The sequence below is a fragment of the Falco punctatus genome (genome assembly GCF_963210335.1).
Source record: "Falco punctatus genome assembly, chromosome: 9".
Classification (NCBI taxonomy): Eukaryota; Metazoa; Chordata; class Aves; order Falconiformes; family Falconidae; genus Falco; species Falco punctatus.
In genome coordinates this window covers 40,107,750-40,179,838 of record NC_137589.1, presented here as the reverse complement: position 1 = coordinate 40,179,838, position 72,089 = coordinate 40,107,750, and positions in this window count along the sequence as shown.

Genomic DNA, 72,089 nt, shown 5'->3' with positions numbered 1-72,089 from the left:
AGAGAAAACATCCTTTTCTGGGTAAGGATAGATGCAGACTCCCTCTGCGACAAGCTAATGTCAATGATGTGGGTTGATTTCCCATTCTTTTCCACTAAATCAAGAATACATCTTTCCACGAATACATGCTGTCCGTTCATCCCACTCAGCTTTTCTTCCCACTGCTGAAAGTTTACGTTCTAAACCAGGATTTTTTGCTTCTCAATGCTTAAATATCGTATTGTTCAGTAGGATGACTGCAGACACCGCTGGGATCCAAGAGTGTTTTCTTGAGCTGACTGCTTAAAGCTCCACATCAAATATCAAGAGAATTAATAGGACAAAAGGAATACAAAGGCAAATCAGAGTGAACTCCATTCCGTCTTGCAGGTTTCACTGCATCTATCCGGTACCCCTGGTGATTACTATAGTTACGCTTATTGATAAGAGACGCACGGATATGTAGGAAACAGGAGTTACTTTATGACAACTGAACTGAAACAATGGTAGGAAAATAAGCTACCAAAATGATGCAAGTGAAACGAAAATCAGAGCTTTGCCACAGCAACAGCGGAAGACAATTCTGGGCTACCAAATTTGACTTCCCTGAGCTTCTATCACAATTTGAGCAAGCCTTCCATTTAAATAAACTGCCTGAAAAGAATTGTTTTAAAAAGGCTGGGGTTTTATGTTTGTGCCTGAACACGTTTCTATTGCTTATCGGCATAGTTCCTGCCCTTTCCTCTTCAGAAGCCTGGCAACGTGAAGACGCTAAAGCCTGTAAACGCTTGACTCAAAGGATCCGACTTCCTGCCTAAACCTATTTAAACCCAGTACTGGAACTTGCCAGACTGTACATCCCCGGCGCAAGTTTCATCGCCTGTTGTAAAATGGGTTGGCAGGAATAACTAGACAGCTTCCTCAGGGCAGCTGCTTGCCTGCAGATCAGCAGAGTCATGCCCTTCAGAAACAAGGCCCTAGGGACTACAGCAACGACACGCACAGCGGGAGAAATACAGACCAAGAAAACACTACCTCTCCCTGCTGCGCTTGCCCTCAGCAGTTCAGTTAGTTTATCGCCTCGCCCCACACTCCTCCTTTCCTCAAAGCTCAGCTGTCTCGCGGAAGAGGTTCCGACAAGGTTCACTTTTTCACACGTTCAGTTCGACACAAACCAGAAGGGCGCAAGCACTTTACGAGCAATGGCAACGCATGGTATCAACTAGCTCCATGATAATAAAAACAGCAACAAAACTCAAGCAACTGAGAGGGGCTATGTCAGGACAAGGCTCCACCCAAGAAATCGAGGCCAGCGTAAACAGAACCTGAAGCATGCAGTAGGGAGAGCGAGTCACTGCGAGGGACACGAGCACTGCCTCCCCTTCCTCCTGTCCAATGAGGGTATGGCTACCCCATTGGAGCGCTTCAGGTCTGACACCGGCACCTTCAGAATGTTCAGAATCTGAAGGAGGTGAAAGAAAAGGGGAAACGGCTCAGAAAAGGACAGAGAGAAAGTGTCAATCGAAGGTAGCCAAAGAAACAGGCATCCTCCGGCTGGCCAGGAGCACGCAGCTCAAAGCAGCAGCTCTGGGCACACCCAGGGCTGCGTGACAGCACCGCACGATCAGACGCGGCTTTGGCACGTACCCTGAGCTCTAGTGTGCACCTTCCAGCAGCGGTAGCTGCTAACTATTGTGGCACGCTTCGCGTGCTGGCGATACAGGCAGCTGCGCCAGTCATCTATTACACCCGCATAACCATTTCCCGGCTCTAGTCACGTTGTTCAGAAAACCAAAGAACAAGGAGGTAGCAAGTGAGCTGGGACAAAGACCGAGGCACTCACGTTCTCTGGAGGCTGCTGGTCATCGCCCGGGGGAGTCTCAGGTCGACCGTCTCCGTTAGTTTTGCGGTTTTCCTTACTTGCTGCAGCTGCTCCAGGGCTCTTCTTCTGCTGATACTCCTTCAGCTGTGAAAAATAATAATAATCTGAAATCCAAACAGAACATGCCTTCTGTGAGAATGATGTCAACCCCCCAGCCCCAGCTCCACTGGGTAAAAAGACCAAGTGTAAGGACAAGAGAAACGCTCTTCAATGAGTTTGTCGCCCGGGGGGCAAGAAAAATAAAAATCAAAACACGTCCAAAAAAAAGGCTAAAGTAAGATCTAATGTGATGCGTTTACGACAAGAGGCTCAGAGCTGCAAACGTTCAACTTTTGTACACAGCTAAGAGTTGCTGGGAAACGACTTGACACTCCATCCTGCAACTAAAAGGAGATGAAAAGAAGTATCTTGGGGTGGGGTTTTTTTAGGGTTCTAACTAAGAGCATTGAGGAAAAACGAGTAAAGGGCAATGAAATCTGAATGTTAAGTGAAACATCAGCACCTGACAGTAAGATCTCCCACTCTGTGAAAGACTTTGAGAAGGAAAATTGCAGTCCTTACAGACAAATGCCATGTTAATACAAGCAGCGTAGTCACTGTGAACTAAGGGGAGAAGCAACCTACAACTCATTTTTCAATCACACCCACTTCACCCCGGAAAAGCTAGTCGGATAAGCCGTTCGCTTGAATTCGGCGAGGTCTTCCGAGCCGAATCGTTTGTGCTCCAGCAGGGTGAAGCCCCCAGGCAAGCGAGCCCCAGGCAGTTCGGTCAACCGCCCGCTTCCCCAGCCCGCAGCCCGCCCTCCGGCCCCCCGCCGGGCCGGGCCGCGCCGGGCCGCGCCGCGCCTCGGCCTCCAGGTGGGGAAAGAAGGACCCGTTATTGGCAGAATTCCAAAATGGAAGCCCGAACCGCTCCAGGACACTTTCCCCTCCCCAGGACTTTCACATACGCCGCCGACGCCGCGGCCGGGGAAATAAGTAACATGAGACCAAAAACCCCCAAAAAAGGGTGTGGGGGAGGCCAGGGGGAGGGAAAACCGCCAAACCGAACCCGGCGGACCCACGGCACCGCCGGCCCGGCCCGCCCCGGCCCCCGCCGCCCCTCACCTTCTCCCTGCCCGCCGCCAGCCCGCTCCGCCTGCTGCCGTCCGCCACGGCCGCCCCGCGCCTGCGCCGCCTTGGCTTCGCCCACCACCGGCGGCAGCAGCCAGGGCCCGCCCAGCCTGCGCTGCCGTCCTGGAGGCCCGGCCCATCGCCGTGCCGCGACGTGCCCGGCCCATCGCCGGGCCCCGCCTCATGGCCGGGCTCCACCGGCTCCGGCACGGCGCCGGGCTGCGGCTCGTGGCCGGGCTCCACCGCCTCGGGCTCGCGGCCGGGCTCCATCGCCTCGAGGTTGCCGGGCCCGGTAGCTCTGCTTTTACTGCAGGGACTGGAGGAGCCGGTGCCACCTTGCAGTGCCTGCTCCCCGTGTTGAGAGCCCGCACCGCCCGCTGCTCGGGTGACAGCCGGCACTGCCCGCTGCTCGGGTGACACCTGACTGGCCCGTCGTGCCCCACCCAAACCTCACCTGCAGCTTCACAGGAGACAGTTTGTTCCCCAGCGCTGACGGCACAGTGGGCCCTGTCGCTGGGAAACTCCACTTCCCAGCGTGCCCCGCGGCGCGCCCGCGCCTGCCGCTCCCGGCCGGCCCCGCGCGCACCCGGCCGGCCCGGCGGGCGGCGGCAGCCCTGGCCGAGCGGGTCCCGCCGAGCGCGGGTCGCAGCGCGCCCGCCCCGCCGCGGCCCGGGCCCGGGCGGTAGGAGCCGGGTCCCCGCGTTACAGATTTGCTAACGGTTAGATTTAACTAACCTTATTTGATTTTATAAAATCATTTCCACAGAACTATAGAGGAATAAGAAATATATTTCAGTGGAACTAGCAGTTGCACAACAAAAGCTGCTATGGAATCCTCCGTACAGCCCTGTACCAAGGCCAAGGACTGAGAGCAACCGAATGAAACAACTCGTAGCTACCTGCCAAGAAATCGTGAACTTTAATAATAGCGGTATAAAGAAATGGTATGGAATGGGGACAATCAGTTACGGGTAAATATATTTACGCAAAGAATGTCGGTCTAGTAATCAGGTCATGGAACCATAGTTTGAAAGAAATGATTAATGAAAGAGCTAGCGAAAGAAGGAGTCCGTTTCTCTAACTTTCTCTGACAAGGGGCCTGTTTATAAGTTATCTAGAGGGAGCGAGTAAAAGAAACAAGCCGAAGGACCAGATGGTCGACAGGGACATCCATTAGCTCGGGCCGATGAGAACACTGCAGACTTGCAAGACCATCACATACCAGGCAAAAGGTGAAAAGTACCCCATGAGGTGACGTACGGAATTAAACTCTGTAACTCGAAAGTTATAAAGTAGGTATGTTTATTGCGCGCAGATGCACGGGGGATCGCTCCTCCACAAGCGTGCATGCCCCATCTCACATTTATACAATAAAAGAAATGAATATTCAATTAACGCCTATACACATTCGTTAGCTAAACCCGCTTACTCTCGCTTCGTATGTTAATTAGCTTATTAGTCCTTTGCCTGGAATGTGGTGGTCTTGCAGGTTTGTAGGTGATTCATGTCCTTGTGACCATCTGGTCTTCTCCAGCAAGAAGACTTAGGACTCCCTTCCTCTAGATAACATTGGAATGTCTCTCATCCTTTTCTCATCCTTTTTATAAATAGCCCCTTTGTTAGAGGAAGAAGGGCAGGCGTCTCCTCAAAGCTGTGTGCCTATGTGACCAGACACCGCACCCATGACCAGTCACCATACCCACATTCCTTGAGCAGACATATACAATCATGATCGATGTCCATTGTCCCCATTTCACACTATTTCTCCATATCAGAGAAATATTCACTGCAAAACTGTCTTCATAAAGTATTGGAAGAATTTTTAACATTTTGCCCAATTACAGACAATTTAACGTCTCTGCAATGCCTGTGCCTGTCCACAGAATTTAAATACTGCTTATAGCACAGGAGGCACCTTACCTTCCCTACAGGGAGGTACAGAAAAAGTAAGCATACACAGTTATTTCTCTTTCAGTGAGATCTTCTGCTCCAGCTATTAATGCATTGTAGTAGAGCAAGGGTATTTCACCTCGATTTCCTATTCCGTTTGCAGGGCAGTGCCACTGGCTTCGACAGCACCAGAGGCCCAAAGGACCACCTGCCAAGTCTGAGGGGACTTACAGACAAGACTTTCCACATACCCTGATTTTCTCTGATTTCTTCGGATGGAAGAAAAACCAAGTTTAATGTGCAATCATCGGCTGCTACAGCCTGTGCGTGCTACGCCTGGAGCCAAGTGATCAGGCAGATTCCTGCCACTCATTCAGGGAAATCACACAAACACATTAATTGAATGCTCTTAGTACTGCTGGGTTGGGGCTCTGAAAATACATTCTTAATTTCTGGCACAATTAACACTTGAGCAACATTAACTGCTCATTTTCTTACCACTGCGTTGAGGTGCACTCAACGATTTAAGACACAAGTATGCAGTGGCAGAGTCCTGTAGAGAGCTCTCTCCCTGGCAAAGCTTCAAACCCACAGCAGGAGCACAAAACTCCTGGAAAAAAATGGAATATGGGGGGATTTCAAAAGGCAACTACAGAAGTAAGTAAAAGGTTGTGCCTTGTACTTTGCCAGCTGGTTTTCTTCAGGACGTATTTAATAGCAGAATAAGTGGCATCTCTGTTCCTGTCCTTCACAGGTCAAACTGATTTAATATACAGAGAATCAGCATTAAACACATAGTTAATTACAAAATAAGACTAAGAAAACAGGCTTTTGAGGCTAATCTTAGTAGCTCAAGAGGCAGCATCTCAGCCACGCTGAGGGTAATTCTTGCCAGTCTTGGCTAACTACTGCATCTCGCCTCCACCAACCAGCCTGACCAGATGCGTGGGGAGATGAAGCTGAAAAGCAGTCATAGCACTAGGGAACCAACTAGGGAGAAACATCCCCAGAAGGCACAGCACTGGCCTTGCACCCTGTCCTGACAGATGACTCATGGTGCAAGATGGTGACCATCTTGCTGAGCTGACACTGTTTGGCCCTGAGCCCTGTTGTTCTGGACTCCAGCATTCAGCTCCCTCTAATGATGAAACGAAGTCTTGAAGATGCCTTGTGGCAGGGCTTCTCAGACAAGGATGGTCTCAGACCTACAGCCTTTTCTTTCTTTCTCTAATCCCTAGACTGCAAGTTTCTTTGCAAAAAGCAAAGCACCCACAACTCTCTCAACCTCTGACTTGAGGGCTTCCCTGTAGCATACACAGAGAGCTCTCCCAGTTTACACATTTCTCCCCAACACACCCCCCCCCCCCCCATGTGTGGGTTTTAGGTTGAACAGGAACATGTTATGAAGCTGCAAACCTAGCAAGGCACCCCAAAGTGTACCCATGTAGAGCTTGCTTGGAGATGAAGGCGCTCTTCTTTTTTGAAGACATGGTTGGGTGCTGGAGCCTCTGTGTTCCTCTGCTAAAAGAAGGTTACAGTAAACAAGAGATGTGTTCAAAATTCAGGGCACCAAAGCATGTATCGATAACAGATTTCCTTTTAGTTGTCAAAACAAAAAGCAGCAGTCTAGCCAACTAGGCAATATACAGGCGAGGGAGGCATCAGAGTCCCAGCATGTCCAGCGTGGCAGATCATTGACGACAGGACCCCGCAGTCAGTGCTAAAGAAACTCTGTCCTCTAGGGTGTAGGAAAATCTGCTGTTGGGCAGGATGTATTCCCAGTCATGCTAATAGTAACAAGGCACGTGAGGTCCTGAGCAGTTTCTCTTCTCAACATCTAAAATTTAGGAAAGTGGTTAAGGTCCTTGAGGAAATGCAGCAGTTGACAGATGATGAGAGTGGGGCACAGATACTGAAGGAGGGTCATCAGCTTCTCACTCGTCCCTCTGGTTCCTCATCCTAGCACTCAGCTAGCAATGCTGAAGAGGACCACACCTGTACACTTTTCAAACCCATAGCGCTCTCCCATCTAGAAGTGCAGGTGCTACACAGACAGATCCTGATAGGGAAATACAGTTGAAGGAAAGCTGAACTCTGCAGCAGCAGATGTAAAATAAATATATTTAAACCCAGGGAGTGAGAATTGTATAATCATAGGATGGTTTGGGTTGGAAGGGACCTTAAAGATCATCTGGTTCGAACCTCCCTGCTATGTGCAGGGCCACCTTCCACTTGACCAGGTTGCTCAAAGCCCCAGTAAAATAGAAAAAATATGGAAATGCTCTTAAAACACTCAAACCCCCACATACAGTTTGCCAGAAGAACAGTTAGAGAGCTAGCTCAGCATTTATATGACACAAGCTGGTTTGGCAACCTAAAATTCAAAACACTGCAGAAGTACCCCTCTCTGTTTCATTTTCTTCTCCTGACACATAATTAAAATGACAAAAGAGACCACGTAGCCAAGCCTAGCACTTAGTCCATGCAGCACAGATGCAAACCAAAGCACATGCCACCATTTCTCTCATCCACCTGCTCCTTCTAGGAAAGCCTGGGGTCGCACTGTAGTGCAGGTGGGTGGTTGCTGGACCCTGAACGCCCTAATAATGGGAACAGTTACATCCACTGCAGCAAGCTGTAGCCAGCAGAAGGTCAGATGACATTTGCCTGTAAGCGAAGGAAAACCAACAGCAATACAGTGGTCTTTGGTCTCAGTCCTTTCATTGCAACTGTCCTTGCTACAGAAGACACAGCGACCATCCTCTGTCCCCATCCACCACATCAAGCTGCCCCCAAGTCAGAAACTCAGCTCCCACCCCATTAGCCCCAGCGAAGCTCTCATAAAATGAGTTTTTAACGTGAAAAGCTTTAACATGCAACAGGGGAAGCCCTTTTGGGTCTTGGCTCAGGAGCAAGCACAGAGAATAGAAGAACTAAGTTTTCTAAGACTACTTTGCCAATACATACTATTTCTACCTTCCCACTTTTGCCACCTAATCCCACTTTACTATCATTTTAATTTTTTTTTTTTCCCCACTCGACAACTTTTCTAGAACTCATTTCCCTTCCTTTTCAGAGCAAGAACAATGTCAGCTTCCTTTGGCAAGGTACAATAAAGAAACACACCGCAGATTGCACTTGGTGCCCCACCACTGCTTTACCTGGGGGATCTTCACTCGTGGTACTGGCAAAGACACACATGGATGTAAATGGGAAACAGACCCTATTAACATTGCCTGGCTTTGTAGTCAGGTAAAAAGTGACACTTGAATGTAAAGCACTTAGATTTTCATACTCCAGTCAGAGGAATGAAGACATTATTCTTATCAATTATATTGCCACAAATTAATTTTCTCACAGCTGCCAATTTCTGTTACGAAAGAACCACATACAAATTTGAGCCTCTCCATTGCAGTTCTCCACCAGAACAAAACTATTCTGCAAACAGAGTTTTAAAGTTTGTTTAGGTTCAAATGATTATAATGGTGGGACTCACTTAGGCTGTAACAGTATTAACTTTTGCAGTGAACAGAGTACTTTCCTCTTATTAACTGTATGTACCTGTGTGTGCACATTGTACTCCCCCCCATATGGCTGGGGAAAAAAAATATAATCTTGATTTATTGCACAGGAGAAATGCTTGCCTTTTACAGCAAATGAAGTGCTAATCCTTTATTTAATAAAAGGGACAAATAATCTCACTTACACTGTTTCCAAATTACATTTTTCATATAATACCCAGGCATCAGTGAATGAAGGTGCTCTACAAGTACCTTGCCTTACAACAGCTCCATGTAACACACTCTCAAAATTATCGCTTCCTAATTAATTTCATTGTGAAGTACAGAGATTGAAAATGTCAATAATCCATAAATGCTTTCACGAACCACAACCTAAATTAGATCCTTAAATATGGTATCTATAGATTTTCAGAAATCAAAGCTGTCATTTTTCGTAAGTGGATTTTTTTTTTTTCTGCTTAGATTTCCACTCATCTGATAAATTCGTGAAACCTTTCAAACCATTAATTTGGGCTTCCTTAAAATGTCAGTGGTTTTAGTCTGCTTTTTAATACATAATAACTAAATTTAATAGATGTTCACTGAAATAATACTAAGGATTATTAATGTTAAAATCCTTGTCAGTCTAACTGTGAATCATCAGGACCCAGGAAACCACTAATATACATTAACTCTTCTTGTCCACTAGAGGTTTCTGAGAGATGAAAAAAGTCACCATTATCTACAAAATTGTCTTGTGTATTACAGATCAAACTCTAGGCTATTTTGGGAGAAAGCCGTATTTTTGTTAGACATTTCTATAAGGAACGACAGGCATCAGAGGCCCAAACCTTCACACAGAGTTTCTGCCAAACCCAAAAATCAACAAATGCTTTTCCACAGCACTATCCTCTCAAGGCCAATTTTCTAGGAGCTTAAACATTATGAACTCATTTCCAAATTTTAGGTAATAAAGTACACAAAAATTATGCCTTTAAATATTTTGTTAAGGGGGGGGGGGGGGGGGGGGGAACACAAAACCCACAACATTGGGATTCTGAGTTTCAGGGTCAAACTGTAAGATTCCTACTACATGCCCGGCCCTGCAAGAGCTGACGTGGTGTGCAGAGCAGAGATCATCAGTGAGATGATTCTGAACAGTTCTGCAAACATTCAGATTTCCCAACATTCTGTGAATAATTTCTACTCTTTCTTTGCTTCTCTCTTCTTGTTATTATTCCAGGTGGCAGTCACAGTGACTGGCTTCTCTGAAGAAGCAGACACTTCATCAGCTTCAGCAGATACTGAATGTGATTGCACTGCATTTCTAAATGTGTTATTCCAAGAGGTAAATATTTTTTGCTCAAGTAAAGATAATTCATTTAAGGTCTAATAAGCCCTGAAATATACTACACTGGGAAAAAAAGGAGCAAGTATTGTTATATTCAAAGTTCATCTTCAGAAGGAATATCTAATTTTTTTCAAGTGTATAAATCTCTTCTGTAGATGACATTTTATGTTTGGAGCACTATTCCTGAGATACAGCAACCTGAATTTTTGAAATAGAAAGGTTGTTTATGCTAGTCAAAGTGTCAGAGCAGTGGCCACTACCCACCACCATCACAAGCAGAAAAATGAACCGTTGCAGACTTCTGCTGTGACCCTACTGCCAGTAGCACATCCCCCTGTTGTCAGTAGTTTATACAAAAACCAGTAGTAACTTCTCAGTTCACTGCAACCCTCAACTTGTTGTACACCCGAATTTTCCTTTAGAATTTGTCAATTAAAAAGAAGCAGCAAGATGAGTTAGCAAAAAGAGGGGGAAGGAGCATACAAGTACTGCGTGAAATTCAATTATGGCTGCAAGTCATTCAGCCCAACTTCCCTTGGCAGTTGGCCTCTTTTGTTTCCAGCACAACAGCAGATGAGTGAGCTGCCATTAAATTACAGCAGAATCAGCCACCTGGACATCATTGTCCAATAATGGGGGGGGGGGGGGGGGGGGGGGCGCGGGGAACATGGACGGACAACACACGACAGGACAGGAAAAGTGAAAGTGCAGATCCAGAAAGGCAGGCAAGCACGGCAGGACTGACCCTCTGCAGCACTGCTTCTGTAGCCGGCTCTTGCTGCCGATGAAAACCCACCAGCCTTTTGCAACACAGCCTGATGGTTAGGACGAGAGAGTTATGTGGAGATCTGGTCCCTCCAATGGAGGTGTGGATTAAACCTCACCTGGGTTTTGAGCTCCTTTTATAGGGGAGAGCGGCATTACCATGCATTACTTACAGCTCCAGGTCCAAAAAAAAAAAAAAAAAAAAAAAGCTGAGCATTTTCCAAGAATGTTAATTCCAGGGTGCCCCTCTGGAAAAGATTTGGACACAGAATGAGTATTAAGATGCTGCTCCCCTCCATCAGGAAAGGCTTCTGTGCACATAAAGGAGCACAAGGAGGTGCTGGCAGCAGGGTTTGATTCTCCAGGGCTGTTAAACGTGGCTTTCCAGGGAATGAACCTTCCTTACACCTGATTCCCAGTGCTGCCAGGTCAACCCAGGAGTGCTCAGAGAAGGGGCATGGAGACACGGACCAACAGAACCGTTAAAACCCCCACAACAGAACAGCTGTTTGAGAAATAACCTTGCCTGGTAAAATCTAACCCTGGAGAGCTCTTGTAAGCAAGTTTGAGTCTGGGCCTTACTCCCTCTGTAAGGGAGTGGAATCGGGTCAGGTAAACAGACGCGCAAAACCACCCCACTTCTTCTTCCCCCTGAGATGTCAAACACATGGAAAGATTACTTGGCAACTAGGCAAATATAGCTAATTAAGAATAATTATTATTTGCATAGCTCTTTATGTCTTCCTTGCCAGATGAATTGTAAACCCTCCTCGCCTGACTTTAAAAGGAACAAACCCCTGAAGTTCATTAAAGATTTGTCCTCATCCAGGCATGAGATAAATCTGGGATGTCAAGAGCCTGACAGAGCCATCAGGGCAAACATTAGGTGTCTTGCCTTAAGCAATAAGCAGGAAGGAAAAAATGTCTTAGGTGGGGGAACGCAGAATTAAAGCTCTGTGTCTTTTGGTCTGATTTCTCTCCAAAGAGGAATAAACTGTTTGTCATCCTGCCAGCTATGAGACTAGCTATAAAATAATGGATTTCACAGGCCCAAATGAGGCTAATCATGATTGCCAAGGCATGTCTGTGCTGTGAGAAGTGAGTGAAATCTGACACTCTTCAGAGAAAACATTTTTTGAAAAGCTCTTTGCTCTGCAATAAGCCTTGGCAGTTATCTCATGTCTTGGAGTATCTACCATATTTCTTGTTCGATTGCAAGGCGTATTGCTGACACTGGCTGCTATGGCTGAGTTTCCTTTAATAACACTTTGGTAGGTAAAACACCGCTTCTTTTTTAACTATTGAGAAAATGGTATGGAAGGATTTTGCATCAATTGCCTCTCTCAGTAGTACTTAAAGGGTAAGTGTCTCCAACTGAATGCTGTAGTAAAATGCCCATCAAAATCAGAAAAGGATTTCCACAAAGTTGAACACCAAAAGACTGAGGCAAGAAAAAAACCCAAAACATCACTGAATGCCTCTGCTCTTTCCTTTTTTCTTTTTCTTCTTTTTTTTTTTTTTTTTTTTTCCCCAATCCCTATCAGTCAGATAACAATTTTCAACAAGTATTGGTCCAATGTTTTCTTAGACCTCCTCTTGCTATGAATGTACTCTAAAAAGTCCTTCTTGTTATCTGATACAACACTGGCCAGTTCCAACCCTAACTGAGCTTTGGCCTTTCATGTCTTCTTGCATATATGAACCATAGCTCTGTAATCTTCCTTGTATCAAGGGAAAAACAGAATGATTGCTTTATGTACTCTGGAACTGGTATAGGACTTTGATAGCAATTAAATTTTGTCTCTGAGAGGAGACAGGAGGACGGAGCAGTCCTCTTTGAGAAAGGAATGCCTTTCCTTTGCACTGGAAATATCTTCATTATCATCTCTGCACCACAGATTTCTCCACTCACAAATCTGAGGGCTCAGACTCACTCTGTTTAATAACCAAGGCTGCACTGATTTTAATACTGCCCAATTTTACTCTGTACATTCAAATTCCCTCCAAGTCAACAAGAAAACTCCCAAGTGTTTCATTGGATTCTCATCAGAAGCACGTGCTCAAAGACAACTACTGCACCTTTATCAAGTCTGTTTGAAAAAACTAAAAACATACAACACAATCAACAATTAAAAACACCCAGAAAAAAAACCCCTAAAACTGAAGACATTAATTTAACAAATGTGACAATAGAACCAAGACATATTTTTAATGGATTCTATTTGAAACACAGACTTTGTTTTCAAAGTACCTGCACAGAATGTAAATTTGTCACTTTATGGTAATTACTAATATCCTCCCCGACCAGAGTCATCTGGAACGTATTTAATTATTGATGTCATTGAAAATGTACATGGCACATGCTCACTGTTCGGAGTAAGTCTTTAAATGGACAAAGGCCCATTTGTTCCTTCTTTGAAAATGTAGCCTCAGCATATAAAGTGACCCCCAAACTACGCTTCTGTTATTTGTGCACAGCATACATAAAAGTAAAAACAAGCTGACATTCATCAAGCATTTAAGCACATGCCTAGGTAGAAGCATCCCAGTGGTCTCAATGGGAAAAAAATGGGGAAAAATCTAGGGGTGCAACTGTGCCTCATACAAATATTCACGTGGTACATTTATTCCTCTGCCACACCTTGTGCCTCTGCATCACTTCTAGTTGGTATCAAAGCCACCTCAGGTGTGCCTGTATGTACTGCTGGCACTCCCTGCACATGCATTGCTCCGTATCAAACCTGTGGCAGGACTCAGATACCACCACATTTTCCCTGTGACATTTTAATAGCTGATGCCTCCATATTTTCAGCTCTACGCTGACTATCAACTAAAAGTTTCTAAAAGTAAAAAGGCACTGCCAACCTGAGTATAAATACCCAAAGTAGCAATAGCATACAAATGCAATTATACTTGAAGCAGGACTAATTTCAGCCTATGATAAGAAAAGGACCACCAGTATCCATATAGTGTAATTTTATACTGAAGCCACTAGTGGTTAGAGCCACTAGACACTCCTTTCTACTCTCCTAAGCAAGGGTAGAATATCAGTCATTCATCTTACAAGTTCAATGTTTTCTGCCAAGCCTTATCAATAAAAAATACCTCCAACATCAGCTTTGTATTGTTTCTTGATTTTTTTTTTCTATTCAGGGTCAAATCTTCAAACCCTAGTCTGCATTTGCTACGTGGACTTTACATTCCTTCCCATTCCTTCAGTTTTGCTGCAGAAACATGGAACCATCTTTTAAGGTTGCATTCAGAATAGCACTTAAATGCACGACTTGTTACTTTAAATAGCAACACAGGTGGAATAACTCTGGAGTGTCTCATATACAGACACTAAAGGCAGATTTCTAGGGGAGCTTAGCTTTCATTAGGGCACCTGAAAATAATGGGCTCATTTTCAAAATCCCACAGAGTGCAACAGCTCCTGTTCTGTTTAGCAGAACCATTATTTTGCGAATCTGAACATCTGAGGTTTTGGAAGCTTTCAGGTATGAGTGTGTGTCTGCGTGGTCCCACAAGCTTCTGCAAGAGCTTAAATTGAAAACTGTGCAATTATTACGTTTTAAAGCAAAAATGACAAAGGCCCGACACTGCCTCTCCTGGCATAAAAAGGAAGGACTCAGCTGGATTACGTAGTGAGGTGCTAGCCGAAGCCTCTGCTGAACTAGCATGTGCTCTCCTGCAAAGGGCAAGACAATAGTTTCACTCACACACACTGTTCCACACACACAAGAGAGGAAGAAAACAGAGTTAATGCAGGGCAGCTGAATAATACCTTCACAGAAGCAGAGAGAGAAACCAGGTAGACGTCATCTGCAAGGTAAATTAAAATTATACATCTCTGAGGATTATTGGTGAAAATTGAGACCTGGAAGGGAATTTGCTTTTGATATTGGAAAGGATAAATACCCAATGTAAATCCTTTTATGTGGGCCTCTAGAGTAGAACAGAGAAATTAAAGATAAATAAGATGAAGGCATTTTTTGAAACTACCTCAGACATATTTAAATTACCCATGGAGGGGAAAAAGACTTTGGAGGAGGAGATTAGTTTAGACCCTCAACAAGACATTCATCTAGGAAATCAATTGGAAGAAATCTTTTCTAATCTGAATTGGTCACTGCCCCCCGCAAAAGCCAGACACATCCCCGAAAAACATTTAAGAACATTTCTGCATAGCCTGGCAATCAGCCTGGGTAAATGACATGCCATGTCATTTTTTTGGTGAGGTCTGGGTTAGGAAACATGTAGGTATAACTTGATCCCTTCCCAACCCCCCCAAAGTATGCCCTGGGGAAGGCCCCTTTGCCTTAGCCTCCCACAAATCCTCCTCCCATTTAATTGCTCTTGGAAACAGAGACAGCAGCTAACAAAAGTCAAATGCCATGCAGTCTGTGTTTCTGTCTCTTTTGCCAGAGTTTGAGGTACATACAACTACTGTGGTTTCGTGCAGGCCTATATTGTTATTAAAAGTGGACTGGAAATGTTGTTAGCAAGGGAAGTGCAGGAAATGAGTAAAAAAGTAATACATTCAGATACATTTGGCTCTCTTCCTGGGAGCTCTTTCAATATAAAGAAACTCAACAAAGTTGTATTTTTAGATCTGGAAAGATGCGTTTTCGTATTTCACACACTAAAGGGATTTGCCTTAATACACTCGAATTTCCCCCTCCCTCCTCCTCCCTCATGTGCTAGAAGACATGAACTTCAATCCTCAACTTAACCACTGGGTATACGTATTCTGTTCTCCCCATTGGCCAGAATAGAAACCAAAAAATGTATTTAATTTCTTTTTTGGATTTATAATGGCACCTGGCAAGGATGGTCTTAATCTCCTTACACTGCTTGCACCAATGAAAGAAAACTTTGCAGTACTTTTTGCTGAAGAAATGAAAGGGTAACAGGAAAAAAAATCTAGAAATATGAATATAATCTCCATGTAGATCTGTTATAAAATGTATAAAATCCCTATCCATGTTTCCAGAGGGCACTTGGCATAACAGCACAATTTAAACAATGATTGTTGAAGACAGAAAGAAATACATTCTACTTAATGATGACAGAATTGTTCAGAGATAATTGGGAAGTATGGGGTCATGTTTAGACAAGAAACTGGTGGCAAATATCTAGTAGTAGACCTGTCAGAAAAGATGTACAAATGACCTAAAGTCAGTGGTTTTTTCCCCATTGGTATGCCAGACAAGCACATTTGCAGGAGTCACGCTGCTTTGTTTCGTCAACATGTTTGTTAAGCAAACACAATTCTATTGCAGACATCCAAAAGACACTCTGCTATTTGGATGTGGAACCATCAACCTCTAAGGTGGAAGGATGGTAGTGTATTAATATATTGAGGAATTCAACAACATTTCATTCTTCTTTCTGCCCGGTACTGGTTACAATTCCAATTTTAGGTGAGCCAGTATCAGTTATTTGCTATGCTAGAAATGGGGGTGACAAAGACTAATTTGTGGAGAAAAGCTAATGGCTTCAGATAGCCTCAGGTTGCCAGGATATGACCCAAAGTTTGCTGACACTGATCATTACCTTGTGATTTAATGACCTTTGATTCAGACTCAAAGGCCAAAGGCATTCAGGCAACAGATTGAAAGATTTTAAGCAACTTTTAGTTTAAATGGCTAAACCTAAAGCAACAAGATACGCTTTCTTACCAAAAATGCAGCTGCTGTGAGACAAGATCAGAAAGGAGTAAGTGGTGCACAGAAGTCACACAAGGAATTGAGTTACTCCCTTACATTCATAATCTTCATAAAATGAGATGTCTCTCATCGCAGTTTTCCACCTTCAGTTTCCATAATAAACCAGTTATAGAGGCCCTAGGGAGAACTGACCGGGCTCTACATGAAGAAAAACATCAGATGTGAGAAACACTTATCTACAGTAAAGTCTTTGACTTATTCAGTCTGGATCTCCACATTGCAAATTTTGTGAGCATGAGGTGATGGCGGGGATAAAGACGTAAATTTTGCCTCTCTTGCTGTACCACAGAAGCCTTTTTATATTCTCTTAAGAATACCTTCTCCCAGGTACACTTGTTTCAGAAAAAAAAAAATATTAAATTAAACCCAACATTAAATTACCGTCATACTTGCCATGTTCCCCCGCATTCCCTTCAGTCTGTGAATTTTACTCTTGCAAACTTCTCACTGGTACCCATTTCACTTTCCACCTACTTAAGTATTAATTGGAAGGGAAAATGGAAGGGAAAAATCTAATCTCCTCCTTAATTATATCTATCACCAGAATACCCAAATTTTCACACCAGAAGAATCACATCATTCCTGCTGTTTCTCTCACCTATGTTCAATGTGTCCAACATCTCCAAAAGATGCTCAGGGTTTTCCAAATTAGTGGAAAAGGAAGTTCTCAATTTGCCTCAGAAAATAAATAAAAATACACCTTTCTCACTCTGAGACTTGACATTCAGACCATGTGTGTTTAATTTATACCTCGTGTAGCCTAACAAGCTGTGCCATTCAGACGCCTGTCAGTAGAGCATGCTGCTGGCTGCTCTGCTTGTAGTTCATATAATGGGTTAGCTCAGCCTTCAGATAAAAAAAAAGACATGTTTTAACGTTGCGGGAAAAAATACACTTTTTTGGAGTGAAAATTGAAAAATCTGGAGGTAATGAAACTGTTACAATAGAACAGAGAAAAAGGAATATACAGGGGTGGAAGGCATCCTTCTGTATTCTTGAGAGCAAATTAAACTGTCTCCCCCCCCTCCACCTCCTGCAACACTTTGGTTTTCACTGTGCTTGAGTGCAAGATCTTCAACAACTACAAAGCTTGTAGATGTCCAGCTTAAATACCAGATCTCATTCTGGGGTTACCTCACTTCCATGATTAATTAGGAGTGCAACTTTAAAGTGGGCAGAGAAGTGACGCTCAAACATTCATATGACTGAATTTACACTTACTCCTGGCAATGACTCTTCCATAACAACCTGTTCAGCTGGTAAGCTACCGAGTTATTTTTCTAAGTGGTATTCATACATGTCCATCAAATTATGTCCTTACTGACTTTGACAGCGAATGTACAATAAAACACCCTGTGGTTGGCTGACAAGTTCATAGGTGCCCAGGCTATAACAGACTCCAACTCCTTTCCTCTGCTGCATTTCAGAACTAATACCATTAACCAGAAGCACCGTGGCGACTTCTCTGATAAAGATAGCATGTGCGATTCAAAGACACACGGGAGCACTGCCTGTTGTATGTGGAGATAGGATTTTCAGAACCAACACAAGGCGTAAAGATAGAATGCATCAGTAAATAGAGGCATTTCAATATTTTAAGCCTGGCATTGGGGAGTGATGAGCTAGTTCAGGAAGTGACCAGCTAAACACTCAGAAGAGAGAAACAGAGGTAAACAGAGAAAAGATTACTTTTCACACAAAGGCTCGTACTGGCAGAAGTTGGAGACATGAAGAAGTGTCCCACAGACACTAGAGGAAAGGACCAAGATAGCAGGAGCTGGTTTTACACAAGAGCACGCTGGAAATTATTGATGGAGCAAGCAGTGATGGCATTCATACCATGGAGACCATCTAACATTTATCTAACTTCTCCTAAGAAAATCCATAGTGCTCCTGGTGACCACAGACTTTTAAACCAGTAGGTATTACAAACAGCTGAAATCATCTTGTTAATCTAAACAAAACTCACCTTAGGTCCAAAAATGAACCACATTGCCATATATTTCACCGTGTCTCACAAAAAAATGTCCTTTTCCCCTCATCTCAGGCTACTTTCAAGTTTTCAAACACCAAAATTTCCCCCAGATCTCAGCACTTACCTTTCCTCCCATCCTTGAAAACCATGCACACACCTATGCAGATAGCTCAGCCTCCATGATCGCAAAGTACCATAATAGCAGGTTATTTTAATTAAGGGTCTTTTCCAGCTGGCTGTTGTGTAGGTCCGTTCTCCCCACAAACACACAGTGAAAGGAGACTGACAGGGCAAGTACCACATCCTTAATTTCTGCCTCTGTGGATAAAGAACAAACAAGCAAAGCTGGAAGTTTCAGCGAATACAAAAAAAAGGTTTTTTTGGTTGCAATGCCCAGGAAATTGTATGCCTTGGAAGAAAGGCAATTAGTCAGCAGGATACAAAGTAAAGAATCTTTGCTCAGAAATGATCATAATGGGTAGTTAGGTCTGGTGGTTTTTGTTTGGTTGGTTAGTCTTAATTATTGTTCCTAGCCCAAGCACACAAATCATTTATTTAACTAAATAAAACAAAGGATTCCTGGCTTCAGGTGGAAATCACTCATTACTGACCAAAGCACCAATAGCTGGGTTTAACTCCTTGGGAATGCTTGCCATTTTCACTGGTGGGCCCCAGAGGACCAAATTCTCCTGGGAAAAGACAAAACACCCAGAAACCCAGAGCAAAAGAAAAGTGGAGAAGCCACACGTCCATTTGTTTAACAAAACACAGCACTGCTCTCAATGGGCAAACGCTGCTTCTCGACCGATAGGGAAGGCGGCAAGAAAACACACGCAGGGAAAGTCTGGAGGCCACATAATGGTCTTGTAGCACTCCAGAAATTATTAAGAACTGTATTCTTGGGAAAAGTGGTCTCATTAAATTGCTTTCAGATTGCAATTTTCTCCCAGCTTCTCCCCCCTATTCCCCCTTCCACCAGCAATCTTGGAGCAATGAAAACATCAGTTTGCTTTCTAGTGCTTGCATTCTCTTAAAAATGTCATTATTCAATTATCTGTCTATTCACTGGCCCGAAGGTCCAGTGGAGCAGATATCGTGAGCCTTCATTTAATGTTTTTAAATGCACTTCAGTCCACTCGTGATACAATAAAACTTTATTGAAGTCTGTTCCCACATCACATTTACCATCCCACACTTTTTTTGATATGTGAGCCCGTCTATTCTTCTGTCAGCAATAATAGGGATATTTCTAGCAAAGAAATGACCTTTCCTTCCATCAATACAGTAATTGGGAAATGTGATTTCAGGTTCCATGTGTAAAAAGAAAAAAAGTCTTAAGAGAAGATGAACCATGCTCAAGTGTTGTTTTCCTTCCCCTTGTTAGCATTTAAGAAGCAGGAAAATCTCTGTGAGCACCAAAGATATTTGGTGCCTTCATAACATTTATTAGCCCATTTACCCAGAGGAACAGAAAGAAAGGATGAATCATCTTTCCTCAGAAGCCACAAATATTTTTCCCTTGCGGGGAGCAGCCCTTTGAATAGATCTCCCCAATATTAAAAGCTGATGGAAGACTTGTCGCCTGGGTGCGAGACAAGTTATCATCACAGTGGGCTATGCCATGCCTGGGCCACCTGTCTTGCTCCCTTCTGCTGCCATCCTTTCCGTTAATGCAGCAACGGCCCTCGTTAAGCCCCCATCTTTTTTACACTTTGTCCTGCCCTTTACCTTAGATTTTCCAATTCTAGTAGAAAAATAGACTGTTTCTGGAGGACAACAGTGCACAAGTTATTCTGCGAACTCCAAAACCTAGAACCTAAGGGAACTGAGAGTTCAGAAAAAACTGAAGGTAAATTTCAACTCTGCTAGCTAAATCCTCTTCCTAGCACCATGCTGGATCCTTGGGAGCCTGAACAGCTGTCTCAAGGGGGAAATGAACAGAAAAAGCACTTTGAAATACCTCCACACATTCAACTCACACTTTTTTTCAAAACTAAAGTAAAATCTAAATGCAGACAATCCCTGATTTTCGGTCAAAGCCAGTGGGGGGTAGCTGCTCACATGTTGGAAAATCTCCCCCTGTTCTGACTTGGGGTATCACCCATGAAGGGCAGCGTTGTCGCTGTGGCTCACAGAGCTCCCACGCTCAGGAGAGCAAAGGCAAGGAGGCTTGTCAGCCCCAAGTGGATTGCTCTTTCTCTTCATCCATCTCGAAAATACATAAAGGGCTACTAAAACATGGAGGGTTTACACATACTAAAGGCTGTGTTTCTATACGGAAAACCAACACGTTGGTTTGAATTTGTCAGATTACCCATACAAAAACCGGCTACTTACAATGACAACTAGCTCAGCAGCTCTCCCTGTCGCCAAAGCTCTTGCAAAATCGGACTCTCTTGGTTGTCACCAGTCTCGTGTATGGCATCGGATAAATTGTTCATCTGCTTTCTGTGCTGGCTCATGAGCAAAACGGGAAGTTCTTCAGCACATTACAAGGGTGAAGTAAGAAAAATTATAGTCCTACATGTACTGGCACCAGGACAACAGGACTGTACAAGCACCAGAAGAAGATACTGAGGTGTTTCTGCAATCGGAGAGTTGGCCTAGCTTCACAAACCACCTCCACCACTGCTATTCTCATTATCCATTTAATGCTGCTTTGTAAAGGGAGAAGGAGAGAGGGAAGGGATGCACTAGGAAACAACAGAGTACTGGATCAAAGGGACCCTCGCAGAGCAAGGTTTCTCATACTTACATACAGAGCAACACTGCCTAAAATGCAGTTTCAGACATCTCTCTGCAACGTGCCATGTATGCACAGCTCTAGCAATAGCAAACTACAGGTCTGGAGTAGCAAATAATTAATAGAAAACCAGGGAAAAGCTGTCTTGGTCAGAAAGAAAATTCAATTTAAGAAAACTGGAGTAGTAATTTCAGTATTTTGGAAGAAAAGGGGCAGTCTTTAAGGCAGGTGTCAGAGGAATAAAGAGCACATGCCAAGGCCTGCTCTGACAAGGACAAAAATAATTTGGCAACTTCAATGCAACTGAGGCCTGTCAATTTAGGCCCAGTATCTTTTAACCTGCTGAAATCATCAGTTTTTCACTTGGTTTTCATTGTCGAGGGCAACAAACAAAGTCCAGAGATCCTTGGAATGACTGTCCATTTTTTCAGACAGCATCTGCCATCACATAAACTGACTACAGGATCAGCAAAACGAGGAGACAACCGGGCTGTCTGCGTGATCATCTGTTTTCCTCCCCACATGTCAAGTAACTGCAGCCTCATGAAACTCTCATTATCAGGAGTATCTGTACTGAACACACAGGAATGTGGTGCAGAGGGTAACACAGAGGACATTTTAAAATATATGAACTACTGAAGTTAGAAGAGGTTGGGTTTCCCCCCCCTCCTGACAGGAAAGGGGGATGCTTTCCTTTTGAAAATGAAATGAGTTGTTGGTGGGAAATTTAATAAATAAATAAGAGTTCAAGAGGAGCATGCTACCCAATGGAGTTTTAAATCTTCTGTAATTTTTCTCCAAGGGAGTGTATACACTAGCACTATATTGAGCATAAGCACCTAAGGTCAGCCCTAACAACATATGTTAAAGATGACTCCTAAACGCTGCTCTCTTGAGACACACACACACTCCCTTCTGCTGCTGAGCGAGCGCTTAGGTAAACTCTCTCTCTCCATCCATAAGGAGTAATTTGAAACCATAAGGAGTAACTCATCCAACCAGACAAAGAAAGCTGGAATTGCACACAAGTACAAGTGCCTGCTGACATATTAATTCCTTTGTTACGCAGCTGCTGTCTTTCTTTAGGAGGTGGCCATATGGCAGACACCACCATTCACCAAGGGCTTGGTGCACGAAGCCACTGAGGAAACGTCAGCGGATAAGGAGGGGTTGTCCCCAGTAGCAGCCAGCACCATGGAACCTGTAGAGCCCACTCCCCTCCCTCCAGTGAAGCATCGCGCAAGGCAGCTGGGTGTGGGTAGCAATGCTAAGAAAGCTGGACCTGAAAGGACATGGGCAACAGCCCAAATTCAGCTAGGCAGGCTGAAGCACGTGGGCTCAGTGACAAGGGGACCAACTGACCCACAGCAAATGGCAGAGGTATCACCAAGGGCATCAAAGGGGAAACAGATTTCATCCGCCGGGGTAGCTTTGGTCCGACCATACCCTCGCTGACTTCCTTGTCCAGAGCTGACACCTTCCCCATCACCTGGATGGCCTTCGCTCATGGGGCACTCCTGGGGCCCAGGCAAGGAACATCTGTACAGCTGAGCTGACCATTTTCAGAGGGCAGAAACGGAGCAAGTAACAAAGCCAGACAGAGACCGAGGTAGGGCAAGAATAAAAAGGAGCCCTAGGTTTCCCCTTCCATGTCTGCAGATGAAGGGACACAGTTTGCCTGAACACAACCAACTTCCCTGGAGCTACACTGAATAACAATAATTAAGGTTTGACCCAAAATTTCCTAGACGATACAGAAAAACAAGGGCGGAGATGGGACCCTATTTTACAATGTGCTTCCCCCTCATTTCCACCCCCATAACTGTAGCTAGTAGCAGAGGCCCTATATTTGATTTATAAAGAAATCGAGGAAACAGCCAGCTAAACCACTAACTTAACTGTAAAGGCAGCATGACTTGTCATTATTGTTTTCCTCCCCACATTCAGTTCATTAAAATACACTCAATCCCTACCGTATGTTTGGTACTCAGCAGCCCCTCACAAGAGTTACTTTACATCTTGTACACAGGTCCGATTAACACCTCAGGGCATAATATTCACATATTACCTTTCTCACAAGACACCACTATTCCTCTTTGTTTTATATGCAACAAGGGCTACAGAGGCATACTATGTAATCACTACTGCTTTACCAGCTCAGTCTCAGAAGGGAGCAGCATACCTCACGCAAATCACAAATCACAAGGAAATACAACCTGCTATGATAAGTAGAAACCAATCTCCCCTTGCCCTCCCCGCACACAGTGTTGTGTGTAAAATGAAAGATCTCATTTAGAGTGGAACAACTCCAAACCAGTAATTTGGTACGAGCCTGCTAGGGCAGACCCTAAGCCCTGATGTCATTCTTTCCATGGGTTTAATAGCTCACCCCATTAAAAATATTCCAGCACTGCATTTAGAAGCTTCACATTTTTGTTTAGAAAAGATCAAATATGGTTATGCTGAGACCCCTGCCAGCAGACAGAGTCGCTCAGCAGAGAGGGTCTCCTTTGCTCAGAGAGGTGGTCTTAGCTGCATCCCTCAACTCGTGGTTTCACAAGCAAAACCTTGCACAACCTTTCCACATCGTAGTGGCAGACAGGTGCCCACCTCCTGCATGAGGGACAGGGACCACCCAAAGGATTGTAAATTCTTGCTTCCCCTCCAGACAGCATGTCTATCATTTGTCAGCCACATCTGCTCTCCAGCAGCCCATGCTCAAGGCAACAAAGAAGATGCTTTTAGTCCTCAAGCCAAATCCTGGGTTTCAGCAAACTGAAGTCTAATGCAACTCTGTAGCTAAAAAGCATCCATTCCTGTACCTGCTTTACTATTTTGAGAGCTGTGCTATGAGCACTGGCCTACACAAACTGAGAACCTAGAGATGGTGCTGCTATTCACCGCTCAGCCTTTACGACTGCTAACAAAAAGTGCACTCCTACTATTACTGTTTTTATGCCTTTTTTGAGGTATGCCGTTTTTGATAGTAGGACCATAACTGCACCTAACACATTTGGTTTCTACAGGAAGCAAAACCTGAGATATACTTAACTTTTTGTAGCTCTGACACTTCCCATTTGGCACATATTCTGTAATCCCAGATGACTGTCTGTCTACCTGCAAAAATTTAGGCTAAATAGCTTGCCTGTAATTTGCCTTCATAATCTTAGAAGCTTATAAATTAGTATTTTCTATCATCAAACATCAAATTTCCCGAAACACTAGCTTTCTACCTCCTCAGTGATACAAATACTGTATTTAAGGCACTTATTAAATGTCACCAATTACATGGACACATGCTGGTCAAAGTGCGCTGCTATATGATTACAAGCATAAAACCCTGGAAAGAGAAACTATAAGCTAGCAATAGTGCTTCATTCTCCCGGTCTGCTTCCCAAGTGTTTTCCAAAAGGAGACATGTCACTGTTACACTGTACTACATGGAAAACATGGGGCACTATTAGGATATTTTTAACATGAACACAAATCTTGCACAGAGGAAATTTTTTATAGCTTGCTAGCTCAGTCTCATATGATGTACCTGGTTTGTCACCAAGCATTTACTTGCCCTTGGGCAACAACAGACAAGCTCAAGGATGGCCTAGTCTCCACAATCAATCAGATCTCTATTAAAGAAACAAAGGCAAATATATCAAAATACATACTGTAAGGGACGCATTCATACTGCACTTCCAGGTACTTGTATGTCCCAGGGCAAGGGTCTGGAAACACATCAGGGCCAGCAACAACTGCACATTGGGTCCGATTACTGCATCTGAAAAACAAGAAAAAAGGGAGTCAGAAAACAGTCCAGACAGAAGGACAGGTCAAGAGGTTGAGCAGCAGCCCCCACAGTGTCAACAGGAGTGAACACGCAGAAGCCAGGACTTCAGCATCAGCTGGGGAAGCTCGACAGAGAGCGTGTAAAGGCTGATGGCAAACGCTGATGTCTTCATCAGCTTATCGCCAGAAGCGAAGACATATGGTGGCACAACCCCTTTCCCTCCAAGCAGTTCTTACAGCACTAGGAATTATTTTTTTAAAACGGAACTGAGAGGATGGTTTAAAACAAATAACAATAAATAAAACCAAATAGTTACAGATATGTGGTCCTCTAAATCTTGAAACACAAACTCCATCACAGTGATTTCAACTAACCTTAAATACCAGCATTCCCACGAAACAAAATGCAAAGACTAAACCGACAACACTTGTGGCAAAAATAATCATTGTATATTTTATAGCAGGCATAATAAATACATTTTACAACGTATTTATAAAGTGTTCCCACAAAAACAGTCATCTCAAATAATGTTTAATACAAAGACTAGAAACAGCAACCTTTGAGGGAAAAAAATAATCACCCAATAAGGTGTCTAAAACCAGATTAATTTTAAGTGGATTTTTAATTGTCAAGTAGTTTTTCACACAGAGCCAACACACATCAGTTATAAATGGCCAAGTTTTAGTTACGCATTCTGCCCAGCATGGATGCACCTACTGAGACAATGTATTTTTTCCAGAAGCAAACCTTGTTCTCACTAAAGAACTTGCCATACAAGTGCACAGAGAAGGAAGCGACCCTGTCCGCTGCAGCAAGCATCTTTCAGGTTACGATTATGCACGCACACAGGTTGGGCTTTGCGAGATGCTTTCTCTGTGGCACATATGACTCACATCCATGGGTGACTGATTTTAGCATGTGTGGAATGCCAAATTACTTAGTTTACAGCAGTTTTACAGAGAAGAATCCTCAGCTTGTTTGTTGGGGGGGGGGGGTGTGTGTGGTGTATGTGTGTGAAGAGAGAGAAGTATAGTTAGCATTTGATTTTTATGCTTTTGCACGACAAAGAGACCTCCTAAGGGCTAGTTCATTGCATTTACTTTCTCTGCGATGCTGCATCCTCTGATGTGACATAAGACCCCTGACACTCCTGCTCTTCTAGCAGAAGCTGTGACATCCAGCACAGAACTCATTTAGGTCTGCAGTGGAAATGCTTCATGTTTACCTGAGGCTACAGTTTGTCATCCTTAATGCAGATTTTATTTGAGCCCATAAATTAAAATTGATTCATTAGTGACTGCCTTAAGCTCCATACTTTCTTTAATTTTATGGAAAGATTAATAAGAGCTGATACGCTTGCTCATCAGGCTGTTTTGCTGGATAACACACAATCCAGAGGGCTGGGTTGTTCTCTTTTTTCCTAGCTGAAAGATGACAGTTACCACAGCAACTGACTAGGTTTATTATACACACAGAAAAACAGTTTAATTAACAGAACAGGGTAACTATGTTGTCCTCACGCTTGCTACTCACACTTAGGTGGCTTGGCTGGGATATCACAGGTAGACTAGACCATGCAAGCGGGCAGTCTTCCAGGAGAGGCTTTGAACATCATCCAAACCTTCACTTTCAACAAAAATCGTTTACTGGGCTCAATGTGCCTTTCAAAAAGCAATTGCACTGGCCTAATCAATAGTCTCTCTGGCTGTAGCGACATTCCTGGCCACGTTATATAGAAGAGCAGCAATGGATCAGAGAGACATTTCAAAAGCATGAGTCAGGATCAAAAATTGCAAGGAACTGGATGTGGGGGGAGGAACAGACATTTAGGGTTCATCTGCGTGTTTTTTCTTTCTTTCTATCTGTAAGTGTTTGGTTTGAATCACCACTTGACCAAGCGTTTCCTTGTGGTCAAAAACCAGAAGTGAAAACACGCAACCCAGAAAGCTCCAGGTTCATAACCAGTATTTCAAAACTTGGTTTGGAAGTCAAAAGTCGTGAACACCAGCTTTAACCTCTCCAAATGCACACTGCCTTCTGAGATATCACCAAAGAGAGTAAAAAACACCATGATACAAGAGGTCAAGTTGGGAATGCAGAGTGGTGGTATGGGCTTTTCCCCCTAACTCTAGGCAGTCCTGAAGCCCCCTTGCACATCCCTGGGGACTGGGGGATGGTAAAGCACTGTGCCTACCAAGCACAGAAACTTCAATAGCAGGCAAAATCAAATCAACAGTATCACCTTACGGGGGCAAACAACAGAAAAGCAGGTGAAAAAGTCCTAAATAAAAGCTCAAATAGTATGCCATGTCACCTCACACAATTTGCAAAAAAGGGCTCATACAAAACACCCCACCAAAACCAGAGAAACTCAGCCTCCTCTCTTTTTCACAGCCATTTCCTATGGGCAGCAGTCCAGAGTCTAGACTTAGCATTTTTAGTTTCCTTTTATCACCCCAGGGTGAAACACGCAGGCTCCCATTCTAACACGCTAAGAGATGAGGGCAATATGGACTTAAAACCTTAGGGAAAAACCCTAATAACTGTTTAACCAACTACTACTGTCAGACATCAGTCTATGAAAATTTTAAGCAGAGAAAGAGGTAAAAAAAACTCATCATTAAAGCTCTGGTCACTGTGCTTTTGCTCAAACTTTTTCTTCATTTTCACAACAGCTTCCTGGTCCCTTCAGGTTTTTTTTTATTTCTTTCCCAACAGATTAAAGGCCCGGGTGGCACTATGTGACACACAAGAACTGACACAGAAAAGGAGATGTTTAAAAGAAGATGCATCTGTAGACTTGAAAACACAGGGGTGGGCGGTGGGGAAATATAATCTTGCTTTACTGCATTCCCAGCAAATCAGCCCATGAGCTCTTCTTTGTGAATTATGGGATTATACAATGAACCCTGGGATTTCTTGGTGCTTGGGTTTTAGTAATACTTGCTCCAAACTCCTGCAAGTTGCGAAGCTCGCTGCTGGGTATTGACCTTTCCAGCCAATACAACAAGAATCCCTTGTTTTAATTATGGGTTGTTTTTCCTTTTCTTTTTTCCCTCCTTTCTTGAAGGAAGATCTTCACTAACTACTGGAGTTACAATTCGCAGTAAGAACCAGTGCTGCATCGGTTCATAAAACTGTCTCTTCTGTAGATCGATTGCAGGAATACTACCCGAGTCCCTTAGCTGTATGCTAGAAACAGCAGCTCTACATCTTGCCAGACTCCCCTCCAAAACAGGGCAGAAACTGTTTGCATCATTGGCTCTAGCATAACTGTACTCCAAAAAACTACAGTCACCTTTTTTACAGCCATCAATACCTCTTTTACTGTCTTTTGGCAAGCAGTATATTAGTTTATATAAATATATTTCCAACACTGATTCATCAGCTCCTTCAGATGAAACTACTTCCCTTGCCCCTGCATTACCCTCACGGCACAACTTTCCCAAGCGAACCCTGGTGTCTTGGAATATATTCTCATTCTCCATATGCTCCGACACCAAGAAAACAAGAGAGCTGTGGGAGAAATCTGTGAATTTGGGGGAACAAATACACAATTTTATGCCTGTTAAAAAAGTAGCTTCAATTTTATGAGTTTGTACCATATTTTAAGGCAAATGTTCTGGAGACACAGAAGAATTAAAGGAGCCCCTCAAGTGGTTTTAGTTCCCTTTATTGCCATTTATCATTAAATCTGACAAGAAATTTAACACCATCCTGTTGTTTGGGGTTGGTTTGTTTTATCTGGAAATCCTTATTTCTAACTGTAATCGCTCCTCTCTGTTGCTCCCTGAAGTGCGAGGTGGGCACATGAAGATACAGCTTGCTTCTCGGAGACCCTGCATGTCTCAGGCCACCTCCATAACTGGTGCTGGGATTCGTGGACACTTTGCCGGGACCAAGAGCATCCACACAGCTCTTCAGAAATAACTCACCACGCTGCCACAGCATTCAGGCTAGCAAGGCAAAAAGCCTGCTGCATCTTCCATTTCGCAAGACATGGAAACTGTGACTTGCCAGTGCCCAGGTTTCCTTTGAAAATGCTTATGTTGGTGCAAAGGGCAATGAAAAGGCCAGTACGTCACATCCACTTGCCAAGGTGCAGATGCCTACCAAAACCAACGAAGAGATCAGAAACCAAAGCATAACCCGAGATCTGTATTTTCACCCCGACTTGAAAGACTGATGGAAATATATATTCCTGTAGCTCAGGAAAAGAGAATAACTCAAAACCCTCCTAAAAATCAGTCTGAGATACTCAGCAGTCTTTAAGAACCCAGCATCTCATAAACAGAAGTTCACATTATTCACTTATATGTTTTGGCGAGGAAAAATTACCCCCTGGGAAAATTATAAATTGTCCCAGTCATAAGAAAAAAAAAAAAAAAGAGAGAGAAAAAGAAAGAAAGAAGAAGAAAGAAAGGGGGTTTCTTTTTGCCTTCTTTCTAGCTACATGTATTCCCACCACTTATTAATGTACCTGTTCTGTCTTTCAGATGTGGAAAAGTATTTATCCTAGAAGAGAAGTGTCAATCCAGTGTAACACAGACACTGTAACAGAAAGCATGGATTATTTTTTCAGAACTTCTCCCAGTTCCCGTGGAAAATGACTTTCAAGAGTTTTAATGTGAAACAGTAATAATAATTCATGTGGCATTTGTTTTGCATTTATAGCAGTGGGACTGAAGGAAGCATTTGAGTTCAGAAGCAGCTGCAGGGCTCAATGCTGCTTGCAACTCCCAGTTCAGACTTAAAAAAAAACAAAAACAAACAAACAAACAAAAAAACCAACGAAAAAAAAACCCCACCACTAAAACTTCATTTCCCTTCAGCAAACTCCCATTCCTTCTCCCTGGCAACAGTTTTATGATTTTTAAGTGACAAGGTCGTTTTGTGATAGTGAGATAGGAACACTTTAAGACATAAACAGCTCCTTACTCCTGCTCCAATATCTTTGCTTTCTTCCAATGCTGACATTTCTGATATATTTACCAAGAGAAAAAAAAAAAAAAAACAAAAAAAAAACAAAGAAAGAAACAATAATAGTTTGGCAGGTGATGTTTATTTTAGGCCTTTCCACAAACGTTAATAGCACACACATGTTGACAGCATCAGGCTAGATATGTCTGTGGTGATATGTTTGCCAGAAGAAAAATGCCTTTCAGCATTAATCATTGCAGGTGCAATGCCAGTAAGAAGACAAGAAAAACCGGTGCCAAAACCATGGGGGCAGGCAGCCATCATACTAGGGTCAGCAGGAGTAGAGCAACCAAAAATCCGTGCAGAAGTCCACAACAAGCCTAGAGGCCCAAGCATCCATTTCAGCCCAACACACCCTCTTTCTCCTCACCCTTATACTCTAGAGACAAGCACTTCTGAGGTGGAGCAAGGCTTTCTGCGACACCAGGGCGGGGAGCTCCTGCAAACAGGGCGTACTGGAAAACGCTACAAATGGGGAAGTCACCCACTCCCTCTGAATTCACAAGCAGATGGTCAGAGTCCAGGGCTAGGCTCTTAAATACCCTGAGGATCAGAAAATTTCAGGCTACACGTCTGTGAACTTGGACTTGTACGGAGAGCACTGTGCTGCCATTTCCATCCCTTGCTGCTGCTGCTGACAAACCCTGCTCAGAGCTGGCGCTACCCTCCACCTACAGCAACCTCTAACAAGGGTTTCTTAATGCCCACATGTGCAGACCGAGCTGCCTCACCTGCCTTCATGAGCACCAGTCACCAAAAGCAAAGATACTCTTTCCCTCTGCCCTCAACTGAAACACTTACTTTACACAGATGTTATTTTATTTTTTTTCTGCAATGACAGACACGGCAGCCATCGTGTGCCTAGGCACACTACTATAGCCAAGACATCAGTACCTAAGCCTCTTTCTCAAGGTCTATTATACTTCTCTAATGGTTTTACAGTAAGAGACAGACTTAATTCATTATCCTTCATGGTAACGCTGCAAGGCATCCTTTTTCCATCTCTGGAACACGAAAATCTCTTCTCTGGATGACTGCTTTAAGAAAGAGGCTGTCACAGCAAATAAGTCAGCCTGGAGTGTGTTCTCCCTTGTCAATATGTGATATTTCCAAATCAGCCCTTTAGGAAGGGCCAAGGAAAAAAAAATAAAAATGCCCTGGAGAAAGTAAACAGGAAGAAAAGAGAAATTTCACTTGTAAGTGGAGTTAATGTGATGCCTTGCAAATAAGAAGAAAAAAAGCAAGCAGAGAAGGAAGGCAGTGGAAGGTGGAGAGGGGAGAACAGAACCGCAAGCCCCAAGAAAAGCCTTTGGTTCACCACATTTGCTTTCAATAACGCAGTACACAAGAGCAAACCTAAATCTTCACCTGTTTAGCTTCCAGAAACAATGAATTCCTCAACAGAATCTTTTTTCTGCCTCTGCAAAACCTTAAAAGCAAAGGATCTAATGACAGGGAGATGAAAATCCAGTCTCTCTAATGTTTTCTTCATTATGAATGGGCCTTTTTATTGACCTTTCAGAGCACGGAGAAGCTGGCTTTCCAACCTCTGCTGCGATATAATTATCTGCAGTGTTTAATGCTAGTACAGGTGATTCCCACTACATACCGCATTTTGTTGTTTTGTTGATGAGTTTTAATTATCTATCCAGGTGCTAGAGCTGTCAGATGGGCCGCTGCTTATGTGATCAAACTAATACAAGGAGAGGCAAAGCACACTAACTGCAGCCTCACCAAGTGCCTTTGTGGAGATATGCCAATGAGATACATTTAAACTGCTGTGTTTATTGTAAAATATTATTATGTTTGATGAGAAAAAATAGTCCTCTTTCTATAGCCTCAAACAATTTTGTTCCTCTGATTATTATTCTACGTTGAGAAAAGCAAAACTGAGGAAAAACAAACCACCAAAACCACAGCCAGCCAAACAGCAGAAAATTCCTGCAGAGCCAAACCGAATCAGAGTTGTAAAGGTCACCAATGGGATTACTTTCATATATTATGGAGAGCCTGGGAGCAAGACGGAAAGCAGGTACTGGAAAGAATTTAAATATTAGTTTTACATAAGGGAAAAAAAAGTAATTATGCTGTTTCAACTCATTGATAAGGCCCTTAAAATTTAACAAGAGCATTAAACAGCAAATTCATAAGATTTTACAGATTTAATGGCAATTTGGGGCACCCCTTTAAATGGTGCATCTGCTCCCCTGCCAGGGACTCCCCAGCTTAGGAATCTGAGGTCTCGGACAGGACTTGCCAGTAGGCGTGCTGCCTCATCATCACCCTCCAAGGAGGGTCTCCCCCAAGCAATGAAAGGTTTGTCCTCTGTGCTTCATCATGTAATGCCTCACATTTTATAGTTTCCTTGGATTTCTTTCTGTCCCATCTCTTTGTGATTAACGGAGTGAGAAGGGGAGATGAAACCCCCAAAGGCAATGAACGTGTAACCCAACAGGAAAACCTGCCAAGAACCCATGTACTAATGCGCCTGGCTACAGCATCCCTGCAGCAAAGGCAACCTGAATGCAAGGCTAGCGAAAGAAACATTCCATGTTAGCGCAAGAACAACAAAGCAATATACCCAATTCTGTCCAAGCCATTGGGTATATTTTGACAAAAGCTTTGGGTCACCATGGAAACCAGATCTGCACTGAGCACGTCTGAAGCAGTCACAGTGCTGCATCAGCTGCAAGTAGCTGAGGTTCCAAGCAAGGGCAGGTTTGCAATATAGAGACTAATGTCTTTCATTGGATGCTGGTCTGTAGGGCTGAAAACCAAACTAGGCAAGCCTTAAGGCTGTAAAGTACATCTTTTAAAGGACTACATCTGCCTTTTTACAGGTATTCTACTTCTTCCAACTCCATAAACTTCTGTAGCACACTAATAAAAATCCACTTTACAAAACACTGACAGGATATCTGGAGAGGAGAGTAAACACCTGAAGTAAACCAACCAATAAAAGGCTCATCAGTTTAGCCAGAGTTAACACTACTTAAAATAACTGCGAACAGAAAGCAATTTGGCTTTTAGTTTGGATTATGAGTTCAAATTAAATGCTAGATGAGGTCAAGGCTGAATTTCAGCTGGTGTTCCACATTACTTTGTCTTCACTGCCACTTTAACAAGAGTCATTGCAAGTTAAAGCCCATTTTTTCTTCTTTAGTACAGCTACCGAGAGCTAGGATAGCCAGGGGAACTGGCAAAGGATTATATTCTCTAGAACAGCTCTGAAGTGCTTTCAGACCCTCAGTCTACTATTGCCTACCTATCCACTGAGTCGGCAGCACAGGGAGCCCATGCCATGCTGCACACCAAGGTGCTGCAGCCGTGTAGCAGCACAAAGGTGTGAACTTGGCGCTCAGCACTGGCAAAGCAAAAAGCAAATCTGAATGTGAGCACGTAGAAGCCTTTTAAAAATACTAACAAAAGATATTTTTTTAAAAAAAGATAATTCTGTCCTGTTGTTAAAGCAAAATCCAGTATTACTCCCACCGCATCCCCCTTCAGTAACTGTCAAGTTTTCTTGAAGGACAAGGAATTACACAGCCTGTAATAACCACAGTGCTGCCGTTTACTGTCACCACCCAATGCCCCTGTCCCAACCACCGACTGATTCCTGCAAAAGGAAAAACTGAGATTGGAGAGTATTGTCTGTAAAAGGGCTAAAGTAATCTGTATTCATGGGTTGGTAGGTTTAATGTATTAGCCTTTCACCTCTGCGAACAGGGTTAAAGAAGGGGTTTGGGCCAAAATAATTTGTACTGCTCTCCATCTCAAATTCGACATAATAATTGAATGACTCAATGAAACAAAAATGAATGCATCCAAACAGCACAGGAGGTCGAAGCTGGGCCAACTCCCTGATGAACTTAGGAGTGAACCGAAGGCAGCCATGCAGCACTGTTTCTAAAACCCAGAGCAACCTCTCCCTTCATCACTCTCGCCGATGACATGATACCAAGGTGATTTTTAAGTACAGGTCCATCGATTTTAGTTAAGAAACAATCATCCCTCAGCCTCTTGATGGGGGGGGGGCGGGGGGGGGGGGGGGGCGCGGGGGGAAGCTTCGCAACCGAGTCAGATTTAGGATCAGCATGTGACAGGTTATGCCTTTAGCATCATTGCTGAATCAGTTCAGACAAAAAGGTAATACTGCCAAGTAAAACAAACAGCCTGCCAGGGTTGTATGCTGTTAATACAGCATCTGTTTATGGTGCCTGATTTTGTATAGCACCTTGTGCAAAGGAGTCTTGGCCCCTGTCTGTCTGAGGCATTAAATCAGTACAAACATTAATCAGAAACAAACCAAACTTTCTCAAAAAATAATCCTGAAATGAGCTAAATATGTTTTTGATATTCAAAAGCCTGTGGTGGGTTTTTTGTTGGGGTTTTTTGGTGGGTTTTTTTTCCCCAACGTAGCCAACTCTGCCTCTCTGATCTTCAGCCCAAAGCTTGAATATAGGCAGCCTGCACTTTGATTCTAAGCTCAAGAGAAAGCACAGCCTCACAAAACCTTCATGTGCTTCCCAGCCCGGCACTGCCCAACCCAAGCATACACAAAAGCAAATGGTAGGGCGGGTGGGGGGGCAGGAAGCCTATTCTTAAATATATTACTGGAAACGTCCATTGTGAAATTCCTCAAAATGTCTACTAAACACAGCCCTGAACTTTCTGTGGCTGCATGCAGCAACATGGAGGGGCTGGAGGGATGCATTTTTGAGAACACCTGTCCAGCAGCTCCCCTTGAGGCTTTCTCATGCTGTGCTCAGCACTGAGCTGGGGAAAGTCAGGGATCAGACTCTGCTGCCTGCCCTCCCACCACCCCATTCCCTCCTCGCTTCTTCTTCCAGGGGTAGTTTTCAGCAGATCTATCTATGTAACTATCTCAGTTTTCAGCTATATACACCCACCAGCTCTTTTCCTGCTCCACCCTATCTGGTCACCATCCTGAAAGGGACACGACTTGCTCATTACATATCTTATCTGCCTTTAAAATACATGATTAAAATACATACAGATTTAGCTAAAAAGACTATGCTGGAAAAAAGTTCTGAACACCTGTGGGACAACAACTGGCACGAACCGAGCAACTGGGCTTCTGCAAAACTTCAAGTCTTTTTTGTGAGATGCAGAAACTACTTTGTTAGTGGAGGATTGACAATTTCATGCTACAGAGCCTGCCTAATGCTGTACTCACGGAATTAAACTCGCTGTATGCAAGGACGTTTCCTTTGAGGAAGCTAAACTCAAAGACCAAGTTTCCTGGAAAGGCTATGCCTCCCACTGGAGCTGAATTTTTCCAGAGCTTGGTTCTCGGAGGAACTACAAAAAGGCGCAGCTGCTGAGCATGGCCAGGGACTCCTGTGTTCTCATGGACAGCAGTGAAGCTGCTGGCTATTAAGCATTTTTCAGGCAGCAGGCTGTGTCATGGAGTGCGTAACCGCTTTAGTAATTCAACCCAGACAGCTCTGCAGAAAAAAAACCCTGCCTGCCTGGGATTTCACAAGAGCCTTAGGTGGAGCAGAAACTGGGAAATCCACATTCCAGAGCATGGAGCATTTCTCCAGCAAGTCAACTTTAAAATCTGTGACTGATGCTGCTCAGACATACTAGCTGAAGTCCAGGGAGGTGGATGAAAGGGTAAAGATGCAGAATAAATTCATCAGATGTCTCCATAAATCATTTCTATAGTTCACATGTGTTCTCTGCCTTTCATTACTTACATTTCTAAAGCCACTGGGTGCCTTGGTGCAGTAGATCTAATAAAAAGGAAGATAAAGTTTAACATCCCTTTTTGAAACATTTTAAAATGATGTAGCTTTCTTCTGAATGTTAATGGCAAGCATTACAAGAAACATACTGTCTCAAAACAATTCACTGGGGCTGGGAACGAAAGCAGAGTCCCACTGCAGCCTGGAAATTCACAGTCCTCATCTCCACTCCCCCACCTGGTAGAAAAGATCTTATTTCTGATCCTAATGTTTTGGCAGTCTTAAGTTTGTCACCAAATCCTGACCTTGCTTTGTGCAGACCCTCTGACTCAGGGTCAAAATTCCGTACTCGAGGAAAGGAGAAAATATTTTTGGAGACTGGCATTTTGGGAAAGAATCTAAGCTGTGTGACAGCTGTTTGGAGATGTGGCATGCCAGAGGGGTCCCAGCGGAGCATACAGTATTACACACACGCACACGTACAGAAAATCATTAAAGTTTCTGTCTCTAAAGTTTCACATTTAATGAAAGAAAGCAAGAGAGATACCTGGAGAACTCTTGGGTTATATTAACAACTAGCGATACTCCCTTTGCCAAGAGCACAGGCCTGGGAAGCTCACCGACAGGGATGGGGAGGACCCACAAAAACAACAGCAGGTCCAAGCGGTGTGGCGAGGGGGAGCGGGAAGAGCCGTCCTGCCCTCTCCCTGCCATGACCCTGGGCCGGTCAGGAATTGAGCAGAGAACCTGCTCTTGCGGCTGGAGTTGTTCTACGACAGAGGCAAGGACCTTTATAACAGAGTTTAATCTGTCGAAGGTTAAACAAAACAAATGACTGCACAAGTGAGCAATTACAGAGCATTCCGCAGCCAGCACTCAGAAAGCCTTGCCATTGATTAATTAGGTTCTGAGGGCCAAGGCTAACCTCACAGCCCCCTGAGAAAGAGACCACTTAGCCCCTTTAAAAAACAAACAAACAAACAACAACAAAATTAAGATTTTTTCAGTATTCTTATTTAATACTTGAGCATTAGTTAAACAGCTGCTAAAGTATTTGAACAGTTACTTGGGACTGACCTACATTCAGCTGTATCGCTTTATTACACAGGAGAAACTTAATTAAGCTTCTGTTCCTTGATAAAAGCAAATAAAATCCTCCATTTTATGTCAAGGAGCTGCACTGCTACAGCCATGTAAAGCTTTCAAATTTGTCAGCAGTTTCCCAAGAGAGTGTGGCTCCCACTATCACATTCCTCCTCTTTGCATTTGAGAGATAACAAGATACAGGGTATTTTTATGCATTAATCCTCCTCAAGGCAGGCTAGCTCACTCTGCTAGCCACCGCCAAGGTGGAGAAGACTGTAGCCCGTGATACCCACCCTGTTATCTTATGAGACCTACTGTACCTGTGCAATATGGTCTGCTCCCAGTCACATCATGGGCTAGGTCACGAGTACTTCAGCCCTGCCAGGAGGAAGGCATCAACTATTCACTTCATGGCAAGAAGTAAAAGAGTAACCTGTGCCTTGAAAAAAACACAAACGAAACAACCAAACCACATCCTGCTGGCCATATAGTTGCACTTACCCATGGGCCTGATCCACACCCCGCTGAATTCAGGGGGTGAATGGTCATTTACAGGCACCACTAACCATTAACAGGGTTAATGAGCTAGGTAGTGGCAGCGTACAATGAAGGATGCTCCCGTTCTAAGAAAATACACAAGAGTTTCACCAGCTCATGTCACCAAAGCGACCCCCCAAATCACCTACCCAAAGCCTCCCATGAATATTAACATTTTAAAATGCTGCTAATGAAAAGAACCACCCCATACATGTGACCCACACTCGGCTACACTCACCACCGTAACTGTGCCGAACCTCTCTACAGGATTATTCAGCCACATGTTACGTGCTCATCACCCTCCTCCCTAAAACACTCATCTTGGCCTCCTTGTCTCCTGCCCTCACACAAACAGCTCCCCTGCTCTGACTTATCAGAGATCCATTTGGGGGGAGAAATCTGTCCCCAGCCTTGTACAACTAATGAAAGCAAGTGCTTAAAACGTAAACAGCTAGACAAAAACACTCACCAGCTGCCCAGATCCTCTAGATTTTCGTTGAAGTGACTACAGATCCTCAGACAAACCCGTGAAACTTTGGTGAGGTAATAGGATTTTTTTTTCTACATGAGGGAGAAAACCCAAAAACTGTTCCTTGCTGAGCAGAGACTGTGGGTGGGCAGCCCTTCCAGCACCGGCATCATGGTCAGAAAATTACTTTTGAACACCCGACAGCTCCTCCCACGTTTCCCAATCAAGGGATAATTTTCCAATTGGCTTTCAGTCCTGCTGAACCCTGTGCTGAATGCTTGAGACCATGAAGCTGCTACTGGACTTTTTGCCAAATCCAATTCCATATGTGCCTTGCTGACATCTATATTTATAAAGCTCCCTATTCTCTCAAGAGGATGAAGAGACAGGTGCAGAGGTGAGAGTCATGCACCAAAGAGCAATTCCCCCAGCCTCATGACACAGGAGTCCTTCTACCAGCTCAACAACTCGCAGAAATTAACTGGTAAAAATGCTACAACACCTCCCAGGCTTAAAAAAAAAAAAAAAAAACAAAACAAAAAACCCCCACAACCACAAAACACAACAACAAACAAAAACAACAACAACAAAAATCATCCCCAAGACCACCGCACAAGAAGCTCTTAAGTCCTGCACCCCATCAGGGCCATTAGTGCTGAGCACAGTGGCCTGATGATGCCTTGTCCCTTGGGCCTACTTTATTCCTACTCTCTGAAGGACCACAGACATTGTTCAGGATCTGAAAAAGTTGGATTTAATTCCATGGATGGCTGTAAACCTTTAGTTCCCATCCTGTAGCAGAACAGCCTTACAATGAAGTCCAACCTCTTCTCTGCAACGGGCTCCACTTTTTCTGAATAATTAAGGAAGCGTTTGGGTAGGGGCTGAAAATGGCATCCTCACTTTCTAGTATATGTTGGACTGTTAGAATAAAGTATCAGGCAGGCTCTGCTGCTATCTGTCTCTATGAATATTTGACTAATTAACATATAAGCAAGAGCAGCAATGGAAAAAATGATGCATTCAGTTCTATGTAATGCCGTTACAATTGTGATGACTTAAAATCCTGCAATACTTTGGTAGGCCATTTTACAGCCTGGCTGTAATAAGGAGCTGTGGTGAATGGTATCTCAGGTGCTGGAGAGTAAGCAGTTAGGGGTGAAGACACCTCAAGTCAGCTTTGGGGTTAAAGAAACTCTCCGTATACTCACTACTGCCAACCCTGAAGGCAGTAAAAATAATGGGTGACTCTCAGTATTTTATTTGCTTTGTTAGCGTAAATAAGACTAGCTTAAGTCACAGGTTGCATATAAATTCGTCCTCCTTTTTTCAGTGCATCTATGGAAAGTAAATTCTTTTCCAAGTGTTGAGAAAACGATGCTTTCCCTTATGTCAGTCAGTGCCTTTAACAGCATTCATCTCACTCCAGGCTTTTTGAAGCTTTGTGTATAGAAAACCAGTGCCCCTCAGTATACTGAATTAGCCAGTACAGGCATCTGGACAGCGCTGAGGAACAGTTTAGTGCAAACAAATTGACAGGCAAACTGTAAAATACTGACCAACGAGGAAATTCTCTATGTGTCCCAACCAGCCTCATCCTATCAGTCACTCCCCACAACCGTGCAGCCTGGGCAAGAGAAGCTTCAATTTTCCGGCTAACAGCGATCTACCTGCTAGTGCCAGGGGATCGGGTTTGATTCTGTGGCCTCTGCCTTTACAAATACTCTTAACAACTCTCTCAAAAAGCCAGCAAGCCTCATCTCACTTACTCTGACATGACTGAGTAAACAAATAATGCTGTTTATGCACTGCAAACCGTTTGTCAACCCATTTGTCATTTCAAATCTTTCATTGCTCATACAGTAAAAATATGTGGGATTTTATTCAAACCTCCCTTGCAGGTGTGATGAATGCTTTATTTATACAACAGCACTTCATCTCACAGAACTGTTACTACGCATATGCAGCCCTTTAAGTCCCTGTGTGGCATAAGCAGAAGGTGTAAAGAGAGATGAAAACAAGAGGCAGTGCTGTAATTATAGCCAAAGGGGTAATCATGGATGGCTCAGCTAAAACTGGAGAATGTGTGCCAGAGGAAAGTTACCACTTCAGAAGCGTTCAGTCCCCACCAGCAGGCAAGGTGAAAAACACGGACCCATTCTCAAAGACCTCTTAAAGGTCAGCGTTAGTTACACTGTCAATCCCCGCTCAGCTTATCAGAGTACTCATGGCATCAGTATCCACTGTATATAGCGAGCACATTATTTCCAGGCAAATCATCTCCCATTGACACCCCCCAATTTGAATTTCAGTCCAGGACTGAAAAACCTGGAAGCAGACGCTGCTACAAATAACTACAATTTTGCAAGACATGAATAAATTCCTTTGGGCAGCGTCTTCTAGTGGCCAGATCAGACAGGGAGCAGCAAAAGGGCTTCTACTGTAATTTCTACTGCAAGGCAGAGTGACCTTGGAGGCAGCACCTGTGCTCTTCTGCAAAATGGGAAGAATGACAGTGAACTCCCTGCAAAGTCTTTTGAGATTCACAGATAGAAAAAAAATATTACTTTCATTACTATTCATTGATGTGTCAAGTCTGCTACACAAACCTGCTGAGACCTACGGCATCTCCTCTAGAAGTAAAGCACCACTGGGATGAAGGGCAGCAGAACCTGTCCCTTGTTTCCACTTTGCAGCACTGACACCACAGTAAGACTCGAGTTTCATTCACTCATGCCATGGAGCACACCAAATGCTTCCCTGGCTTACAGAGGCCTCACAACCATTTGACTCAAGCCAGTTTGCGGTAAAAAGAGTAAAGGATCGGTCCCAAGTGGATCCCTGTCTCTTGGAAGGCACATCCCTTGCAGTTTTTACCATGAGGGCAAAACATCGTCAGCTCCAGCATGATCTTCCTGGAAGCTCCTCTGATAAATCTGCAAGCGCTACCATCAATTTTCATATTTCTGAGGGTGTGGGGTAAAGAAAAGGTGAGAGGAGCAGCTGTGGACCAATTTCAGGTACCTTGATATCAAACCTCTCTTTCCTCCACCTTTTATTAAAAATTTCAAGGGGAGGGTGGGATTCACAAAGAACTATGTAAACAGACATCAGACTTACGTTTATTGCCTAAGCAAAAGAAGATTAGAATTGACAAATGGAGAGGGTTTTGGAGACACGGATGCTACAATCATTTTAATATCATTTGGATTTCCAAATCAGTAATTACTCTATCACATATTTATAATTTTGTAGATGCTACTAGAAAGGCTGATGTCTTTTTCTATGCATAGTAACGAGCAACAACAAGGGCTGTTAATATAAAGCCTGTAATGTTTGTATTCATATGTAAATGGGTTACGTAAACGTTTTGGACATTTTTCACTAAAACACTGAGTTCTAATCTAAGTGGCTCCATTCCTAAAGTAGAAAAATTGCACTCTACATAGAAATTGTTTACTAGTCTGTCAGCAAAGCCGCCAAAGCAGTGAGCTGAATTTATAGGGGCATTTACATCTCTCCATTAGATGTGATATTAGAGTAATTGGAAACTTATAAATGTGCAGACACATACTGGTTGATATTTAGAAAGTTGCTTGCACGTACATGGTGGCATACACATTCGGCACACATGCACCTTCTGCATATACATATGCACAAGCACAGGAACCTTTTTGGGAGACTGACGAAAGCAGTAGTGTTTGAGATTTAATTAAACTAATTCAGTTAAGCTGATACAAACCCCTGGTTAAGAGTGACAGAGTCAGTTTCTGTCCTGTTCTGCCTGCTAATTGACTTATGATAAAACTAAATAAGGCATATTAAAACACCAACACATGTCTCCAAGCAGGAGTAAATTACACAAACATGAAACCACAGCTTTAGCTGACTCCAAACAATGCTAGGGTTGGGAAAGGGGTGGGGGGTGGGGAAGGGGGGGTAGTGGGCTAAATTACACTAAGGCCGCCCTTTGTACCTAAGAATGTTACCGTTTTCCTTCTGACCCCTTCCACTCACGCATGCATAACTGTGGCCTTCATGTGTCCCACCTGGTGCATGGACAGCTCAAGTAAGTGGTCCCTGGGTCTTATGCAAGCCATTTCTAACTCAGCTGGAGCACAGACACACCACCATGGTACTGTTCCTTACAGGACCCGATGTGCCTATGGACGCAAAACCCTGGGACTCTCTACTCTTTGAACACCATATGACTAACGTGCATTACCTTCAGTGAGATCCACTCTCAACTCTATGATGCAGAGAATCACACCTTGAGACTTTTTCCTTGGTGTCTTTAACAAATCATATGCAGCCTCTCATCTCCTTCTCTTCTCCTCGAAGGTATGTATTTGAAAAGATGGGTTTGTGCCATTAAAGGCTTTAGAAAGGCAGCTCAGAGACCCCTGTGTCTCCACTACAGCACGAGTAAGTCCCAGTTGTATAGGAGACAACAGACGTATTCTCTTCATAACAGATGTTCTTCTCTCGTAAGCAAAAATTAAATGGAAATGACAACAAGGGAGCAAACATACTGCCGTTGCTCCAGCAACTCTCAGCATCTTCTACCATCCTAGGGGCAGTATTTTCAAGATCTGTTCAGTCCTTCACTTTTTATGAGGCTGCCAAAAGCTGCCAGAGGTAGCTACTGGCATTTTGACCTTTCTCTCTTGTGCCTTCTCTGCTCATCCTTCCTCACCACTTTCCCTCTGCTCTACTTCAAAGCACTCTCACACTGTTCCTGGAATGGTATTAACACCTAAAGAGTCAAGGTACATTTACATCTCATGCAATCGTAGCTTTACTCATCCTGTCCCCTTAACTGCTGCCTTCAACCAATGCAAAGTAACAGCAGTCATGCCACAAAACAAAAGGGAGACGGCCTGACATCCATACCAAGTAGCTGAATTATTGCCATTTCCCCGGTGAGCTGCAGTGATGTGGGATGACCTCTGGCAAACAAGGCAGTTTTCACCAGATACAGGAAGAAAGGAGAAAAAAAAAAAAAAAAAAAAAGAGGCAGATAGCTCTACTGAAAAAGCCAGGCCACAAGCGTAGACTCTGTTATGCCCATGCCAACAACAGTTACTTACACAAGTAAAATTGAGAGGACTACCGACTAGGTGAGTAAATCCACGTCCACTTTGTTTCCAAGGGAAGAAATTCACCCTGGCAAGATTCTGTTTGTACACTGGAATAGCAGTATTGATTTCAGCAGTTATTCCAATCCCCCAGTACTAGAACACTGCAGTGAATCAAACCCGCTGTGGTTTTGCCCCTGCTACCTTTGTGCTAAGAACTACTGGGATGCCCAGTGCTTTGAAACCGGCTCATAGACTGCTTTCAGGTTTTATTCCCTTTTAAAGGGGACACTCTCGGATACGATAAATGGTCAGCACTTTCTTGTGATGATGTGTCAAAAGCTGGTTGCATCTAAAAAAACCCATGGAACTGAAAGACATTTTGCCTATTCACCTGGAACTTGTTACATCAAGTGAAATAGCAGACAAGCAATCACAGCAAAATGAAAGCTCTTTGCTCCTGTTTGGTGAACCTTCACCTATAAATTCGGTGAAGAAAAAGTAAATAATGGCCCACATGGCACATGCTCAGCAGCACTGGTGGTCTGACATCACTATGTTACTTTATTATAGCTGTATACTTATCAAATCTAACCACATTTCTCATTACCTAATGATTTCCAACAAGGATGATTATTTTTACTACATCACCCCAACGAGAGACCTTCACTGGGTGTCCAAAGCCCCCCTTGGTTTTGAAACACAAGCCCTGACCTGACGAGTTTGCAGTCTAACCTGCGGACAGTCTCAAAATGATGCTCTGAAATCAGGGAAGCACCCAGGCCCCTTGTGTCACCCAAGAGAAGGGGACCTTGTCTGAAGGGGCCAGCCTCTGTCTAAGGTCTGCATAGGGAGCAAAGTCAGCACTGTCTCCGTTAGAAGTATTGCAAGTGATGTTGAATCCAGTTTAGCATTTGTGTTTAATAAAAATAATGCTTGCTTCATAAAAAACTGATTTTTGTGTAACCATATCCAAACTAAACCAAGTGAACAACACTGTGAAGTAAAAGAGGTTGGTAAGTGAGGGCTTTTGCTGGCAGAGCTTTCCTCATGCTCTTTGTAAAACCAGCTACCCTTGCAAAACAAGTTATTTGCTAATAGTTATGTGCTCAAATTACGAGTCCCTGTAGCATGGCACAACTTCCCAGACTGTTAACAAACGCACTGACAAAATGGTCCAGTGCAGACCAGCCTGCAGATTGGTGTCCAGTGTTGTTTCCAAAGGCTTCCCCCTCACATCAGGAAAATCCCATTCAGCTTTTGATTCCTCTGGTGCCGATATGCCCTTAAACATCTGCCCTTAAGAATATCCATCCACTTTACCTCACAGCATAATTACAAGGGCACAAAGCTGGAGTCTCCCTCCTTATCCACTCCAAATCCTCTCTCACACTGGCCTGCCTATTCCTGTGTTGCCACCCCATTTCAGGCAAATCCCAATTATAGCAACACAAAAGGAATCGGACGTCTTTGTTCAGATGCAGATTGAACATCATCAGCAAGACAGATACCGAGTGCTTGTATTTGTCGAGGTCTCTGCTGCCTTTTTTTTTTTTTTTCTCCTTTTCTTCTTCTGTTATTGATGTTAAACAGGGAGCTAAAAAGTCTGTAACCATTTCACCAATTAAAAAATCACAATGGTCTTCTGCAAAAGCTACTAAGAAACTCCATTCTCTCCCTCTTTCAGCTATAGCTGCTACACGTTCTTACATAAGAGATACTGCTCCAAAATATGTTTAGGTCCCTATTGATTTAGCCTAAGTCCACTTGGCTATGGGTGGGAGAGAAAGCAGGAATGAAAACTGAAGCAGGAAAAGGTTCCTCATTTTGTACCACAATTCAGAGGGCTGTGAGGAACTGCCAGCTTGTCTTGCCTTGAACTTGTCATCAAGTCTTGTCAACTCATCTGTTTAATCAAAGAATTTTAATCAAAGTACAGTTCAAGAAACCACAGGCTAACGTGGACAAATGATAAGAATAATTAAACCACTCAGCTAATCTGTAGCTTGTCTGTCATTGGCTCCTAAGTATGCTGGAGGCTTGAGATACAACTATCTTGCATATTTAGCAAGCTAGATCCTTAGCAGGTCTCAGTCAACAAAGATCCCATGGAGCTACGAGTAATCCCTGCTGAATGCAGAGCTAGTACCACCAAATGTTGCACCACTCCAGTCTCTGTGTTTCTTTAGACTCCCACATGCATTCCCAGGAAGAACCACCACGTTGTTTCTTATCAACACAACTGAATCCACATAGTTGTCACAGCCAAATATTTTTGAGGGATGGTTTTCCTTAGGAATATGATGGAACCATTGAATCAAAATGTTATGAACATGTTTATTCTATTCACATTGTCATTTAGGAAAAAGCTTTCCAGTTTAAAATGCATTTTATGTGTTCTCGTTAAAATTGGTTATGTAGCCTTGAAAAGCAAAATACTCTGATTCAACAGAAATATTTCTTTCAATGCAAAATCAGTTTTCTGGACTATTTACAAATGTTTGATCTTATGTTAATACAGAATTGTTTTACAATGAAGTTACATTGCCACTTCAATGACAGAATTTCCTGCAGCACAGAATAATTGGTCTCCAGTTAACTCCAAAAGTTGCTTATTTTTATTCCTGTCTTTTAACTGAATATGTATTTGCTCTCCAGCAGCTGACCATGCTTTCAGCAAATGCCAAGTAATGCAGCTTACAAGCTACCTAAAATTGACTTGGGATTACTATATGGTCCCTCAAAATACATACATACATACATACATACATACATATATATATTTGAGAGTTACTGCAGAGCCACTGTTCTGCAGTGCCTCACTGTCCAGACAAAGCCCTTCCTTGGTCCCTAATCCTGGACACTTACAGTATTTCAAAGGACTGGCTGAGCAGATTTCTGGGCATTAAAATGCAAAAACAAGTGTGCACACATGAGATGTTGATTGCACTGCAGCCTAGGAGAAACTACTCGGCAAGAGACAGCCTGAGCCTTTTACAGGAAGCAGGCTTGTAAGGAGGGAAAAAGATTTCATGTTGGTCCAGCTGCATTGTAAGGCCTTTTAAGTTAAGCAGTTTGTATACCACTGTGTGTTTAGCTCTCATAATACGACTCCTGTTTTTAAATAAGAAGTTTTCTTATCAACACATTTATTTTCTCCTCCTCAAGATGACCCTTCACTCCACAGCTGCAAGAGTGCCGGGGTATCCAGCAACCACTGGGACAACCGTTGCCATTCAGATCTTGCTTGTGTTGGCATTGTGACACACCACTTCTGAGGTTTAACCTGCTCCTACCACTGCCTGTTGGCATTGCTGACCTTCACTCAGCTGCTTTTTGAGGGAGGCCCCGTGATCACGACACAGCACTTGAATTCTGCTGGGCTGAGGTGAACTCAGTATTTATCTGAGAGCAGTGAAAGAAAATGAAAGCAACAGGAACTTCTTCCTGTGCTGCAGAGGAGCTGAACCCATACATGCTCACCAGGCTGAGGGAGCACAGCAAAGTCCAAGCTTCAGGACATCACCTATGGTCTAAAAGAGGACATTTGTAAAGGAACCTGCAGGAAAAAATATACAAGGAAGGGTAAAGTAGAGTTGTTGAGCAGGGAACCCTAGATGATGCTCTTGAAAAGAAAAAAAAAAAAAAAGAAACAAAACAAAAAAGCATAGTATTGTTCCCCAAAGGATATTTCCCAGCATTTTTGAAGTAGGTCTGGAAAATGAACTAATGGCCACAGGAAAGGTAAGAAGATGGCCAAGGCCATTTTTCCTACACTGTTAAAAGCAAAAATTGTACTAGCAGAAAATTAAGGTCAACATGTCCCAGTAACTCAGGAGATCCAGAGGGGAAAAAAAACCAAACAATGGGGTCCCCCCTTTGGGATGTGGGTGGGCTGCAGCAGTCACAAGAGGACAAGGAAATCTTTATTATTTTGTCCAAAGCTGTACTCATAATAAAGAGAATGGACATTCTAGCTAATACCTGCAAACGTGCAGATTATGAATCAGTGGGAAAACCAAAGCATAACCATAGGCAGACCGCCACCTTTTAAAACCTGATCTAGAAAGGGAGTGGGGAGTGAAGTGCCTGACATGAAGCTGAAAGAATGAGCTGGTCAGTGGCAAAAGAAAGAGGAAGACGGATTTATGATTTTGGAACAAATCACTGAATTACAGACAGAACAAATAAAGCTTTCACCTAATAACCTACTTCTTAATGAAACTCCAAGATAGTTTGCTGTGTGCCTACCAATAAGAAACTCCAAGATAGTTTGCTGTGTGCCTACCAATAAGAAGCTAATTCAAAATAAAAGGAAAACACAAACCTTCAAGCGCTTACAAAAATCCAGTATATGGTCTTATCCTGCTGGTAAGATTCGTGTCACTACAGCCAGCCACATGCAAGCCATTTGCATTTAGCCAGCAGGAGAGGCAGATCAGACCCTGGAAGGAGCAGGGCTCTTATTCCAGGGAAGCAGCTGACAAGGACACGTGGAGGCAAACACTCAGACACATTGCCAGAAATGCAATCTACAAGAAGTGGCCCCTTCGTAGTCTGGATTAGGGACAAGGGCCAGCCCTGATAGGAAAAAAGGTCTACAACTATAGCCTGAAACTGAAGTGGGGCGGGTGGGGGAGGGGGGAGCATTAGCACCCCAAAATAAAGCTTGAATGATGTTTAATTCAAAACAAATGACTGAAAAATTGCAGGAACCTCTCTAATCCCATCACTGACACCTTATTTTTCAGCCACCTTATCTAATCTCTCTTTTTCAGAAGGAAGAGAGAAAATACTTTAGTAATTCAATTAATAAAATCCCTTGTTGACTCCAGTCCATCCTGAGTGATAAGAAATCCTTTCCAGATGGATTGTAATTTCCATTTAATCTTTTGTTCCTCTGCTGGTCAGCAACCCACAACCCACAGGGCATGAGAACTCATTTTCTGGCCATCACTGGCGTGGTGCTAGATGGTCAGATGTAACAATTACAGCCCTTTAAAAGACTTTAATCCATTTTGAGATCACATTCAAAATCAGAGTCCTTTAGTACTCCCATGGAGGTGAAACACTGAATCACACCCCAGCCTTCAGTCATATCTGTGAAAACCTCTCTTCTCAAAAGTTACCCAAAGATGAGCAGGATCTGCTAACATAACTCTGATTCAAATGCTGGAGGCTTAGATTTGAGAATGTGCTGCATGTTTAGGTTCATCCTCTAGCCCTTTACCATTACAAATCATGCTTGTGATGCTGCTCAATATTGTCATGAGTGTGTGTCTGCATTGCTAAATCGCTGACTGCAGCTGCTTTCACATATACTTTAGGAAGCTGTATTAATAGCATGACTGAAGCTTGCACGAAAGGAGTGAAAAGTGCCATCCTTCTAACAATAATGATAAAAGACTGTTAACAAGGAAGAGCCGAAAATCCTATTTTAGTGCTACGGCTCTGTGTCTGCAGATCATTAATTAACGTCTTTGTACATCACAAGATTCTGCCCTTTGATCGAGCCATTAACCAGGTTTGGAAAAGGATGCTAGCAGCGCTCTCACCTTTTTTCTCTCTCTCCGTTTCCTTGCCCCTCACAGGGCAGCCACAATGAAGATGCCCAAAGAGGGAGTGAAGGCTCCTCCTAAGCCCATCACAGATAAGGAAAGGTGGAAAAAGCAATGCAGACAGCACATTTTCTCAGCCATTTTAAAACAAAATATCCTTTTATCATCACTTGATAATGCATCACTTGATGCACTTCCCTGCATCAACTTGAAAGAACAGGCTTCCTTTCCTGTTCAATGATAGTGAAGGGATTAAAACAGAATACCCTTGCTATAAACGACTGTCACACACAATGCAAATTCCTTAGCCTGAGGTAAACCCTAAGAAAACATTTATTAATATTAAGGGATGGGCGGGGGCAGGAGGGGGAGATGCTGAAAATCCCTGCCAAAAAAAGATTCTCAAAGCCCCTCACTTGTTGAAAACAAAGTAATAACAACCTATACATTTACAGGAGGGAATACATTCTCAAACTTCAAGCCAAATATCCAAAAGCTACGAGGGGATTCAGGAGTCCTGACAAGCTGCCAATCCCGGCCTCTCAGCTACCCTCAGAAGGGGACAGTTTAACAAAACAACAGCAAGGTGGTCTCAAAGGCTGACACAAATAGCAAGAAGAGAGGCATGAAGACTGTCTTAACCTTTCAATTTGCCCAAGCTGGCAATTTAACAGTGTAGTTTTTGCAGCTGGGTCTCTGTGGTGCAGAGAGCTCCAAAATGCAAAGGAACAGCCAGAACCATGAGCCCACATTATGTTGCGCTTCATTAGACCTAGGGTCTAGGTTTCCATCCAAAAAGAGAAAAACTGCTGTTCAGGTATGTCCAGAAAAAGAAACCATCTCTTTCCCCTTGGCATAACCATTTCAAAACAACTCCAGTTCCATTAGTTTACCTATGTTTAACCGCTGTGTTCACATAAAATCAAGTAACAGCAGCACTGAAAGCCACAATGAACTATTATGTCAAATGACTTCTGACTTCTCTCTTCAGTGGTCACTTAACTCTGCAGCAAGACAATTGAAATAAGGTTTATTTTAAGGAGTAACAAAGAATAGCCTTAATAAAATAAATCAAGTTTATTTCCCCTGATTATTTTTCCTGTTTCCTTGAATGACTTACCTATGCTCATTGAAATACCGTTCTTGAGTGCCTAGGGGTAGACAGTTAATAGGAACAAGATTTCAACCACTACATTCAGATGTTGTTCACATCTGCATAAAATCACATTCCTAATAACAGAATTTCATTCTGTACATATTCACACAGAAAATACGTACAGGGATAGGCCAATACTGGTTTCAAACACAAGGGTACTTATGCTATAGGCATATGTACTTAAATACAGATCTTTTCCAAAATACACTTATAAAACTACACACACAATATACATACGCACACAGCTAGTGTACAGGTATAACATATTCAATAAGATGCCGCCCAACAAATGAAAGCAAAGATTCTGAATATGACTGAAAATAGGGTAATAGTACAATCTAAGACTTGCTCTTTGCACGCGTTTCTTAGAAATGTTCTGTGGATGACCGAGGACTGCTCATACATCTACAATGCTGAATGCAGGAATGTCTGGGCATCTGGTAGCCCAGATGAAGCTACTGTATGTCCACAAATCTTAGCTGTGCACACTGTACAGGCTCTGGTGAAATTACACAGCACATGCACAAAGGGTCCAGGAATTTGGGAAAAAGTTTAAAGTGTAGGCAATGAAGCAACTCATGCATATTTAAACACACACTTCCAAAGAGCATCCAGCTGATTTTCTGTACAGGAACGAATCATGCAGACAGTCATGGATACAAAACTGGAAGACTCCTGTACTGTATCACTGAAGTGCTGCTTCAAAGATGCTTTGGAAAGAAATATAGTAGCTGTAAGATTCAAGGCACTGACATGTGTCTTCATTTGCATTCAATCAAAAAAAAAAAAAACAAAACAACAAAACCTCTTTGGCTAAAAAGCGAACCAGTACACCATCCATTTAAAACATATATATATATATATGTAAATAGTTTCAAAAAAGAAAAAGAAAAACCAGAGTTACTAAGTTAAATTAGACTCAAACACAACACCAGGCCATTTCTGATGTAAAGCATCTGAAGAAACTCTATCACAACTAAAACCTACCATACATTTCTTAACTGTGGAAAGAGTCAGCTAAGAAAACTTTGACACACTCCCCATATTGAATGTTCTGTACAAAGTAGTTCTCACTTCCCTCTCTTCCTTTGGCTGTCAAAATGAAGAATTGTAAAGTTTTTACCCAAAGATTGGCAGAGTCTGTCAAAGATTTAGCAATGTAATTGATGGGGAATCTGGCTGTTTAAACAGCACTGACTGAAATCAGCCTCTACAACATAAAGTGCCAGAATCTTATGCCATTACAGAACATGTCCAACAAAAGCAGTCCAAGTTCCAGCAGCTTGTAATGGCAGCTTACTTGGATATGACCAAAAGCAGCTTTGTCCAAAAGAGAGCAGAACATGGATTTACGCTGTTAACTAATAAAAATGGGTGCATTGCCAGTAATATGTAACCGACATGGAAATGGAAACTGTAAACAATGGATGCATACGGGACAGTGGCATCGCTGTGACAAAAGGAAGTTGAGAATGTAATGTTCCTGAGGTGGAGAAAAAACAAGCAGCTAGAACTAATAACAGCGTAACTACCTACAAAGCCTTCCAGCTAGAACGGACATCAGGTCATTAGTATTTTTTACTTAGACATCTTTGACGGTGAGCAGAAGCCTGGAAGCTGCGAGCATAACAACCAGCAGCAGAAAGATCAGGCTCAAACTGCAAGGTGAATTTCAAGACATAGTTCTCCCCCAGTGGCAGTTCAGTCAGGTACCACAAAACACATCAGAAATATTTAACAAAGCTTAACTCTCTGCAAAGGCATCTGCATGCTGCTTTCTTGCACCATATTGACAATCTGAGTTACTCAAAGCGGGATTACCGACTCTATTGACAAGTCCACCTCGACATTCCTCAGTGTTCAGCGGCTCAAACTAACAAGATGCAGCAGTTTCCTAACAAACATGAATTAATGTCATCACCAATCAATAGCAAAGTTTCAAAATAAAGGCTATATTCACAAACACAAGAGGCCAATGACAGGGGCAATATATCAAACGTGGTATCAAGAAATCATTGCGATTTAACAGTCTAAAAATTTTTAGGTGAAATTTCCTGCAAGGCACATTTTCTGTGATATATGCAGGTTTAACATGAATGCTCAGCTTTTACATGCTAAGCTATGTGTTATATTTTTGCTTTATAGGTTTTCTTTAAGATGTCTTTAGGCAGACAAATGGTTTACGACTCCAAGCTCCCCAGAAGGCAGCCAAGAGTATCTATTGGTAGGCCAGCTTTCACAGATTAAACAAAGGAAAGGTACTTCCCCAAGAAACAAAAATAGTAATGGTCAACTGATTTTTCTTTTATTATTCATTTATTATTTTTTGGCTGGCATACTTGCAGTTGAAATCAAATTCCTCCCTCCCTCTACCAACGCATCATCTAGAACCAAAGCTGTGTAATGTCAATGCAAGTTTGGAGTGTCAACGATATCATGATCTGTAACGGTGTACAGGACATAAAGCTAGGCAAAGCCTTTTATTGCATTTCTTGACAAACTGTTCAGATGCATAATCTCAAAATGGAAAAAACCCAAACACAAAATAAAACCCAAATCAAAAAGCATTTGTGTGCTTAAAAGTTACTGGAGTTTAATAAACACAAAGGGAAACGAACAGCAAAGAAATTTGAAGTATTGGTCTCAAATATATAAAAGCATACGCTTACTAAGATTAGTACTACAATGTGTAAGTAAATGTTATCAGTAAAAATCAGTAATATTTTTGCCCAATATCTGCCATACCTTAAAGGAGGGTTTTATAAGAAAAAAACCTCTGCATTGCAATCCACGCTTCACAGTTTTTGTATTTAAAAAGAAAAGAAAAGACAGCTTTATAGAAATGCACTTCCCTCTACTCCATTCTGTGTAATTTGTGTGGGTAGCAAACCATACAAATCAACTAAAAATACAGAATTCGTAAGTGGGAAAAAAATGCATGCCCTAACTCTAACAGTAAGGTGGTGATGTTTTCCTTCTCATAGTTTTTTTGCTGGACTATTTCTTCATTGTAATGACAATTCTTCATTTCTTCACAAATTTATATATTGTACCTAAGAAATACAGGGAAAGGGAGGAAGTGTTTGGGATTATAAAGAGTATAGATGGTGAATCATTATTTCAGTTTTTTAAGGAAATGGATGAAAAGGCAACAAGATTCACCTGAATCATGTACTCCTTAAGAAGAACCTATACTGATTGCTAACTGAGTAGTATTGGCAAACACAGATGCTTGAACATCACGTGTTAATTCCCTTAAAAACAGGATGATTTAAGAAAAAAAATATGTAAAAAGAAGGAACATTTTCCTGACATTTCTGAGCACGAATCTCTCTCTCAAATAAAAGTCTTTTTAAATAGCCAGTGTAAAAATATAGTTTCAAAAATCAAAATGGTAAAAAATAACACGCCTGCAGCAGCTAGAGATTAAGGTGAAAAAACGTCCAGTTTGCTAAAGAAAACAAAATCACTATCACACTGGAAACTTCAGAAAGCTGCTCCAGGGTTTCTCTCCTCTGCAAAACTGGGATACCATTAAAGCTGGTAAAGACTGGCTGCCCTCACAGAAGCAAATGATGGCCCTAATCCTGCAGATAGCTTGCAAGTGCTTCCAGGACTAGGGCAGAAGAATTGAAATAATTTCCTTTTTATGGCTTGTAATAGCAGGATCATCTGTATTCTGCACAGAAGACAATTCATTGCAGGCAGGCAAACAAATTAGATATTCTTGGGGTTTGCAAGCTGAGCTTGCTATTTATCATTAACAACTTCAGTAACTACGCTGCAAATGACCACCTGTTTAAACTACTCGGGTATCTGTGTTCCAGTCAGACTACTGGAAAATCTAGGCCTGTGGAGTTTTAGGGAAGTCAGTCCATAGCTCAATAATTGAGTTTGATCTTATTACAAAGAGAGGAAACCTTAGGAAAAAAACATAAAACATGTGCAGATTGAGGAGTAACCATGCACACAAACTGCTACCACACACGCAACTGGAGAGAACAGCCATATCATACATCCTGCTCTCTGGGAAAACTTAAGTGGTTCGATTCCAGATTTTCCTTCAACCTCCAATCCCTGGCTGCTCTCCTCCACGCCCAGTGTATCTGCCTTAATTCAGAGCCGCTCCTTGATGTGTTCTGGCTTTCTGGCCTAAATTTAAATGACACCATTTTATTCCACATTTCCTTGTCGCAACACATTATGGATTTACCGTTCCCACTACTGCTCCTGAAAAGACGCTGTCAGATTTCATGCAGAAGAAATCTGCACACAAGTTATTTAGACCACGTGACATCTCTACCCAGAGAGAATACTTCTGGAAAGGGAATCTAGGAAGGCTTCTAGGAAGTGATTCAAAAGGCTTTAACCACACACTTGTTAAATAACTATTTCTGAAACTTCAACAAAAGCCACTGGATATAGAAATTAACTTACTAACTTACATTACAGACCATGTTTGCCATCTCATCAACGCACGCATTCCTCCAAAGTGGGAAGCAGGGGGATTACCTGCTCACTGGTAGGCGCCGATGGAAAAAAATTCGGGGTTTTGTTTGGGTTTGGCAGGTGGCGGACTGTTTTGGATCAGTGTAGCTTGTTGATTATATTTTGTATGTTATCTCAAAAATACTGCAGAGATTTCAAAGTCTTACTCTGCTAGTCCGCCTGACAGTGTTGACAGTCTGCAATATTTTGGTTGTTAAATGAACTACATTACATTTACTATGCAGCTCAGGGAAGGGAAATGGGAAACCAAACTAACTTACAAAAAGAGGGGCACGGGGAGGTTTTGGCAGAAACAGTAGCCTGATAGGCTATTAATAGGAAATGCACCCTTAAACAAGTAGTTAAGAATTCCAAATAAGATGTGAAGAGCTTCTTGCTATATTAACAACTTTCATTTTCTTAAGACAATGCTGTGGTATCCCCAAATAAGTTCTTGGATATAGAACAGAAGCGTTAAGCCTTTGCTCTTGCCATTACTAGCCAGCTTACTTAGACAAAAGCTTAATGGCAAACTACTTTCCACTGCTGGAAAATACCCATACTTTACCAAAAGGGTTAGCGATTTTATAGCATGCATTAGTTGCCAACTCTCTGTCAATTTACTTTCCAACTAATTTAACACATCTTGACTCTGAAGTGGTTGGGTTTTTTTTATTTTCTCCCCTGCTGGTATCACAGTGTCAGAGATCAAAGGCTTGTGCCCATCTTCCAGCTTGTGCTACATTCAACTAAATTACCAGATAGGTTACAGAAAATTTGCAGCACTCATCCAAGCACGGTCACAAGCAACCCAACAAAGCCCTGAACACATCAGTCAGGGGTACTGACAAGCTGGGGCTGGAAAGGCAAGCTAATAAGCTATGAAAATGCGTCTCCTGCACCAAGCAGGCACTTACACATGTGTGGGCTGGAAAGAAAAACCCCAAATCCGATAGGGGTAGGAGGATGGGGGTGGGGTGAGAATAAAGGAGAAAGAAAGAAGATATACGCGGTTTCTTTTAGCTTCGTTTAATAAAGCTAGTAAAGACATTTGTAAAGCTTTGGCAGGTCTACATGGTTTTTAACCTGTTCTTGTCCACAGGCATGAAGAAGGACTTGCAAAACATTCAAAAGAAAATAACGAGCAAATGTCTAGTAAAGACCAGGTCAAGCATTTCTATCTCACCTCTCTACTCCTTTCAGCACAAGCTAATCCTCCTTTGGCACTGAAACAGAGAAATACAAACAGAAATCCCTTCTGCCTTGTCTGCCTGCCTGAACTACGGTGACTGTAAACTTCCATTGAAAACGCTGTTGTAGTGAAAATTAATTCGGTGAGGACAATTCATTGCTACAGTAAGTGCCTCCTTCATAACAAAACATACCTGACAGTTCAGCTTTATGACCTACGTCAGAGGAAAAGACGTATGTATATACAATGCATGGCAGGTATGCACTGGAAATGGAGAATAGTTGGGTTCTGACTTGAAGTTTGCAAGAATACATCAAAGTTACAGACCTGTGATAGCGGTGATATCGTACATGGACAAAAAAAGGGGGGAGAATTTTCTCAATTCCATTCTAAGTGCTCTCTAGTACACGCCAAAACCAACCCTCTCCCCAGCACTGTGAGTAATTAGCTCTGTGTGGAGGGATTAAATCAAGCCAGCACCATGGGCTGGATCAGTCTATCTGACGTGCGGAATTAGACTCTATAACTCGAAAGTTATAAAGTAGGTATGTTTATTGTGCGCAGATGCACGGGGGATCGCTCCTCCACAAGCGTGCATGCCCGAAGTGACGAACCATCCCACATTTATACAATGAAACAAATTAATATTCAATTAAGGCCTATACATATTCGTTACCTAAAACCCGCTTCGTATGTTAATTAGCTTATCAGTCCGTTGCCTGGAATGTGGTGGTCTTGCAGGTTTGTAGGTGATTCATGTTCTTGTGACCATCTGATCTTCTCCAGCAAGGAGACTTAGCACTCCCTCCCTCTAGATAGCATTGGAACATCTCTCATCCTTTTCTCATTCTTTTTTAAATAGCCCCTTTGTTAGAGGAAGAAGGGCAGGCGTCTCCCCGTCTCCCCTTTGTTAGAGGAAGAGGGGCAGGCGTCTCCTCAAAAACTGTAGTTGTCTCCTCAGAGCTGTGTACCTATGTGACCAGACACCGCACCCGTGACCAGTCACCATACCCACATTCCTTGAGCAGACATATACAATCACAATCGATGTCCATTGTCCCCATTTCACACTATCTCTCCATATCAATCCCCCCTTTTCTATCAAACTAAGTAAATTCTTTTACTTAAGCAGTCTTCCCGAATGATATAAAGCATCATACATAAGTGTTACCCTTTTAAACATTCTCCAAACCCACAAATATAACTTAATGGTTAGTATTAAGGAAATTCCTCAACTGATCAATAAGATCACAATGGGGTGTACCATAGTGTTAAGAATTCCTGTTGCAGAAGGTGACCTGCCAAAGAGAGTATTCCACCAATTATGGTTTCCATCCTGTTCTACCTTTTTTAAAACTTTCTTGATCCCCTCTACATCATGATGGATCATAAGAAGAGTTTCATGTCCCTTTTCTTTGGTTTCTTTCTGTATACGTTGTAAAACTGCATGTTTTAATAGTTCTTTTATACTACTTATATTTAGTCCTATGGGGGTAGGAATTATCATCTGTGATAGGGTAAAGTTGGATTTTAAGAATTGATGAGACACTACTGGGGCTATGTGACTAAAATCGCATCCTGTGATAGTAGTGAAATTACAAATACAATAATTTGAATATTGTGCAGTCTCCTTTACCTCCCCATCTACGGTTATTGTGTTACACTTAGTTCTCAAACACGCACATCCCTTCCCTGCATATATAATTACTGTTTTCAAGTTTGCATTTGGTCGGGCCTCGAAATGACATATTTTCTGATCTGTATCTAAACAAGTATCCTGAGCCATTATAGTATTGCTTTCACAGAGGAAGCCCTGCTGCTCTCGCATAATACAAGATTCTAAATCTACTGTTTGCCACTTGTCGCCTATCTTTCTGGCCCATGTTCTATGTTCAAAAGGATATTTTCCTAGGCATATTATAAAGATGGGCTCGGTTAAGGTAAAATTGTGCCAACATTCCCGTGAATTAAAGCACATGGCTGTATTTAGAAGGGTAAATTCCTTATTTACCTTTCTGACATTAATCAGGGTGTCTCCTGAAATCTTGGTGTTATCTTTTTCATTGTATGTTTGACACCCTACTTTTATCCTATCTCCTAATTTTCCCCATAATCGGTCGACTTTGTGTACATCCTCCCGATCCCATTGATTCCTTTGGTACACCTCATTTTCAGAAAAAAAACACCATAGCTAGTTTCGTCTTTGAGTCCACCTTTCCCATTATTCCAGTGTGTTTTTTCTGGGCATGATTCCAAGGCCAGTTATCAGGCTCTTGGTTGTAGGCAAGAGAGAGGGTACAAAAAAACACAAATGGTTTAAACCCACTATTGATCATTTTAAGAATCTAAACGTTCCTCATATATACATATAAAATCTGTTTTGATAAAAAATATCTTTGTTTGAGTTGGGGCTTACCGATAACAAATTGGGCAAGACTGGCCACTGGCTCAGTCCCAGACTCTTTTGTTCTATATTGTTTGTTGTGGTGCCCTTCCCATATGGTGGATCCACAACCGCTCAGGTTCACTTACTTGCCACCCACATTGTTCCCATTTGTCCGAGTAAATTTGAGTTTCAGTTCTTTTTTATCTGGGGTTACTTTCCACGAAGTTGCAGGGGCTTTCTTGATCCGGGTATGGTGAATCCAAGAATTCTGTCCCTCAACCTTGATTGCAGTGTAGGTGGCGAGTAGGACTTGAAAAGGTCCGGTCCACTGTGGTTCCAGGGTTTTATCTGCAAAACACTTAACGTATACATAGTCCCCTGGTCGTATATCGTGAACAGGTCCATCCAGACCCCTACTGCGTGTTCCATCACATGCTTCTCAATTCTTATTAATTGTTTGTTTAGTGCCACCATATAGGAAGTCATTGTTTCTTCACCAATCTGTGAAGACGTCCCCTTTTGTACCCCATAGGGTCGTCCATATAAAATTTCAAATGGGCTAAGCCCCTCTTTTGCTCTTGGTCTAGTTCAAATTTGTGTAAGAGCTAATGGCAAAGACTGGGGCCAAGTTAGATTTGTTTCTTGACCTAGCTTGACAATCCGTTGTTTGATTAGATGATTCATCTTTTCCACCTGGCCACTTGATTGTGGTCGGTATGGGGTATGTAATTGCCAATCTATTCCTAGATGGTGGCTGATCTGTTGCACTATTCTGGACACAAAATGTGGTCCTCTATCCGAGGACATTACCGCTGGGACTCCAAACCCAGGTATTATCTCTTGGAGCAGTATTTTGGTCACCTCCCGGGCTTTAGCAGTTCTGCACGGGAAGGCTTCTGGCCAACCTGAAAAGGTATCTGTTAGTACCAATAAATATCGATACCCCCCTTTTTTAGGAAGTTCCGAGAAATCAATCTGCCAATGTTGCCCTGGAACATTTCCTTTCCCAATTTTTCCCAACTTTGGCCCCCTGGTAATCTTAGGATTAGTCTGGAGACAAAGATCACATTGTTGGGTTACTTGTCTAATAGTAGTATACGAGTTTCGTGCTATTATGTTTTTAGTGAGAGCTTCTGCCCCCCAGTGCCTTTTTCTATGTTCTTCCCGAACTACTGACCATACCATGTAGGAAGGAATCACTATTCTCCCATGTGAGATTACAGCCCACCCTTCCTCATTATATGATCCCTCTAGGTCAGAAATCAGTTTGCGATCTTCTTTAGTATAGTCTGGTTTACCTTCTAGAGATATTTGTCCATCGGGTATTAGCGCACCCTCTACCTTGATTGCTTTTCTGGCTGCCTGTTTTGGTTCCCTGTCCGCCAGTTCATTTCCTCTTTCTAATTCTGTGCTCACTTTCTGGTGTGCCTTGATGTGCATAATTGCCACCCTTTCAGGAAGCTGGACCGCATTTAGGAGTTTCAGAATTTCTTCCGCATGTTTGATGATTTTTCCTTGGGAGTTTAACAGTCCCCTTTCTTTCCATATTGCTCCATGAGCATGTACCACTCCAAAGGCATATTTAGAATCAGTCCAAATATTTATAGGTCTTCCCTGAGCTCTCTCCAGAGCTCGAGTAAGGGTTATGATTTCAGCCTTCTGTGCCGAAGTGTCAGCTGGTAGCGGTCCCGATTCTATCACTTCTTCAGAGGTTGTAACAGCATATCCAGAATGTCGTTTTCCATTCAGCATATAGCTGCTCCCATCCGTGAACCAATGTTCAGCTCCATTAATAGGAACATCCTTGAGATCTGTCCTACTAGAATAAGTGGCTTCGATTGTTTCTAGACAGTCACGATCGACTGATTCGCCAACATTCCCATTAAGAAATGAGGCCGGACTGACAATGTTTGTAGTCACGATCTCAACATCATCTTGTTCCACCATTATGGCCTGGTATTTTAGGAATCTCTGTGGGGAGAGCCAATGCCCCCCTTTTGTTTCAAGGACTGCAGACACTGTGTGGGATACTAAGACAGTCATTTTCTGGCCCAAGGTAAACTTCCGGGCCTCCTGGATGTTTAGGATGACAGCTGCTACTGCTCTCAGGCAACCAGGCCACCCTTTTGCAGTGGCACCCAGCTGTTTAGAGAAGTATGCCACTGCCCGTCTGTATGGTCCCAAATCCTGTGCCAGTATTCCTAATGCCATTCCCTGTTTCTCATGGGAAAATAGGAAAAATGGCTTACTCACATCAGGAAGTCCTAGTGCTGGTGCCGACATCGAGGCTTTCTTCAGTTCATGGAAAGCTCTGTCTGATTCAGCATCCCACTGAAGATCCTTCTGATTAGCTGCTATCAGGGAATATAATGGTTTAACAAGCAAGCCATAATTACATATCCAAAGCCTGCACCATCCTGTCATTCCCAGAAATGTCTGCAGTTCCTTTACAGTTCGTGGTCGGGGGGCTTGGCATATGGCTTCTTTTCGGGCCTTCCCTAGGACCCGTTGTCCGGCACTGATCTCGTACCCTAGGTATGTGACTTGTTGTAACACCACCTGTGCCTTCTTCTTAGAAACCTGATATCCTTGTAGTCCCAGAAATTTCAGCAGGCTCACAGTCCAAATAATACAAGATTCTTCGGTTCTGGTTGCAATAAGAAGATCGTCTACATATTGTAACACTTTCCCTTCTCCTGACGGTGGTTCCCATATCTCCAAATCCTTTGCTAATTGGCTTCCAAAAATTGTGGAGCTATTTTTAAACCCCTGTGGCAACACCGTCCATGTGAGCTGGGTCTTTCGACCGCTTCTGGGATTTTCCCATTCAAAAGCAAAAATTCTTTGGCTGGCTTCGTGGAGAGGGAGGCAAAAGAAGGCATCTTTTAAGTCTAAAACTGTGAACCAAGCTAGGTCAGGTGTCAGGGTGGTTAGTAAGGTATAGGGGTTAGCTACTACAGGATACAGATCCTCTGTTATTTTGTTAATGGCCCTTAAATCTTGAACTATCCTATAAGACCCATCAGGTTTTTTAACTGGGAGGATAGGTGTGTTAAATTCTGACTCACATTCTTTTAGTAGTTTTAATTCTATGAATCGCTCTATGTTTGGACAAATTCCTTCCCTATCTTCCCTTTTCAGTGGGTATTGTTTAATTCTTATCGCACTCTGTCCTTCCTTTAATTTTACTATAACAGGTGATGCATTCTTGGCACGTCCCGGTATGTCAATTGCCCATACTCCGGGATATACCTGATCAATAATTCTGGTATCAATTTCCCTTTTTATAGGAGTACTGGCCAAAGATAGGCTCATAACCTGTATGTATTGGTGATCATTTACTTCCAGAGTAACTTCCCCTTTTTTAAACGTCTAGATGTTCTAATAAATCTCATCCCAACAAAGATTTTGGTGAATTTGGCATTCTTATTTGTTTTCTTAGTTTGTACTTTAAAGGTTTCAGGATGTTTTCCTGGTGGCCAGCAGCTCCCACAACTGTAACAAATAATTATTTTTTTACTGAAGTTCAACAAATAAGTTGGTTTCGTATTCACTAAAATTCCACCTCATACCCATTCCCTGCCCTAAAGGGCAGTTATGGGTCCTGTTGTACTGCAAATGCTGCAGCAATTGGGGTGACATTGTCAGGTCCTTCTGCTCAATTGTCAGCAACAGCAACCCCCTCCTCCCCACCATCAGGAGGATTCGGGGCAGGAGATGCTGTTCCTGCTCTGCAGGTTACACAGGCCTGCCTCTGCAACAGCACTTCTGTTTTAACTCTTTCTTACCCTGAATGCAAATCTGCTACTTGTTGCTTTAAGTCTGTGTTATTACATATCAGCCTTCGCAGGCAAATAGCAAACATCCTGCCATGCGTCCAGCGTGACTCAGCCGCACCTTCGAGGGGCTACGGGGGTTTGTACAAACTCACCCCAATACTTTAACACTTTCACAAGGTCTTTGATTCTCCACCCCCCTCAGGTTTTACATACATTAGTACAAGTTTTTATCTTACAACGTGTTTCATTCTGGTTGCTCCACAGAAGGAACCGCAACCTGAGCTTTTAAACACAAAAATTTCAACAAGAACATCTTTCTAGTTTAGGTCTCAGTTGTTCTTTTTTTTTTTTTTCTGTCCTTTTCTAGAGCCATAATCAAAGATCAGGTGATGTTAATCCCGCACTCTTTCTAGTGTCAGTACCATAGGATCCCGAGGGGGTGCTAATCCACAGTCCTTTTGCCACTCAGGTTTGTCCTGGAGGACGAAGAACATGTCTGTATACGATACTTCGTCCCATTTTCCCTCTCTCCTCAGAAACAACATTAATTGCAGGAGAGTGTTATAATCTAACGTTCCTCCCTCCTGAGACCATTTCGCATCACTCCCCAATTTATACAAAGGCCACCACTGATTACAATATTTAATCCATTTCCTTCTATTTTCGATACCACCATGTCCTACGATATCACTCCAATGTTTTAATATACAACCCAAGGGCGATTTTTCACAGGGCTTACTCCTTCCATTTCCCATTTTACAATTTTAATTACTTTTTCTCCGGCCGCCTTAGCCACCCAAGGTCGGAAACACAGATAGAGCTCCTTACTTGTTTTGCACTCAAACGCGCGTCTCAAGCACTCTTGCACTCACACTCAGTCAAAATAATTAAGCTATACACGGAAAATCAAAATGCGCATCTCAATCACACCATTCACACTCTCCGGGCAGCCCTCAGTCACACAAGCAGTATGTTATACGGTACCGTGCACTTATGTACAACTTTTAGGAACACTGACAGTTCACAAAGTATGCATTTCAATGAACAATTGCCAAAAAACAAACAACAAACAAAAAACCACATTTTTCCTGGTCTTAAGCAGAGTGTTAAGTTTTCCGCTATTTGCCACGAATTACCAGAATATTATTATTTTTCAACATACATTTCATAACTCCAAGTTTTGAACATGTAACAAGACAACACATAGAACAAACAAGACACAGAGCGCTATTTCAGTTGTTATATTCTAGGAATTCCCCAATTCTTAAGACAACCCAATGGAAGTTTTTAGCTTCCCCCTTTTTCTTTTTCCTACGCAAAAGTTTCCCTTTTACTTTTGCTAAGAGGTCCCTCTTGTTCCTGTGAGATTCCGCCTCATTCCGTCCCGCCCCCCGCTTTCCGTCACGAGGCCTCCGGGCTTTTAGGAATGGCAGTAACCTCGGGTTTGCTCGATCTGCCCTCAAGATCGCTAGCGGCCACCCCTTGGTCAGCAAACCCCCTCCCAAGGTACCTTTCCTCCTGGGGACTACGCTGAACAGCTGAGAAGAGGAGGCTCCTCCGAGGAAATCTCCCGGGGCGCGCCTAGGAGCGGCCGCTCCGCAGCTGGTCCCTCGGCCGAGCAGAAATCCTCCTGCCTGGCTCGCCAAAATGACGTGCGGAATTAGACTCTGTAACTCGAAAGTTATAAAGTAGGTATGTTTATTGCGCGCAGATGCACGGGGGATCGCTCCTCCACAAGCGTGCGTGCCCGAAGTGACGAACCATCCCACATTTATACAATGAAACAAATGAATATTCAATTAACGCCTATACATATTCGTTAGCTAAACCCCGCTTCGTATGTTAATTAGCTTATCAGTCCGTTGCCTGGAATGTGGTGGTCTTGCAGGTTTGTAGGTGATTCATGTTCTTGTGACCATCTGATCTTCTCCAGCAAGGAGACTTAGCACTCCCTCCCTCTAGATAGCATTGGAATATCTCTCATCCTTTTCTCATTCTTTTTTAAATAGCCCCTTTGTTAGAGGAAGAAGGGCAGGCGTCTCCCCGTCTCCCCTTTGTTAGAGGAAGAGGGGCAGGCGTCTCCTCTAAAACTGTAGTTGTCTCCTCAGAGCTGTGTGCCTATGTGACCAGACACCGCACCCATGACCAGTCACCATACCCACATTCCTTGAGCAGACATATACAATCACAAAGTGTCCCCATTTCACACTATTTCTCCATATCATATCTAGATCCTGAGACATTCTGCAGAGCTCCACAGCAACTTAACCAACAATTACCTAAAATCCCCAACAAAAACAAAGAAACCTTAACAGAGAAAGCATATGCTACCTGTTATGACCCTCAGAAAACAAAACAGGGTGAAAGCACTAACTGAAAAGGCTACAACACCAGTTTATTTTAAAGCATTACAGAAATAAAGAGGTTGTTAGTTTAAGATTGCCGTCAAATTAAGTGTATCTGGAGGACTATTCAGCATTTTCTACCCAGCCCATCTCTGCAACCTGAATGCAGGAAGTCTCTGAAAGCAATTTCAGTTAACTTTTACAAAAGCCAAAACTGGCGAATGAGAAGGAAAGCACATGTTCCAAAATCACCATGTCAAACCCAAATGGACTGCACCAAGAAAATCCCAGCTGGCAAACCACCAAATACAATTTTTTACCGTTTTCCAATGGTTTTCATGCCGCATACCTTCAAGCTATTCGACTGCACTACCTAGCAGACAGAATGGCTAGATAGATGGGAGGTGATCAGCGTCAGAGAAATTCCTGCATAGGGGCTGAACTACCCAGGGCATTAACAAGTGAGGATTTAAAAAAAAAAAAAAAAAAGAAAAAAAAAAGAAAAAAAAGAGCTGCACAAAAATAGAGTGAATCATATAGGGTGATTGATACTTCATTACAAAGGGTTTATCCTGCTTTTCTGGCAGGGCTGCAGTGACAAGTACCAATGATGAGAAACAACTTGAGAGACAAATTTCAGCTGTTATTGGGGTTACAAAGACAACAGCTTCCACAGAGTGAAAGCTGTCAGGTTACAGCAACCAAGCAAGAGATAAATGAAGGTATTTAAAGTAGATAGTGAGGTAATCTTTGCCCCCTCCCCCCCTTCATTGTTCTTTCTTACTATTTCCCCCTCATTCTACTAGCATAACTAACCATCCTACCCCTTACCTTTGTGAGCTAGTTGCCACACAGCAGGCAGACCTACCAGTTGTACTGAAATTGAAATGGTGACCAGACAGATGTTTTCAGTTAAGTTTATATGACTTCTTGTTTCAGTCCTCTTTCCAATAAACTGCAATTGCGTGAATCTTGCTTGTGTAAATCTGAGGTATCCAGCACCAGGTCATACATAATGACTGTCATGTTTTCTGGGCTAAATTCTCCAACGCGCTCAGCTCCTGTTTAGAGTTGTTAGGTGAACCAGGTCATATTTAAAGGGTTTGGCAGACAGCAAAATGATCAGTCTCACAGCTATTTCCCAACAAATTTACTTTCCAAAATGACATGCCTTCTCCCTTCTGATTGTAAAAACAGAGCCGAAAACCATGCTGCCATTCCTCATCTAGACCGGGGGTTGTACAAACAGCAAATGCCAAATCCCTCAAAACACTGGAGAGTCACATGTATCATCACTAGAAGGACACTGCAAAAAAAAGTTTTCAGTTGGATTATTCACCTATTCAGCCCCATTTAAAAAACATCAAACAAGCCTGTCTTGAGCACGCAACTTAAAATTAAGTATGGGTCCATTGCACAGCTAACTGCACTTTAATTACTCCTGTGTCTTCCTAGATCTGCTTGTCCTGATACTGGGTCTACATAAACGGGGCAAGTACTAGTTGTATTAAAACAACAGCAAAGAGTTAGAATTAATCTTACAAGCACAAACAAAATATACTTGGTACTAATGGTGAGAGCAGCCTGCCCACACACAGCCTGTCAACTCAGGCTACAAAATCCACCTGAAATTCAACTCTTTGTAAAGCAGGAGATTATCTGAACTGGGGCTGATGCTGTCTGACCAGTTTTAATTGTCTTCTTTTCTTTTTTTTTCCTTCTATCAACTCCCTTGATATTCCTTATTCTTTTAAATCCACACACTGCAATCCTTCTACAGCTTCCAAGTCAGGCATTTCAAAGACTCCTCCCCAAGCCGTTTACAATGTGCCAGAGCTGACTCGGTGCATTTTAGTACTGAACACTGATACAATGAGAAAGGTCATTTTACCCACGGCTCCTTGACCATGTGAGGGAGCTTTCTTTTACTGGGAATGGTCTGCTGTCACCTTGGCTGCAATCCTCTGTTAATGTGACTTGGAAGACGGTGCTAAGCTAAAGCCCCCACTTCTTTCGCTTTTCTTCAGAGAATCAAGCTCCGCATCTTGATAAAATGACACAGAGTATCTTCCTCAAGAACAGAACCGATTTTCCAGCCTTTGATCGTTGAAAGCACGCTTGATAAACTGAATGGGATAGCATTATAAAAAAAAAAAAAAAAAAAAAAAAAAAGATGTGTGACAGAGAACAAGAGATGTTAACAATGAAGCTCTTACGTGAGGAGGATTCAGGTCATCAATTTTCCTTCAGTATGAATCAAACACTGTTAACGTGGAAGCGGCTCCACGATAAGGCACACAGACGCACTTCAGAAATTTAATGCTTTGCCCCTCATCGCAGAATTTACAGCATTTAATCGACCAAATGGAAAGGCAGAGGCTCTTGTCAACTGGAAAGCGGGAGGCATGACAGGAGAGTAGGCTGGGATAACGAACACACCATGAAGTCATAGGGATGCTTGCAAAGTCACTCCAGCGTCTGGATGACACTGAGGTTCTCTGAGATAATTAAATTACATCTCCACCATGGCCACAATCTAACTTGGGATGTGATGGAAGTCAGGGATTGCCTCCGTTTTCTTCCATGGCCCAGGGGACAGGCAGAATCACTGAGATAGATGTCCCATGATCCAGGTTTGCATCCATGTCAGTGCACTCTTCCGCCTTTACCCACATTTCCCCCCTTTTCTTCCTCAGATCCTCTCTCCAGGCTCCTTCCCAGAATACTTGCCTAGAAAACTCTCTCAGCTATCATACAGATGTCCATCCCTGCCACCACACATTTAATACTAACCAAATCTGTCTGCCTCCGGGTTGTGCCTGTTGCATGCTTGTTGCATGCTTTGCTCTCTCATCATTCTCCAAGTTAATGTTGCTAGTGCACAGCATGTAGTAGGTAACAGCAGCAACACCGCCAACACCACCACACCCGCTAAAAAAAAACCACACCAAACAAACCAAAACCACAAACAAAAAACAACAACCAAAAAAACCCCCAAACCAACAAAACCAAACCATCCAGCACTTAACAAGATGATCCAGTCCTTCACCAGGCTTTCATACACATCTCTTCTTCCTCAAAGGTGGTTACAATATCTTGGAGGCTTTTTCCAGTCTAAATTTCTCTAAGAGACAAAAGTACTTCTCAAGCAAAAGCTATCTGATACGGATGCAAACTTTTACGCGCAGAAAGATCTTCCTTAAACAATGTAAAGGACACAACATTTAATTAAAATATAGACTCTGCTAACAGAGACAGTCCCATTCTTCCCCATTACCTTTTTAATGTTGGTGGAAAGGATACCAAGTAAGCTTTACAGATTATCCCATACTTTTTTTTAGCATGTATTGATGTAACCATGTATTTTAATACACAAGAATGTCAAAGAGACAGAGTATTCTAATATTTCTTGGAAACAGAAATCACTTACTGTTCACAAGTAACTTGTCCTATAAAAATTAAGGGTAAAATTAATATATAGCACCCACATTCAGATCAAGCAACCTGTAAGCAGAAAATTGAACAGAAATGAAAGGTTATTGGCAGTAATAGTTGCAAATGGCTGTCCAGAGGACTTCTCCCTGCTCACAACACTCATCTAAACATTGATTCAGCACACAAAAAACACCTTTGGTAACCTGAATGGGACCTGCTAGTACCTGTTTTTATTATGTTAGTTGAATCACACCATCTTTCAGCTTCTGGAGAGCCAGGAAACAAATATATTCAAGTATCTACGGTGTCAGTTTCCCCAGCACATTCTTCCCAGAATTTCTCTTTTGACAAGCATTTCATTCTTTCTATTGATCCAAAACGCACGCTAAAATGACTTAACAGAAAAGGAATTACTCTATCCTTACTGTACTCAATACTTGCCATTCTCCAAGGCAAAAAACCCGGTGCCTTTCAATTACAGAAAAAAGGGACAAACTGCAACTTCACCCAGAAGTTCACTCAGATTCCTGCGACACCCAGCTTTCCTTACAAGTTTGGTCTCAATAACCCTCCTTCTGTGAAGCTGCTAAAACTTTTCTGCTGCCTTGATGCAGCCAAAGGGCCCAGCTAAGGATGTGGGAGAGGTTCTGCTTACACTCTGCAACTTGTGAGCAGCTGCTGCCAACACCACTGATGGCCCTCCTTGTGATCAACTAGTACAAAATCATCATCTCTGACGTGGGAAGGATCCACGTTTCTCCCGAAAGCATGCATTTACTTGTGGAGAAAAGGCACTGGTGGACAAAGTCTCAGCCAACAGTCTCTCTGTTTCATGACCAGAAATAGTCCTCCCTTAAGAAGGGATCTCAAGGCGGTATTTCTTACTTGACAGCAAGCTGAAAGAACAGTTTTCATCAAAGAACAACATACTCAGGTAAACAATAATTAAAGAATAATCCTCACACTTTATTCACATGCTAATTGGTCCTCTTTATCTAGGTAGATCTAGACACACAATCAGGTAATCACATTTTTCATCACAGAAAAGGCTTTTCGAATGGCATCACTTCTGGATTCAGAAAACAGAATCTACTGCACACTTCAAATGAGGGGAAAGACTTTTCTTCAGATTGCTTCTGAGGAAGCACATAAAAGACAAAATTGTAGGAACACGAGAAATGCCAGAGGCTTTGACCATCCAACTCTGCTCTCACTGCCCTGGTGAAATTCTCATTTGTCTGTCAGCAATATAGGCAACAGAGGTACACAATGATGAAATACCATTATTGCAACTTAATTCCTGACTTGAATACATATATGCTTTCCGGTTTTGGACAACAGAGAACGGGAATTATCCCAGCGATCCACCCATTGAGCGTTTCAGGTGGAATTAGGATGAGGAGTGGAGGGCATGGGAAGCTGCCTTCTTTCCTCTGTTGAACTTGCCAACAGTCTGCACTGGAGAAGGAATCAGAGATTTTTACCATGCCATTGCCCCTCAGCACTTCTGCCTGTGCGCCTACCAAACTGAAAACTAGTTCTGTTTTACTGTGTAAAAGCAACTTCGGAGGCACCTTTGGGACTATACATAAAAAATACAAAAGAAAGAGGCTCAGTTTTGAGTTCTCTGTAAGAATCACAAAATACCTGAGAGCAAACCACACATTTCATGATTTTCAGGACCAAAGCGACAAATTCCTGACCATATTACTGCAGGTATCATAGAGGCAATTAAGCAATAACACAGAGATACAGGCTATCAGACAATCCTGTTGTCAGCAGCAACCAAAGGCATCTGCAACAAAAAGGATCAGCAGAAGCAGAAGCACCAGGGACATCAACTCATTCCAAACATCTTACAGGAATGTAAATGCCACGGACAGGCAGGAAGACAGCTCTCTCTACACTGAAGCGATATATAAGCCTTAAAAACCCCAGAAGGTATTCACACTGAGAAAAAGCAAAAGCACAGTGCTGGCAAGGCAGCTGGTCAGGAGAACAGAAACCTCTGCCACTCGCCCCAGGGGTGCCCAAGAGCTCTAAGACACTATTAGGATGCCAGAAAAAGAGAATAGAGAACAACATGTGTAATATTATGTCTGGTGAAACCTACTAAATCAGTGACAGCAAGGATCAGAAAGGAGAGGTGGCAAGAACTTGCCCTAAAGGCAAATTTTCACAATTGCCTGCTTCGGGACTACTCAAGTCCTAAGCACCACTCCAGTTTAATCTCCATAAAATCAGTACGCGGTGCTGAATACTGCCAATTTTGAAAGCAATTTCTTTATAAAGATTAGTGATAACAAGTATTCGCATAGAGCGTAAGTGGAAAAGTCAGGAGCAAATAGTAGATGAATTCTGATGTGACTTGGTCTAACAAACCCAGGATAAATCATTCCTCCCCTTGCTGTATAAATCCTTGGTCCACAGTGTTAATGACACATCAACAAAGCACTCTGCAATCATAACCAGAGGATCAACTCTACTCCAGCCATCCATCTGAAGGTTTTTTGGAAACAGCCCTTTCTCCCCCACCATTATATTGCAACTTAAGTATTTCTTTGTAGATGTTTTGACTTCATAGCTAAAGAAAGCTCTTGCAGCTTAGAGTAGAAAGCCTTTCCTTACCTAAAGCGCTGGCGTCCTTAAAGATATGAGTAATAAAACACAGTTTGAGGTACAGCCATTCAGGATAAATTCTCTTTTAGAAAAGACGAAAAATCCATTCTGTCCCCAGAGCCAAGCTGAAGCAGTCAGGAGTATTCATGTCTTTCTGCTATTAACTCAATTAAGTAGGCAATAAGGATTGCTGGGTAAAATGCAGCGTGTATCTGCATGCACGTAAAATGCAGACTCAAGGAGTCTTAAAATGCCCTTACAAATACAGAAAAAACAGACCAATAAAATATTTTGTAGTGACTATTTATGTATGTGTAACAACTCATTATTTCAACTCTCCGCATCAGGGATTTCTTGTTTCTTCCCTCTACCCCTTAAATAAGTCTAAATAAATTATACATTTAAAAACAGTCTATGCATCTGTAACAACAGAAACAAATTTCATTTAGCATCCAGCTGTCACAACCAGCCCTTCTGTCACTCTTTATTCAAGTTTGTTTTACAGAATGCATACCATCTTAATTATTTCCTTCTCTTCTGGGTAGGATAGCACTTAAGGACGAGCCACTTACAGCATAAGTCATTTCCTCTGGAGATGGCATGACTGCGTGACATGATCCGTCACAAAAATATACAGTGATCTTTTAAGGTCTCCAGGTGGGAAATTATGTCTATGCAGAGCTTATCATGATGGGATGTCACTTGATCCACATACTACAGCAATAAAAATAACAGTATATATGCATAATACTGTATTTTAATGCAGACATACTGTACTGTTAATAGCCTCTGATTTTACTTCTTTGACTCCTTTACAAACAGATGCTGACAAGAGTTTATGGAAAGCAGAGGAAGAGAGCATTGCTCAAATCAAATTGAGATTTTGGGGGTGGGGTCTCCCACTCCAAAGTCTCCAAAATTCAGAATTCTTAACCCTCAGCCAAGGTCCTTGCCATCCTTCACCACTCCATGCCATGAGTTAATTAGTAGGAACCACAAACAGACCTTTAATCACATGTATACTAAAATATCTCTAAAGCAATACAGGCATCACTGTAAAAGTATCCTATCCCACCTGCACAGGATAAATTAATAAATTGTTTTAAGCGGTCTAATCTATTAACACCTGGAGAGGCCTTAATTTTGGCCACTAAATTTCAAGAAGCTACGTTCATCAATTCAATAGAGTTAACAGCCATAAATCAACTTCCTTGCTGTACATGACTAATGAATTTATTACTTGATGAAAAAAGCCAATTCCTCAGATTAAGGTTTGCCTCAAAAATGTTCTTTATTCTCCTTGTTGCGAAGCACGTTTCTCTTCCACCTCCCTCCTTCCTGTGGCCTCCTGAAATCCACAGCAAGAGACCTTCAAAAGCAATAGGCTGGATCTTGCAAACATCACAAAGGTGACCACTATGACTCAGGAAATGTCTTCAGTTGAACCAAGCCACTAATGCACAACAGCGCTTTGAATTACCTCAGACCCTCCAGCATCAGGCTTTTCATGCTCCAAAACACCGTTAGAACCATCATTGACCATGGCCAATGCTTCCCAGGCTAGAAACTCATCTGGTTTTGCTCCCTGTGCGTACAGGCCCTGTACTTTCCACCCTACTGTGCTGCTCAGGATGCTTTGCACACCATCTCAAGCTGTTCAGAGCCTCAGTGAAGCATGACCACTTACGCTGAGCTGAGCTGAAATGGCAGGAAGAGTCTCCATGCCCAGCTCAGACCACAGCCCAAGGCCAGGAATACAAACACAGATTTATCTGCAGAGCCGCACACACAGCCCACAAAGTCAGGGGTCCCACCTCATTAGGTACTAGAAAGATTGAAGGGATTGAACACAGCCACAGAACAAGTGCCTTGCAAAATATTCACGTAATTCCATACCAGCTGACTGTGCAACTTCAGAAAAATTCCCCTCTTCTCCAGTCATGCAATGTACCTCACTAAGACACAGATTGCCTGTTCAGTGCAAAACCTGAATCTGAAGATAGCCTGCTGCTGGTCATATGAAGTCACTAAAAGTAGAAACTTCCCTCCCTGGTGATGCTGTCCCCATGGAAGGCATTTGCTGGTGCAGCCATGCAATGGATGTATTGAATGCAACAGATCCTCAGAACTTGCAGATCAGGTGCTCCAACTGCATCAGCAAAGTGCAGCTTACCTCGAGCAGTTCAGGACCTAGACTTCCATACAGCGTAATGAGAGTCCCTGCAACCACACAAAACCCCCAAACATAAGGATTACCTATAAATAAGCAACAACAGTGCGGGTTTCACAGTTACAGAGAAAATACAGTGATCACCCGGGAGCAAAAGGACGCTGAAAAGCTCCTAGGAAGAAAAAAATCCAACAGATATAAAGTCAGGAAAAAATAGAAAGTATTAAAAGCAAGAGTTACAGCTTTCTCCACTGCCTAATAATGAGATGATAATAATACGATAATAAAGTTAAAAGCTTGGATAAGATGGAAAAATTTATACAGTTGGAAGTCAAAGTCTAAATTCTTGGGTGTATTATGGAGCCAGCTCCCTTGGACCCTATTTGCCT